At 36.2% G+C, this 72,089-nt stretch overlaps 2 protein-coding genes, 1 long non-coding RNA gene and 1 pseudogene across 7 annotated transcripts; 1 reads left to right on the top strand and 3 right to left on the bottom strand.

The window, feature by feature from the left end:
• Positions 1–2,738: 2,738 nt before the first annotated feature.
• Positions 2,739–9,952, bottom strand: LOC145603098 (ribonuclease TUDOR 2-like). Of its 3 annotated transcripts, XM_081659217.1 has the most exons (18): positions 9,780–9,952; positions 9,657–9,683; positions 8,938–9,101; positions 8,610–8,684; positions 8,361–8,486; positions 8,114–8,212; positions 7,623–7,829; positions 7,317–7,532; positions 7,126–7,233; positions 6,167–6,337; positions 5,852–6,052; positions 5,409–5,768; positions 5,063–5,293; positions 4,750–4,938; positions 4,585–4,665; positions 4,306–4,500; positions 3,802–4,179; positions 2,739–3,260 (listed from the first exon to the last, which is right to left on the bottom strand). In XM_081659217.1, exons 3-18 carry the CDS (start codon positions 9,082–9,084, stop codon positions 3,072–3,074), a joined length of 2,973 nt encoding a protein of 990 aa, XP_081515343.1. In that variant the 5' UTR covers positions 9,085–9,101; positions 9,657–9,683; positions 9,780–9,952; the 3' UTR covers positions 2,739–3,071. The 3 variants fall into 3 exon arrangements, with proteins under 3 accessions (XP_081515343.1, XP_081515342.1, XP_081515344.1); XM_081659216.1 differs by lacking the exon at positions 9,657–9,683 and having other exon boundaries at positions 9,780–9,951; XM_081659218.1 differs by having other exon boundaries at positions 9,657–9,812.
• Positions 9,953–23,051: 13,099 nt separating this feature from the next.
• On the bottom strand, positions 23,052–23,777 carry LOC145603149 (uncharacterized). The gene is made up of 3 exons (XR_014104696.1): positions 23,547–23,777; positions 23,220–23,435; positions 23,052–23,144 (listed from the first exon to the last, which is right to left on the bottom strand). It is a non-coding gene; the product is annotated as an uncharacterized LOC145603149 (long non-coding RNA).
• A 23,073-nt stretch (positions 23,778–46,850) lies between these two features.
• Positions 46,851–57,223, top strand: LOC145601580 (OVARIAN TUMOR DOMAIN-containing deubiquitinating enzyme 12-like). Of its 3 annotated transcripts, none has more exons than XM_081657621.1 (10): positions 46,851–47,051; positions 48,381–48,556; positions 49,625–49,698; positions 49,911–49,965; positions 50,046–50,120; positions 50,618–50,691; positions 50,804–50,852; positions 53,803–53,887; positions 56,810–56,866; positions 56,957–57,223. In XM_081657621.1, exons 2-10 carry the CDS (start codon positions 48,395–48,397, stop codon positions 57,001–57,003), a joined length of 678 nt encoding a protein of 225 aa, XP_081513747.1. In that variant the 5' UTR covers positions 46,851–47,051; positions 48,381–48,394; the 3' UTR covers positions 57,004–57,223. The 3 variants fall into 3 exon arrangements, with proteins under 3 accessions (XP_081513747.1, XP_081513746.1, XP_081513745.1); XM_081657620.1 differs by having other exon boundaries at positions 46,852–47,051; positions 48,378–48,556; XM_081657619.1 differs by having other exon boundaries at positions 46,852–47,051; positions 48,297–48,556.
• Positions 57,224–62,218: 4,995 nt separating this feature from the next.
• LOC145601722 (WD repeat-containing protein LWD1 pseudogene) lies at positions 62,219–63,455 on the bottom strand (annotated as a pseudogene).
• Between the last annotated feature and the right edge of the window lie 8,634 nt (positions 63,456–72,089).

Below are 72,089 nucleotides of genomic sequence, written 5' to 3'. Positions count from 1 at the left end.
GAGATGGAGAAGGAGGAAGAGACCGAGGAGGCGGTCAAGGGTGGTGAGCAGAGAATGGTTGAGGAAGAGGAGGATATGGGGGATGAGGATATAGACCAAGCTGCTGATATGTTCATACAAAGGTTTAAGAAACAAATGCTTCTACAAAAACAACGTTCATTGGAGAGACAACAATATAATAATGGTTGCTATCTCTTGTCTAATGCTTGAAAAATTTATGGTTATTAAGATGGATGATCATGATTTTAGATTTATTTATGGTGTCATTTTGCTGTGTTTTTAATATCATAAATGGCACACTAGTACTAGCTAGTAATTATGTGTAATAATTTTGTTTTAGTATTTTTGTTTTTGGATAATTTTTAAGAATGAGATGGATGGTCTCTTGAAATGAGAAGGCTAGAAAATTACATGTCATTAAATTATTATCAATAAAAAGCACCATATCAATGTATTTATGTATCACCCAAGATAATTCAATGTATTAGTTAAACTTCTTTGCTCATTCCATGGTTTAATTTTTGTACTAGTATATAATAGTTGAAGAGTAATATTGGTATATATGTACATGATGTAATAGGTTTTTTTTTTTTTTTTTCTTTTTGTTGCCAATAGTATACCCAAGCAAAGTACTTCAAGTATTAAGATTTGGGGTTTTCAGCCAAGTTTGTTATTTTAATCTAAGGTCATGTTCACTTCAACTTATTTTATAGAACTGAAATTAGTTCTACTGAAGTGAAATTATATTTACCGAACTTAATTTATTTTTTACTGAACTGAAATTACTTTTGCCGAATGAAATATTTAATTGATTTCTATTATATTTCTTTTTTTTAAAATTATTGATTTTTACTCAAAAAATTTTAAACAACTAAAGAAATCATAGATTATGGAACCAAATTAAACACTACGGAGTAGTAGTCTAGTATTCCCTCCGTTTTTAAATACTTGCTCCATTTCTCTTGGACACGCATGCCGATGCTAATCTTTGATCACTAATATCTTTAATAATCAATAAGTATAAATTCTAACAACTGAAGATGAATAATCTAATCATTGAGATGAATCCAACAAGTACCCACAAGACTATATTTTTTCTTATGTATAAATCACAAACATTAGTCAAAGTAGGACAAATAAATAGTGCAAAAAATAGAAATGGAGCAAGTATTTAAAAACGGAGGGAGTACTGTACTACTATGTACTACATACATGTTTAAAGAAGAAAAGAAAATGGACTCTAATTGTTTAGATTGCTTTTTTTCTGGATATAGATAGATGTAGACCGTAGACATTATCCTATACCGTATTTTCTCAAGCATTGCGTTATTTATTTACTTTTATAAATCATCATCCCAAGAAAGAGAAAAGAAAAAAGTAAAAAAGAAGATAAATGGAATAAAGGAGAGAATAATGACTAATGACTTTGTTTCCTTAGAGGGTTTTCCTTTATGCTCAGCACAGATTTGATTTACCGTTAGTTGATACAACTGCTGCTGATTTTCCTCATTCTAGGGGAACATTCTAAACACGCGCCTATTCTTCTGATTTTTTTTTCTTATCAGTAGCCTCCCACGGATTTGAAAATTAAGCAAAAAATAATACTATCTCCGGTTCAAATTACTCGCAACTTTAGAATATTTTATATCTCACAAATAATACCTCAAAGTTGCAAGTAATTTAGACCGGAGGTTGTAAAAGAGGACAGTGTTAGAGGTAGTGTTTGGTAACGTTTTTAAGTGTTAAAATGTACTCCGTACTAATGTAGTATTATGTTTCAAAGATACTTACTTGCAGAATTTGACAAATAAATTACACTCCGTGGAACTACATATATCTACATTGTAATATAATACTCCAAAAGTTATTTTTAACAAACATTTATACTATCAGCAAGTATTTAGACAATTAATGAATCTTTACCCGTTTCTAGTTGACACTTGACACCTACTCCTTCAGTCAGGCAAGATTGCAATGCAAATAGGTGAGTCAGAGCATTGTCATCAAGTGGGTGATTGTGTGCTGCTAGTTTGCTCTTCATTTAATGAACTCTTTGTGTGCTGCTAGTTGTGTAGATGTGTGTGCGATTGCAGAGTTATTCTCTTTGTGTGTTGCTACTTGTGTAGATGTGTGTGCAATTGCAGGGCATTACCGTGTGGCTGCGTAGGCGATTGAGTTGGGCTCTGCCTAGGCGATTTGTGTTGGGTGTAACTGTATGATTGCCGGGATGATTTGTGTTGGCCGTCTGGCATGGTGTTTGCCGCCTGGGCACTTGAAAAGTTGAAACCACTTATGGACAGGAAGTATTAAGATGTCAATTAACTAATAAGGTTAGAGTTGCCTAATTAACAAAGACATTCAATAAATGACTAGCAGTATGTAACGGATTAGTTGCTGGTAAATCACTTATGGAGATTGATTTTGATCAACTTAGTAATGTTCTTTTCCTAAAGTCAAACAATCTCACAATAGTACAATAAATTTCAATCTCCGTTGCAGAAGTAATTTACCAGCAACTAATCCGTTACGTACTGCTGGTCATTTATTGAATGTCTTCAAGTAATCAAGTGACAAGCAATTCTCCCTACATTGATTACTACCTCCGTCGCATATTATTTGCAACGATTTAGACATTTTTTTTTTCTCTACTTTATGTCAAATCTTTGAAAATAATATAAAACGGAGGCAGTCTTTTTTTTTTTTGGAAAACGGAGGTAGTATTTAGTTTACAAAAGATATAAAATTAAAGACTATTGAGAAAATTGTCAATGCAGCCTCCAAATGAAGGCAAAACGCACTCAGGAGAGCTGTGAAAATTATTATTCAAGCATCGAGAGAGATGGGAAGGGGGAGGAGGAGGATATTATCCACTAATTTGTCCGAAAAATTATAGGATGAGAAAATTAAAATAAAAGTAAAATATAACAAAATTTTGCAACTCAGTAAATTCGAAAAAAAAAAAAATGTTTAATTTAAGACTTCATTTCCCTCTTCTCTATATCTTGTACTCTGGAAGTTGTAATCCCGCCCTATAGCTAATCCATGGGTAACAGACTGCCAGTCATTATTGCTCAACGCTTACCGGCAGCCTTCCTCAAGGGTGGAGCAGAATCCTCGTCATCAGACTGTACGTCCCCATACTGCCACATTCCACTTCGGCTCTTTTTTGCCTCTTCCTGGAATTCTTCGAGGTTATCAATAGCTGACTTCCTCTCCACCGAATCCCACCTTTTAAGTTTTTCTAATCTAGCAAGTCCAACCTGCAATATTTCACAACCCAATAATCAATCTATAAGAGTTGAGATGGGACAGACAAACAGCCAGAAAACATGATTATGTACAAACACAAAATTTGGAAGTGTCATATTGATCACTATTAATAACAGAAAACATTGCATAAGGTCAATCTGGAAAAGTCATAATCAGTTTTGCATCAAATCAGGTAATCCTTGGCTTCAGTAAAATTAAGGTATGGTTCAAGTTATTCAAATCAAGTAATCATATATGGACCAATTTTGGCCCAAGTCTAAATTAACTAATGACAATATGACATACTGAAATAAAGACACTTGAGTTTACTTTTCTAGTTTTGTTTTCAGCAACAACATCGATAACAAAGCCAGTCCCAAAATGATTTGGGGCAGCCTAATATGAATTGTCATAAGGAATCATCCGATAAGAACAAGTGACATAAAGATAATCAATTGAAAGAGTTAGAAAAAAGGTGTATAAAGTGAAAAAGAAAGAGCATCCAGGTAAAAATAAAAAGATTTTAAAAGAGAACCAAGAATCATCTCATACCTTCAACATGGCAGCATTGATGCTTGAACTGGCTTCTACATCGACCAAGGTCACTAGAAGAACTGTGCCACTACCTTGGCCTTTCGATTTTCCACCAGATGTATCTTTTTCCTCAACCATGGCCTTGAATTCTCGGGAACTGTTAAGAGTTAGCTCACTCAAATACTCAGCTGCTTCTTGGCCGTAGTCCTCCTCTAAGCTTGGAACCTTTACGAATGCAAGACTGCAAAGTTGAGCTGATCCAGGTACAGAAAGGACAGAAGGAGGTAAAGGTCGTAGACGACTGTAGGGGAGTACTTCTTGATTACCATAATCGATATAGAATACTTCAAACTCATCTTTTGGGGATTGAACATCACCACGGGGCATATTCACAATCTATTGTAATGGCAAAAAAAAGCCCAGTCATCGATTAATTAAAGCATTAAATTCAAATAAACAATGCCACCACATGTCACATTCAGAAACACAGAAACCCAAATAACAAATATTCACATCTCTTACCATAGCTCGATTCCATGAATTGTCTGCACTAAATTGAGCAAGAACCACATCACCCTTCTTGGGGTTAAAGCTTCCGATTACTGGAGCCTCCTTGATGTCTAGGGAAGCAAGTTGCTGCTGAATAGAAGCAACCATCTGGTCCTCGACTTTTTGAACATAAAACTTGCCTCCGCCAAGGACTTCAGTAACAACCACCTGTTTACATGTAAATGTTAGTTATCATTTATGGTAAGATTACAGCCAATAAAACTCATATTACAAGTTTACAACCCAGCCTACCTTCATAACGTCTTTCTGTCGATTTTCAGGGACTGATGATCCATTCGCAACTTCTTGACCTTCAACATAATTTTCCCATATCTGCAATGAGCCAATAGTTGGTTAAATAGACTCTGACGATACATACGATATAGCGGAAGAGTTTATCATATATGCAATACTAACCTTCAACTTCTGGCGTTTAGCAGACTCTTCAGCTTGAGCAAGAAGATGGGCATCTGATATCCGATCTGTGCCAAAAGATTTCTGAAATTTTGCAAGCCCGGCTTCTAGTAACAATGCAGCCATATTGGTCTTAGATTCCCAAAGGGATCCCAAGAAAGTTCCGGTTCTATCCACAGTTTCCACCTCAATCTGAAAATTAGAAAAATAATGGATAAATATAAAAAGCACACAGAACAAGTCTTCAAATTTTTTGGTTAGATTTAGAAAAGAGTAGGGTTATTTTCCTGCAATCTCTAAAAAGGATGTACATTACCTCAACATCTCTCTGCATTATTCTTCTTCTCATGAATGCAATTGCATCATCTGAATAAGGTTCACCTCGTCCAGGACACCTCACACCTGAAAAAGAAAATGCTATACTGCAAGTTGCCTTAGGAAGCAGGAGCTTGAACCGATGGCCACTGAGTACATATTCAACAACAGCAGAGTGCCTCTTAACTCGCGTCAAAAATGGTAAGAAGTCCTTGGCTTTTTTCCCTGAAGCCTGAAATATCAAGATACTAGAATTGAAAACTCTTTGTAAAATGTATAAAAATATAAAACGGAAGGGAAAAAGGGATAAGCGACAGAATTGCAAAGACATGAAACCCATTACTCACAGTGGTGAGGTCTTGAATGTGGTTTGTGGGAGATTCTTCACCATGGACCCCTTTCCTGTTAGCTTTTGCTTTCGCTTCAGCTACCAAAAGGGCATCATAATAATTTGATCTTTCTTCAAAGTCTCTGTGTGGTACGACAGTAGCAAGCCCACGGCCAACCAACAATTCAGCAACGTTGTGTCCATTTTCCTGACCAACAACCGTAGATGAAGCAGATGTTGCATCACCTCCTTTACCCTTCGATTGAGCAGGCAGGAACACTGATCCAAAGTCCATTACCCTAAACTCAGATGAGGGAGCTGCATTTTCAGCACCACCCCCAACGGGGACCTTCCTTGAGTACTCCATGGAAACATTCACCTAAGTTCATATTAAACCTCATTATTAGACTTGACTATTAAGGATCAAACTACCTCCCCACAATAACTTAAACCCAGGAATACCTGACGGCCAATGAGCTTTTGGCGGAGGAACTCCTTTGATTCACGAGCATGTGATTCAGGTCCTTTGTTGTTCCAACGTGGATTACCCAGTTTCGGAGCTTTTATGCTAGAGATATTTACTCTTCTCTCAGCCAATGGACTACCAACTGGCACAGCATCATCAGCAACGATAATACAGTCTCCACTAACAACTTCAACCACCTGACGTCAAAGAAGGTTAGGCAATTGCATAAAAGTAAAATGCAAAGATAATACAATGATAATTATACATCCAAGGATTATTGCTTATGGCCATGAATTATTACATCCTATTACCTTTCCAGTAAAGTTCTGGTCATGAATTGCTTTTGAATTTGTAGCAGGAGGTACATAGTTCGTCCACATCTTGATTCGCTTCTTCTTAGCCTCGAGTTCTGCTGTTTTCAATTCCTTCTGGTCCTTGGCTTCCAAAGATTTAGCACTCCAATCAAGATATTTAGCTAAGCCCTGCATTTTTTCAAACACGGGCAATTCGAAATGCTCAGTTAGAATTGGAAGTACATATGTGCTGAAATTAGATGCTGAAGCAAATACATTAATCAATAAGCTCAAGTCAAAGGACCAAATAATCATCATCCACAAAAACTAACAGTTAGTGATTTAGTTCTGTTTTACATTAGTAAAATTAACTCACAAAGAAAACAAGAGCATATAAACCATCACTGAAATAACCGCAAATATGGCATATATCTAGACATTTCTGTAAGCAACACAATGTAAAGGATGTATTGAAATTACTTATACTCTGCCTACATTGAAACATATATAAGAACATATCAACCACCCGGAGTTCTGGTACACTTCAGGAAGCCAGTCCATAAACAATACCATAAGCCACAATCAACATAGAATTCTCAGGATGTAGCATCGTGAACAAACAATACAATGAAAAGATTGCAAACAATAAAACCAACAAGGTTACCATGAAAACTCATTTCATAAGCTACCTGCCCAAAAAATGGTGCATAGCAAATGGTGGCCTAGGCTTTTGGTCAGAGTACGAGTGAGTGAAAGATACTCATGAAAATGTATTAGTGTACATCACATCATACCTTCCAAAACCAAAAGCTAGTGCAAAGATCCATCTACTCAGTACTTGTTATATATTCAGCATGTACAGTGTGTTGAAAATGCAAATGCAACAGAAATTATAAACCCAATATTCATCACGCAAAAGATGAACCTTATGCAGCTGCAAATAGCAGCAGTATGCTTTTATTGCCAAATACACTTACATTTTTCACTAACTCCAAGGCCAGGTTCTTTACTTCACCACCATCATCATAATAAACAGAACCAACCAAATTTTTGAGTCTGTCTGGTTGCTCAAGGACAATGCGTACCTGCAAATGGAGATAAAGTATAAATTCAAATCCAGACACAAAATACATCAAACACTATGATAACACAAGGACAACTAGCTTACATCTCTGTGCAAAGTACGCGTCTCTGTGAAGTGCTTTGCTTCCCTCCCAAAGGGGTCTGCGGGTGTCTCCACGCCTGGAGCAGCAGAGGCAGCAACCTTCTGAGCTGCCGTCAAGGGAGCACGAGGTTCAGTTGCAGCTTCTCCATTGGGTCCATCTGTACTCACTTCAGCTTCAACAATCCTCTCTGGAAAGGGTCTCCTTCCCATTGATGGACACTATAACCATAAAGATACAATAGTATAAGAGCCGAAATTCCAAAGCCTCCAAATTCAGCAACACAAATATATTAGTAGCAAAGCTTTTACCTGAATGCCAGCCACAAAAACCTGAACATACTGAAACTCTGGAAGCAGGTAGACTCGCAATGTGCTACCATCACGAACCTGCTCCACAACTGCTTGCAAAGACCTCCCTTTGTTTTCAGATGTAAAAGCCACTACATCAAAATTAGTGGATGCATCCATGGCAGATGGAGGCAAATTTCTGATAGAAGCCTCTGAAGCTCCTGGCACCTGGAGAGCAAGAACAAAAATTAATCACATATCAAACTTGTAGTCCAAAAATAAAAGCTTAAACGGAGATAAAACAAGAAACAACTGCACACAAACAGTAAAGATGCCAAATTGAGAGTTCTTCAAGGTCGTGCTAGTTCAGTCATGTTGGGTCAGTATATGACTGCTCTAAAAAAAAAAGGGAAGAAATACATAATTTGCTACATCACAGCTCTAACTTATGGAATTCAGCACACGACAATTAAATTGACGAAAAGCATCAAATTACAAAGTTTGAGACCTACCTCACTCCACTTGCCTAAACCTTGCTGTTTTGCTTTTTCCTCAAGTGCCAACAGTTCGGTAAAATCAGAGTTTGCTTCATTCTTTGATGGTGTTTTTACCTGAGTAAGCAAAAAAAAAAAGGATTTTTTTTTTCCAGACGATGAGTATCAAAGACTAATTAATACCATCAAATTACAGCACTTAATATTAAATCAAAGAGCACCAATAAATGATGCAGAAAATCATTAACATCATGACTTAGCACACCTTTGCCCAGCCTTGTTGAACCACCAACTTCGCGACGTCACTGCCATCAGCAAGCATTACAGAAGCAAACTCTCTCCCCGGAATCTGTTTCGCTGATGTATTCGACTCGGCTTTGAAAACTACCTCCTGTAATTATGTATAGAAAAATCTCCACATCAGAAGTATAAAGACCATAATCACATAAAATTATTAAAAATATTTTAAAAAATAAGCAGATTCAGGAAGGAAAAAAAATATACAAAAACACACCTTTCCAATGCAGAGTTTCCTCAAATACTCTCTACTCTCCCAAGCAAAGGGCTCGTCCTCTCCGTCTCTACGAGCCTGTAATATAACACAGAAAATAACCACCACATTAAGAATTAAGAACAAACTGGTACATCAGATAACCTGAACACATAAAAAACAAAACTCGAAAATCGACAACAACAACATAATTTTAATGACATACAATAACAAATGTGCCAATTTGGTGACATGAAATACAATGCATACTTCCATTGATTTAAATTAAAACTGCATTTACGAAATAACAACCAACAAAACATCAAAAAGCAATAGCAAGTAAAATACACACCAGCCTAGGAGCTATGATTTGCTTTAGAATCACTGCCTTTTCCGGAGGAATTTCGTCTTTCTTGGCAATACCCATAATCACCAAGGTGTCCCCTGATGGAACAGCCTTCACCATCCCTCTCAACCATCTATCCTGTCCTGCTGCCATCACCGAGTTTCTTGGATCTAAATAAAATAAATCACCAATCAAAATGTTAATCAAAATTTATCGATATCGATATCGAATCGATCAACTAAACACTGAAGCATTTAAAAATATAATTTTGCGTTCAATTAAGCAGATCGAACATTCAAATTCATCATGCATGATAACAAAAATAAGATCCAACAATCAAATTCATCATGCATGATATAAATTAAAATCGAACAATAGAATTCATCCTTGCGTGATTGAAATTAATCACATTTAACTCAAATTGTTTCAGCTGATTAATTTGCATGATATAATAACGATTAAAAATCAGTATTAATCAAACACTCACAACTATACACACAGATCCATCGAAACAACACTCAATTCAATCCAAAGTTAACCTCAAAACAATAACACGAATTCAAAAAACAAAGTTAAAAATTTCAAAAATCAAAGAAAGAAACAGAATGCTAATCCAGTACTAATTGAAACAAATTAAACAACAAAAACATAAAATAAAAAATTCAAATTTGAGTTTTCAGATCCTACTGAAAACAAAATCAAAATCAAAATTCAATAAAACAAACCTGAAAATCGATCGAAGAAACCAAATTCTGGAAAAACAGAATACAAAAATTCCGATCTAAAATAAGATCGGATAAATAAAACTCCGTACAAAAAAAAGAAGAGAGAGAAAGAGTGAGATCTACCAGTTACTGAATGAAGAAGAAGAACGAGGACCTCGACGGCTACGCCTTTGAAAGTATTTATAAATCCAAAATTATAAATAAAAAATAAAAATAAAAATAAAAATTGAAGGAAAAACAAAAACAGAGGAGAAGGGGTTTAGGAAGAGGAGAGAGAAAGAGTGAGACAGAAAAACGTGGGGTTTCTCTTTGCTTTCACTTCTTCTCCACAAAGCTTGGTTTTTAAAACTAGTCTTATTAATCCTAATTTATGTTAATTTTGTATTCCTAATCCTAATTGATTTTTATTTTATTTTATTTTTTATGAGGTAATAATTCTAAGTGATATCTACTTTTCTTGATTTTTTTATTTATTATATGTTTGACTTTTTGTGTCATCTTTGTGTTTTTAATTATTTGGGGAATTTGAGGTGTGTATTAATGGATTGATAATGATGCTAAAAGATAATAGTCATATCTTTCCTAATTTTTTTTTTCTTGGACAAGCATATCTTTCCTAATTAGATATTTATTCAGCAATACATACAAAATCACACATAATTAGTGTAATTAATGTTATATTTTCATTTGTTTTATTCACCTTTACTCTGTAGTTTATTAAGGTTTATGTATAATATTTTCCATAATAATAACTACTCGGTATAATTAATTTTGTTAAACTTGTGTTTGATTTCTGGATAAGACAGTTGTTTTTGGTGATTTCTGGATTTTGAGTAGGTCCCGAAAATGTTAAAGATACAAGTGGATATGTATAAAATTATCTTATTGATAATGAATACGGAGTATTATTATTCAGTTAAATAACACGTGTTTAGATATTTGGATAAGATAGTTGTTTCGATTAATGGTGATTCTGAATTTGAGTAGGTATAAAAACGTTAAAAGTACGAGTGGATATCAGTATTACATAACCTAATTCCTGATTTTGAGTGGGTAACAACTGTAAAAGCAGAAAAAGTCTAAGTGGATAAGATCACATAAATAAGTAAAGTTGATAACAGTTGAAAGAATGACTAAAAGATTTGAGTGAATGACGTTGATAGAAACAAAAAAAAATGCTCGAAATGAAGTTAGCTACTCTACACCTTTTTACTTCACTTAATATTAAACTGTAATAGTTAAATCGATATGCGTAGTACTATTCAAAATTATTTAAATTGATTGAAATTGAATTTGACGTTTACAATGTACTCTACTCATCTAGAGTTATCATAACTTAACTTATTAGACATGATTTTAAAACTTGTTTTTTTAAAGGTGAACACTACTCACCTTTATTATAAATTATTGTTATATACTTGTATATTACCTGTATAATTTTTGAAGTCTAAGTGGTACAATATATATACTATTTCAAAAAATATATATTATATGTATATATATATATATATATATATATATATATATATATATATATATATATATATATACACACTTATCTAAATTTACTTTACTTTATTTGAATTAATTTGTCTTAAATATAGAGGTGTTCATTATTTTAATTGAAATCGAAATCTAATCTAACTCAAATCAATATTAATTTAGACTCGATCAGAATTTTAAATCAAATTGAAAATTTTTTAGAATCGAAATAATTGAAATATGAATAGTTGTATTTAAGTGACTTGGTAATTTGGTTTATTATTACAGTATGTTTTCGAGACTTGTATTATTAATATGGGCTTGAAAAATAGGATTTATAATGTAAGATAAATGGAGGAAGTACATCATCATCTTTGGTGGTTCATAATAAAATTATCTTGGATCAAACCCCTTAAACACAACAACATAAGCTATATAGCTTCATTCCTAATTAGTCGAAACTCAAAAAATTCGAGTGTAAAGTAGTTTTACGGTACACTCATAAAAGAGATACGAGTACTTCAATTTTTCTAAAATAAAAAACTGAATCTCTTTTTAAAATCTTTTCATTGAAAGTTACTACATCAGTGAGATTCTTGCCTAAATTAAGTAACTTTTGATTCTGTGCTATGAAGAAAATATGTTTTACCAAATTTGTTACTTCCTTTTTTTTCAGATTTGCTGGAAGATTGTCATTAGAAGACCATGGATTTGTTATTTAAAAAAAAAAAGAAAGAAATTGGGCACATTTAAAAGCATACTACGTACTGTAGTATTTATTATTTTTAATTAATTAGTTACAGTACTTATTAAAAAGCTTATTTATTACGTCATATTTTAGTAATTGAGCTGAAACTTTTTTGATTGGGAATATGGGACCACCCTACAATTGTCAATTGAATTAATTTTCGCTTATCTATGGTAAATTTGGTACTACTGAGTAGTAGCAATGTAGCATGGCAGTAGTCCTAGAGTAATTAAGTCTTGAAAGTTGTTATGTTTCATCAGCATATCCAAGTGAGTTTTCTTTCTCCTTTGCCATTAATGATTAGGGTATTAAATATTCGTTTCTCTATTCAAACAATTTAAGTATGAAAACGAAATTTTTAATGTTATACCAGTAAAATGAATTGGGAAATTATTATTGATACATCTCTGCTATTGACTTTTGGAAAATATCATACATGGCTCTTAGGGTTATATATAATCATCAAATATACTTTAGAAAATTATTTAAAAATCATGACAAAAACACACTAATTACACTGATTTACGCGTGATTTTGTCATGAATAGCTAATTTTATACTCCCTCCGTCCCAAAAAGAACGACCCATTTGGCCAAAACTTTGTTCCAAAAAGAATGACTCATTTGCGTTAAAACACCCACCAATTTGCTACAATATTTGTGCAAAATTAGCTTCCCCATATAAAAATTTGATTTTCCATGTTATTTTATTACTTTCTCTCTCTATTTTTGTACAAACCTCATGTAAATTTATCTTTCCAATATACTTTTTACTTCTTTTTACTTAACCTTCTTAATACCCGCGTAATCAACTCAAATGGGTCGTTCTTTTTGGGACGGAGGGAGTACAAAAACAAGACCATAGATTTGTTTTCTTTGCACCAAAAAAATTGTTTACATAAACTACAATAGCAATACCTCCGTTTCCATTTTTTATAGTTGACACATATTTCTTTTTCGAAAATTTATTTTTAGTTGACACGTTTTATATTTGGGTAAGTTTTTTTACTTTGCATTTACTAATCTACGCCACTTGTTTTATCATTCTCTCTCATTCTCTATCCTCTCCTTAATATGTGTGTCTAAATTGAACGCATCAACTAAATAGAAATAGAGGAAGTATAACATAGTACCTCTATGTAAGTACACTATTTGAAGAATATAGTTGGCAACTCACTATTCATAAGAGTAATATTGTGCTCCCTCTGTTGTTTTTTATATGCATCAGTTTGACCAGCACATTTGCCGATACACTACTTTGACCATAAATATCTTTAATTGTGTATTAGTAAAAATTATAACAAAATTATATTATGAAAATAGACATTATGACAAATCTAATGATGTATAATATAATAACATTTATTCATTATTTAGAGGTGAAAAAATTAAGTCAACCATGATATGTGAATAGTGCAATTGTCAAAGTGATGCATATAAAAAAACGGAGGGAGTAATTTTTATAAGGTATGGATAAGGATTTTTTTTTTTGACGGGATGGATAGGGATTTTTATTAGTATTAATATTCATATGTTTTCGCACGCATTTCGTGCAAATAAAGCTTAAGGCTAGTTTATAATCATTTTAAGACTCCTTAAGACTAGGGATGTCAATGGGGCGGGGCGGGGCGGATGTTGGCCTTCCCATCCCCATCCCCACCTAAAATTTTCATCCCCATCCCCGCGGCGGGTCCAATGTTCATCCCCATCCCCGCCCCGGCGGGTACAACTCCAAAACCATCCTCGCCCCACCTTCTACTTGGATATCCATCCCCACCTAATCCCCACCAAAGACCCGCCTAATCCCCACCTAAGACCCACCTAATCTCCGTCTCTCAAATACACAATCATACGCAAGTAATACAGATTATAATAAAAAAAAAAAACATTTTAGATATTACACACATTTTTGTTTATAATATAAGTGTAGTACAAAGTATTATAAGTAGTATTTTATTTCACGTTATTATTTTATAAAATAGTATAAAGTATATTATTTTGCTTGTTAAGATAAATAGACGTGGGTATGAGGTGGGATTGGGCGGGTACAAAGTGGGGCGGGTGGGGCCGGGTGGTTACAACTTAAAATCCACCCCGCCCCATCACCGGCCCATGGTGGGTATGGTTTTTATCCCCATCCCCGCCCCACCCCCGCCAACCTGAGACCCACTGGGGCGGGGATGGGGTGGGTCTCCTACTTGACCCGCCCCACTAACATCCCTACTTAAGACTCAACAAGATTTAGCTCTTCATTCCTTAAACTCCTTTAAGATTCTTTAAAATATTTGCTATTTTTTTCCTTTTAACATCTTTTATTTTAATAGGGAAATTCACATTGGTGTTGCAAGTTGCCAATCTTATTTAGATGTCACAGCTAAAAATAATAGCAAAATAGATTATGCATAAAAATAAATTATAATGAAATTACATGAAATTAGTTATTTAAAAATACATGAAAATTAGAAAATACACATATTGCATTAAAATAGTTGTAAATGTAAAATTGACTCTAATGTAAAATTGACTTGAATTCAAATATCACTTCCCCCAAAACGACTCCACAAATTGTTCAACCAAATCATGTTGCAATTGATGATGTCTTCTTCAATTTCAAATTCTATGGTTCCCAAAATATTGTTCACGATTATTAGCATAATTGTTGACCCCAAAGTTTTAATGATGACAAATCAAACTTAAGCAAACTCATAAGACTTAACTTTCTATTAAGTTGTGTGGATGAAAGATTCCTAAGGGAATAAAGTTGTATGTGATGATGATCTAGAGAAGGAATGAGCATATAACATGGTTTGATGGCAGCCTACGGAGTTAAGAAAAGCAATGAAGAAAATTAGAGGGCGAGTTCCTTGAGGGAGGAACTAGATCGAGCTTCTTCAAAGTCGAAGTATCAAGGAAAAGATCTCGAGAAGTCTAAGTGGATATGATATCATTAGGAGTCAAGTGGATTTTTATTTTATATGATAAGTGTAGTCACCTACTGTAGACACCCATTTGTGTCTCCCCGAAACCAAACCCAATGATGAATACCTTTCGCGTCAAACCATAATTGAATGAAGTGAAAGTGTGAAAGGTTAAGTGTTGCGGTTAGTTTTTATTAAAATCTTTCTTTCTGTTTTCGAAAACCCACTCTATTTTATGAAAACGTCCAATCCAGTTTAGTTTGGTCCATGATAAGGGTCCAATAATAGTGTAGTTGTATGGGGCTTGAAAAGACCTTTTCAACGATATATTATAAGCCCAATTCCGATGAATAATGAGGATGTTATGGCCAAAATACTAAACTAGGCCCAAACCAGATTTTACCTACGACCCAATGATCATGAGGAGGGTCCAAAGGTTTAATCCTATTTCTAAACTAGTTAGGATTGATTAGAATCTTCTATAAGTTTCTAAAATCTCTTAATTATCCATTTTTGAAAAGATAAGATTAAGAAATTTGATTAAAATATAAACTTTCCTTTTTTAAATTCCTAATTTTATTCGAATTTAAACATGTTCAAAGACAGTCAGATATTATTTTCGTGCCTCAAAATATTTATCCAAATTTTATATGGTTGGATAGATCCTGAAATTATATTTCCAATGATATATTATAATATTAATTCCGAGCTATAACAAAAAAGATATGAAAGGAATACAAAACTCTATCCAAAACTGACACCCTTCTACTATTTCTACTATATCTTTTTATCTACAAAATATTTCAATCTTATTCTAATTGCATTGGAAAGTAGACTTCAAGATCTTTCCAACGACATATTATATGCCTTATTTGGACTTTTGGATCAAAAAATATGATAAAAACAAAATCCGTAAAAACTGTCTTTGTCGCCAAACGACAGGCTTGTCGCCACGCAACAAGGCTTGTCGCCACGCAACAAGGCTTGTCGCCTGGCGACAAGATGAATTTCTGGCGACAAGGTCGGTTTGTTGGCGACAGCGTGGAGTTTTATTCCTTATCAAATTCTATCGATTTCCGGACTATTTTCTTATAAATAGGATCCTGGACCTTCGTTTTCAATCAACAATCTACAATCAATCAACCATCATAATTCTATCTATTCTCTCTCTAAGCAATATAGCTTATTCCTTCCCTCTTGTTTATCTAAACTAGCCCTTTTAAACACAATACTGCATACACAAGATTTAGAATCACCTAACCAAGTTCGAAGTTGCTTCGCCCTAGACGTGAAAGGTTGATAATTTTTTAGGGTTTGGTTCCAAATCCAATCTAAACTTTTTAACTCTTTCTTTTCAATTATTTAATTTAATTCTTTAATTTAATTTCTTGATTTATTATTTTGAAGTTTACTAACTTGTGTGTTTTGTTATTAGAAAGAGGTACGAGACATCAAAGTATGTAATCTTATTGCTCTATTCTTGTAGAAAGCATGTTTATTATTTATTAATTCCTAGTATTATGTTAGGATGTTATTATTGCTTTCTAGTATCATGTTTAGGGTGCTTCTTGTTTTTTCTAATATCATGTTAGTATCATGTTAGGTTTAAAGCTTTAATCTTTAATGTTTAATGACATGCTAGGATTTTGTTATTAATCTTGTTAGTATCATGCCTAGGATCTTGCTATTATTATTAAGCTTTATTATGCCTTATTATGATTATGATATTGATGTTATTATTATTTATGATTATTATTATGTTGCTTTATATATTACATTATTGTTATTACTTAATCACGCCTTTTATGCTTGTTTAAAGGGAATTTGTACTTGAATTCACGCTTAATAAGATAATTAATAAGTTGGTTTAGGTTAATATGATTTTAAGTCAAGTGATCGCCAATAATAGTTTTATTTGTGTATTAATATTCAACCAACATAGATCAAACAGGTTTAGGGTTAATATAATATTTGCATGTTAGTCAAAAAGCGCACATGAATACGAGTAGAATAAAGTAGAGGCCTATTTATAGGGCGGGTCCTTCTTTTGTAGATTGGGTTCGTACCCTCATCCCCGAACCCTATTTGGTTCAAGACCTTTTGGAGTTGATATATATATATATATACATATATATATATATATATATATATATATATATATATATATATGTATATATGTACATATATGTATATGTATATACATATATGTATACATATATGTATATACATATAGATATACATCTATATATATGTATATATGTACATATATGTATATGTATATACATATATGTATACATATATGTATATACATATGTATACATATATGTATATACATATAGATATACATCTATATACATATATATATATATATACATATATGTATATATGTATATACATATATATATACATATAGATGTATATATATATGTATGTATATATACATATATACATCTATATGTATATATGTATACATATATGTATATAGATATATACATATATGTATACATATATATATATGTATACATTTGTATATACATATATGTATACATATATATATATGTATATACATATATGTATACATTTGTATATACATATATGTATACATATATATATATATATGTATATACATATATACATATATACATATATGTATATACATATATACATATATACATACATATATGTATATATACATGTACATATATATATATATATGTATATATACATATATATATGTATATATACATATATATATGTATATATACATATATATATGTATATATACATATATATATGTATATATACATATATATATGTATATATACATATATATATGTATATATACATATATATATATATATATATATATATATATATATATATATATAGAAATCTACAAAACTTTGACTAAACTTTGACTATATTCATGCAACAGGTACAAATGAAATCTAAATCAACAACTACATAAAATGGAATCAAATAAGGGCTTTCTTCATCAAAGCTACGATCATTGAATAGATCTTGCACTGTGGTACATCTCGCACACATCGCTGGAATATACATCATTTACAGAGAGACGGTCTAACGATTTATTGTAGCCGTAAGGATGATTTTCATCTGAGAAGATTTGACAACCGTTGTGATTCTAGACAACTCTTTATCAACAAACTGATAATAGGGAAAATTAAAGGACGATTGCCTTGTTAATAAACCCTAATGCACAAAAAAAACACTAATAAAAAACAATTAACTAAGGGCTTGCTTGGCATCATTTTTGTTTTCAGTTTTTTATTTTTTTTTAGAACCAAAAAAGGAAACAAGAAAAAGGTGTTTGCACTTTTTTGTTATCAGTTTTCAACATTATCATAATTTAAATAAATTTGACTATTTTTTAAATTCATTGTATGACTCTATCATATGATTTTTGAAAAACATAAAACCACAGCAATGCCAAACAAGCCCTAAACTAATTAACAAAAACTAACAATTCTACCATAGGGTGACGAACGAACATCTACACAACTAATGTAGATTTATTGAAATCTAAATTGTAGAACAATAGAAAAAAAAGGGGGGAAATGGTCGAAACTCAGAAATTAGACTATTTCGGGCATTAACGTCCAAAAAATTTAGAAAACCTTGGAAGAGAGGCAGGGCGCTAGAAAAGGGAATACAATTATAAACTTTGACCATATATGTATGCTAATCTATAATTATATATCAAGTGGGATTATTAGAATTCATAATCATGTGTATTTTATTATTTTGTAATCCTAATAATTTTTTCATTACAAAATTAAAAATATTTAGCATTTAAAAACAACATAGGGCATGTTCTCTGTAGCTTAATTTCAGTTCACTTTAGTTTAGTTCAGCTCAGTTCCTAATTTCCTTCTCTCATAAACAATTCGGTTCAGCTCAGTTCAGTTTAGTTCAGCTCAGTTCAGTAAATCAGAACAGGCTTATACTTCTTCCGTTGTTTTACTTTTACACTATTCACACATTACACTTTGACTTACTTTTGTGATTTATAGATATGATAAACTTGGTCATGTGGGATCTTGTTTGAATCGTCTCGATGTATATTTAATTAATATCCACTTTTTATATCTTTATAAATAGAGATACTAGTTGTTAAAAACATGCGTTGACAAGCATGATAATAGAAAGATGTCAAATGAGGGTATCCCTAAGAGTTTAGTTTGTTTTAGGGCCTGTTCACATTTACTTAATTTCAGTTCAGTTCAGTTCAGTTCAGCTCCAATCAGTTCAGTTCAGTTGAGCTCCAATCAGTTCAGTTTAGTTCAGCTCCCAATTTCCTTCTCTCATAAAATATTCATTTCATCTCAATTCAGTTTAGTTCAGCTCCAATCAGTTCAGTTCAGTTCAGTTGAGCTCCAATCAGTTCAGTTTTTTCAGCTCCCAATTTCCTTCTCTCATAAAATATTCATTTCATCTCAATTCAGTTCAGTTCAGCTCCAATCAGTTCAGTTTAGTTTAGTTCAGCTCAGTTCAGTAAATGTGGACAGGCTCTTAGTTCTTTGTAATTTGTTTTTTGTAGCTTGTTGTCTTTCCTTTATTTTGGACTTTGTTCCTCTTTTGATTATAAAAAAAAAAAAAAAAAAAAGAGAAAGTATAAAACAATAAAAATAAGATCCTAAATTTTTTTTATCTAATATGAAATAAGTTAAAATAATAATAATTAATGTGTATCGAACATAGCCTAAGATGGTTAAGAGGAAGTCCCAGTTTATCTACTTGATATTTATCAAGTGGAAAATTCGTAAATAAATCAACAATTTTAATTATCTACTCATCAGATCATGGTATTTTAGTAAATAAATCAAAAATAGTGGGATCTATATTATTTGACCAAAAAGTTATTGGTTAATTTACATTTTTGTTTGTCTAGTCATCATATTATTTTTATAAATAAATAAAAAATCGTGGGACCCATATATGACCAAAATTTGTTGATTTATTTACATTTTTTCCATTTGATAAACAAATTTTGTTCATCAAGGAGATAAACTGCTATTTTCTCGATGGTTAAAGGAGTACGCCAAAATTTGAATAAAACAAAGTGAGTTGAACAAAAATGAACGGATAAGGTATATATAATGTTGAGATCCAATTAGAAGATTCTTAAAATAAGTTAGATGAGAAAGCTTAATGAAGAAATAATATGGAATGTGATGTTTAGTTTACCTTATTTAAATAATTTATAATTTATTTCAGATCAAATCAGAAAAAAAGGTTGGATCTTATCATTCTGTTTGCGGTATTTATCGCTAAACATCTTTAATCTTGAAGTGGAAAAAATTAAGTAAATAACATACTTGGAAAATACTTTTTTTGTCTCTATTTTTATGGCCCATTTGAATTTTCAAGGCCTCCAAGACATTTCATAAAATGTAAATATTTGCAACTCCGCTCACGTGAAAATTATAAAAATATGATATCTAAAATTAGACGTTGAAACAAATCTAACAAGATCTCATATGACTATATTATTTCTTATATATTTGTGTTATTTCACTACAACAATTTGACCCTTGTGCCACAAGTAAAATCGTGGCACAAGTATAAAATTCCCGTGGCTATGCAATTTTGCCACGGGAATCTTGAAATTTTCTCCCGTGGCACAAGAGGCCGTGGCTAGAAAATTGCCACGGGAAAATGAATGTCGTGGCAAATTTTGAAATTTATGCCACGAGTATTCACGTGGAAAAAATATTCTCTTGCCACGAAAACTAACGTGGCTAACACATTATTTGCCACCAATTCTACTGTGGTGACAAACTTTGTTGCCACAAGTAAGCTTCGTTGCCTCGAATCTGTACTGTGGCTACCAAACTTTGTTGCCATAAATATTACAGTAGCTAACAAAGCTAAAAATATATATAATAAAAAAAAATTGCATTAATTAAAGTGAAATTAGTGCAGAATCACATACAAATACACAAAAGTTACAACTTTTATTTTATTTGTGTTTATAATACACTAAAAACTAGATTAATAAAATCTATAATTATGTTCATGTCTTCTACTTTAACTTAACATGATCTGCTGAGCTGAAGTTGATAAGGCCAGAATGTATCAATTTGTTGCTGTTGTTCGAAGCATAAAACCAGTCAAGTTTAATAGGGGATCTCATATGTGAGCATTTGTGAGATATGATGTGCTGCCGAATGACATTGAGCCCTTCCGACTCTTCACCGAAGTCCTATAACATCAAACAAAGAAAGCTTTAGCCCATCTAAATAACAATTGTAGCTCTTAAAGCCACCAACAAAGAATATGCAACAGATCTATAACAAAGACAACGACATTTACAACGACAACAAAAGATGCAGCATCGGCATCGGCTGCATCAACACCAATAGCTGAAGTGGCTAGCCTGGCTGCATTAACATATTATTTGTGACAATGTTATGCATTCACAATCATTGATTCTGTAACTCATCAATATATATATATATATATATATATATATATATATATAAATCATTGATTCTGTAATGTAGGAAAACTAATATAAGTCTGACTTAAGCAGCAGCAACAGGGGAAAGACTGCAGGGTAGCAAGCAGCGGAGGGGGAAAGGCAACAACAGGTAGTAAGGGGGGAAAAGACACTAGGACAACAGGCTAGGAGAGGGGGAAAGGCAATAGCTGCCAACACGGGAAAAAGAAAAAATGAAAAAAAAATACTACGTATATAGGCTATTGCTTTTTCCTGTCAAGTGTAACAATTTGAATTGAAGTCTAAGCTTGCAACTGATATCCCTTTGTTTAAATATGCAGCAATTTCTAATCACCCAGCCCAAGGCAATAAAGGAGCTGAGCATACACATAAATATAAAAATTGGTTAAACCAGAATTTACAAAGTGCCATCAATAACCGGCGAAGATAACATTACTTACTTCATTCCTTTGAACCTTGACATCCTGAATCATCAGAATCTGATGAACTTCCTGCTCCAAGAAAATCCAGAAGTTGACTAAACTTCTTCTCCCAAACTGCATTATTATCAGCAATTTTTCTGTCCACGTCATTCTTAACAGCTTCCGCCTCTTTTTTGGCTTGTTCAGCTTCTAATTTAGCCAGTTATGCTTCTGTTCTAGCATTTTCAGCTTCTTTTCTTGCATCTTCAATTGCTTGATTCGCTTTCTTTTTAACTTCATTCACCTCTTGAGTAAGATCAATTCCAGAGGGCGTTACTTTAAAATGTTGCGTAATACTTCTACCAAAACCATATGCTTTCAAATACCCATGTGTATCTTTGCCAAGCACCTCCTGAATAATGTTTTCTCATTAAGACCTTGCTCTCTTTGTTCCTTTAATTTGTTTATCTCATCCTATGAATAAACAATATTAAGTTAGAAGATAAGATGCTAAATGTTAAATGGAAAATAACAAACATAAAACTTATAAACTTACTACTGCATGAGTGTTATTTGCCAAATTGATTGCATTCACAGCCTTCTCAGAATTTAATTTTTAGTGGTTTGGAAGCTAATGACATTTAGTTATGTCCAATAGAATTTAATTTTCCATGTGTTCAGAATTCAGCTAATAAGAAAATAACAAATAAAAAAAAACAGAAAATTATAATTAGGTGTGTGTGCAGGAAAAGGGCGCGGGTGGTGTGCAGGAATGCTAGGGAAGGGGGGCGTGGGTGGTGACGTGGTATGCAGGAATGCCAGGGAAGGGGGCGTGGGTGGTGACGTGGTGTGCAAGAATGCTAGGGCGAGGGGGGCTAGTGTACAAGCAGGTAGGCAAGTAAGTGGTAGGAGGGAGTGGAGGTTGTTATGTATGAAAGGACTAGGTTGGGGTGTAGGATATCCAGGGAAGGGGGGCTGGTGTGCAAGTAGGGAGGGGATGTAGGTATGTGCAGGCAGGTGGCATCTGGCAGGAGGGGGTCGGGGCAGGTGTGCAGGCAGGGAGGGGGCTGGTATGCAGGAAGGGAGGGGGCTAGTGTACAGGTAGGGCTTGTGTGCAGGTCATAGAAAATGCAGCAACAGCAGGGGAGCACTCTCCACCCACAACAGCCTGCAACACTAACCACTTACAGCTGCAACATATGCTTGTCTCATTAGTTTATTTAGTGTAGCCTTTTGAGCTTTTTGGAAAATGATAGAATGTAGTAAAGGTAGTAACTAAGGCTTGATGTGACATCATAGAGTATTGTAGTCCTATATATGGCAAGAATCAAAAGTTAAAATTAGAAAGAGTAGTTATTACATACAATTTCTTGTCTAGTGCGACCGAAGCTTTTAGTGCCATTATAGTGAGGCATCTTCTGTTGTGCCCTACTTTCACTTGCTTTTTTGCTCTTCTCCTACAATAAAAAGGATTTAATCAATAATATACGTTAATTATATAAGAATAAAGATATACTATCTGTGTATTTTACCATAACTGCCTCTTCACTCCAATAGTCAACCAAGAACTTCCATTCCGCTTTAGTCAGATGACTAGGCTTATTTTTGAGACGTTCTTCTTTTGTTTTCAAGTTTTTATCATTAAAGTACTTTGATTTCAATTTGCTCCTAGCACCTCTGAATAAACGTTGTGCATGTTTCATAACACACTCCCGCTTATTTTCAAGGTCATCAAATGACCACTTCTCCTGCAAAAGACAAAGATAAATTAATTATTGCCCATACATCAAGTTGACAATGTTTCATTGTTAATAAGAGAAAAAAACCCCATAAACATGTTTATTATGATAACATGTTACCGTGATGCAAGCCCACAAATGGTCTAATGTTTCAGATTTATAATCGTCCCAACATTTAACTTGTACCGAACATATAGCTTTATTTCGAACTTGTTGACCCAAGAAGAAAGAAAATAATGAAGCATTATCACCAATAGCCACACCATCATCGTCAAACTCCACATTCAGTTTTTCCCCAGGAGGTAACAGGGTAAGCTTTCTACAATATACCGTTCCTCTTTTTTTTTAGCAGCACCTGTATCAAGCATAAGCTCACTAGGTAGTGAATTGACATGAATATATATGTTTTAAGGGATAATAAAGTCAAACCTGATGAAATGTTAAGGTCCTCATTCTCTGGCACAGTCATGAGTTCCTTGTCGTTCAATGGTTCAGTATCCAAAGATGCATCTTCAAGTTCAAGTGGTTGAACAATCTATCGTCCTTCCTCATCATAGCCCCCCTCAGCGGTGTAATTATTCTCCCTTGTTTCTCCAATTTCTTTATCGTTTTCTGTTTACATGTATAGAATAAAAACAAGTCTTTACTGAAGTGATAAGAAACGATTGGTTTTGATTGTTGTTGAAACTCTCTGAGTGATGATATTGAATCTATAGCATCCACAAACTTTCCCATGAGTCTGGTTAATTGAAATTTTACTAATTCATAACAAAACCTATAACCGATTTATTAACTGATTTATTGTTTGCTTTATTAACTGATTTATTGTTTGCTTTAATAAAAATACAGCTATGTGTAATGGAATGGGTCAACGGGGATGAGGTATCCGAAACTATAGTGCAAGCTCCAGGGGATAATGTGGGTGTTGATTTGGATTTTTTGGAGGATTTAGAGGCTGTTTTAGAGGTCATAGAGGCTGCCAATGCTGCCACGGATACCACAGGGGGCTGCTGCGTCTTCTGGGAACAGTGCAGTCCGCAGCCAGCTTGCGGTGGACAACACTGACCGCAGCCAGCCTGCGGGTGCTCCTGCCAGCAACTCTGCTCATTTGGTATCATTGTTGAATAATAAGGGTTGCAATTTTGTTCAATATGCGTGAAATTGATAATCTGATTTTGTTCAATGTAACCAAAAAGCACCTATCTAGTTCACTCATATTACATGAAATATACTCAAAAATAAAAAAATTAAAATTGAAAACTTAGATGGTTTAATGGTTGGTGTTATGATCTAGCTAAAGGTTTGGCAGCCTGCTTTTTGACATGTGTAATGAATTAACATAAATAATAATATTATTATTAATACTTAACAATAATAATAATAATAAATAATTCAAAATATAAGAATTAGCATTTAATAATAGTATTAATAAATAATAATAATAGTAGTAGTAGTAATAATAATAATAATAATAATAATAATAATAATAATAACAATAATAACAATAATATTAATAATAATAGTAATAATAATAAGCGGGACAAGTATGGGGCGTTTGTAGGGCTATTGACTATGATTTTCTTCCTTTCTCCTTTTCTTCGTTGGAGGAATTAGAGAATGATGCTATTGCGTTGCTGAAACGGGTTCAGGCGCTCACTAAGAATCTGGATATTGGTGCTCGTGCAGCTGCTCACATTTTAAGCAAGATCACGTTCGCTATAGCTAGAGGGGTGGGGGCCCATATTATATCTCGACTCCCCATCAGTTTCTTGTAAATTGATTGACTTTGTAGGTTTTTTGAAATTTTTATATTAATAAAAATGATAAAAATAATAATAATAATAACAACAACAACAACAACAACATTAATAATAGTATTTATAATATTGCCGAAATCTACTCTGCTCTGCTGACCCCTACTCTGCTCTACTCTGTCCAGAAGCTCAAAAGAATAGGGCCTTACTTATTACTCCTTCTGTTTTTAAATACTTGCTCCATTTCTCCATGCGCGGAGTTTTAGGAGAAATTAGAGAAAATAATAAATGGAAATTTCATGAAATGCCCCTGAGTAATTTTTTTATTCACCAAATACCCATCAAAACTTTCAAATTCACCAAATAATCCTGAGTTTAAAAAAATTTCACCAAATGCCTTAAATGACTATCGGCGGTTAACACCGTTAGTCATTAATGACTAATATGCCACGTGGCAGCCTCTAATTGGTTGTTGAAATATAAATAAATTAATAATTAAAAAAACTTTAAAATATAAAAAAAACTTTTAAAAAAATTAAAAAAAATACCCCCACCACCCCCAAGACCCACCCCGCCCCACCGCCGTCGCCGGTGGTCCCCCTCCCCCTAGCCAGAACCGGCGCCGGTCGCCGGCGAGGCCTGCCCCCCAACCTTCGACACCCCCTCCCCTACCCCCAACCCCCTCTCCCTCCGTTTCCCCTCCCCTTAAACCCCTCCCCATCCCTCGAAAACCCCCCCCTCCTTCGCGGCCGGCGTCCAAACCCCCTCTCCGGCGCCGGCGAATCTTTTTCGCCCCACCCCCCGCCATCCCCACCCCATTTCCACCCTAAACCACCACCCAAAAAACTGAAAAACCCCCAAATCAAAACCCTAGATTTCGATTTGGGGTTTTTTCGATTAAGGGGTTTTTCGGGTTTTTTGAGTGGTGGTTTAGGGTGGGGATGGAGGGGGGTGGGGCAAAAAAGATTCGCCGGCGCTGGGGAGGGGGTTTGGACGCCGGCCGCGAAGGAGGGGGGATTTTTCGAGGGATGGGGAGGGGTTTAGGGGAGGGGAAATGGAGGGAGAGGGGGCTGGGGGTAGGGGAGGGGGTGTCGAGGGTGGGGGGCTGGCCTCGCCGGCGATCGGTGCCGGTTTTTGGCTAGGGGGAGGGGGACCACCGGCGCCGACGGCCGCTGACAAGGGTTGGCTTTGGTAGGGGAAGGGGTGGTTGGAGGTAGGTTTAATTTTTTTTTTATATATATTTTTTTTTTGAAACCATTTTTTTAATATTAATTAAGTAATTAATTAAATTAATTGGTTAATTATTTAAAAGAGAACCAATTGCAGCATGCCACGTGGCATAATTAACCTTAATGACTAACGGTGTTAACCGCCGTAAGTCATTAAGGGCATTTGGTGACATTTTTCTTAAACTCAAGTGTATTTGGTGAATTTGAAAGTTTTGATGGGTATTTGGTGAATAAAAAAATTACTTTGGGGCATTTAATGAAATTTCCGAATAATAAAATATGGAGGTAGTGGGGTGGGTAGAAGGATAAAAAATTGTATAAATCAAAAGTAGTGGAGAGAATTGGAGGAGAGAGAATATATGTTGGGTCCACTAGGTGAGAGAATTTAGTTTAATATTGTAAAAACTTTCCAAATAAGGAAATTGAGCAAGTATTTAAAAATGGCCGGAAAAGGAAAGTGGAGCAAGTATTTAAAAACGGAGGGAGTATTAACCATGGATTTTTCCGAAATATTTATTATACAAAAATATTTATATGATTTTACGAAGATAATTTAATAAGTATACTTTATAAAGATTTTAATAAAAAGAGTCAAGTTAAAATTTTGTCATAACCAAAAATCGGATTTTTAACCTTTAAAACTATGACCAAAATCCCGAGCCAAACACTTACTTTTTGGTCAAATTTACCCAACTACCATCCATCTACTTCTAACTACATAGTCAAAGTCAAAGTCCATGGTCAAAGCCCAAGTCAAAGTCCATTTCTTATTCCTAAAGCATGACCAAAGTCATAAACAACCTCTACAAACTTGAATACTTGACCCCCAATTTGTTGACATCATCAATAGAGTTCTCAAACTCTATAAATTATACCCAAAGTTCAGCCATTTTAAGCCAAACGTCTCTTGCTCTTAAAACTCCATCCTTCTTTTCTTTTTTCTTTCTTCTTATGCCTCTCATTTTTCGCACTAGTTCAGCCCGTATATATTCTCAAGTCATTTTTCAACCACTTTTGATCATTTTTAGCCTTCTGCTATTTGAGACAAAGTTGTTCATCTTGACAAGTACTTGAGGTTAGGCTCAAGAATCACCCAATTCGGAGTTATATACTACTTCCTCCGTTCTTTTTTACTTGACCCGCTTTGACTTTTACACTATTCACCATTCTTCCTTTGACCATCTTTTGTGAATTACATGTAAGTAAAAACACAGTCATGTGGATCCTTGTTAGATTCATCTCAATAAGTACTATCATATGTATAATTTCTATAATTTTTATTTGTGAGGAATTAAAGTTATTGGTCATTAAAGTTTTGTATAGGCAAGTGTGATAAAAGAAACAGGCCTAATCAAGTAAAAAAGAACGGAGGAAATATGAGATATGACCTTTACAAGATTTGCCTCCTTCTTTCTAACGTGAACCTTCCCGTGAGCTTTGCTACTTTAGATTGTTTTGCGGTTAGTCTTCTAAAACTTAAATCTATTTTCAAATTTATGATTTTTATAAGGTTTCATATTTGATGTATATTTAAAATACTCCATATGATGTTTATTCCAGAGATAGCTCGTGATGGTAAATCTAGGTAGAATAATTGTAATTAAAGATCAAGGTACGTACTCGTGGCTAGATCTTTAAATATGTGATTTTATACAAATGTGTTTTGTATTTTGAACGATGAACTATGTTTGAATGTTGAACAAGGATTTATGAATGTTTATGAAATAAATATTGTGAAATGTTTTATTGTTTGATCTTTTGAAATAATTTCAATGTTCTAATAAGTTGTTTATACACATGCTTGAGTTAAATTAATTTTAAAGAACAAATGTTATTGAAATCCCATACATGGGAATTGAAAGGTTGATTTATCAAGGATATATATTGGATTTTTATGACTCCCACAATGTGGAGATAAAATTGAAGACTATGGGCTATGAATGACCTAATCTTTCCCCTTGATAGCACTATATAAAGGAGTTACTAAGCTAGCTTGGGGGGTGTGTACACTTAGGTGGAAAAATGATTTACGAAAACATTGATCTTCCATTTCTATTGGAATCTGTTTTGAAATTCGTTGGTTTTTAAATGTTGATAATTTTTGGAAAGTTTCTATACGTTTTTAAACGTGAAATTTCTATTTATGGAAGGTTTGAATAGTTATTATCTACAAATGCTAATAAATCTTACGAAAGCATGTTTAATTAAATAACTTGGTTTTACGTATCTAGCATTGGTATGTACTTAGCGTTTTTGCTAATACGTATTTCTCTTTTAGTTTGGCTTGGCCCTACATACTTATCATTATGATAAGTAGATAGGTGATGATGACTCAAAGTGATCTAAATGTGGCATTAGGGATGAAGGGAGATAATCATGTAGTCTAGGTTTCATGGTTGATGTTTTGTATGAAGAGTTCTCATATGGTTCAATTTTGAAAGCTATTATTACTATTATAATTATTAATATACAAAAGTTAAGTATTTATTTCTTCCGGTGCAAATCTTTGTTTTTTTTACGTAATCACGTGGCGGTAATATCCCTAAGTTACTCTCCAAATCATGTTTTATTATAATTATTATTGAAGATGAGTAATTTTGGGGTGTTACAGGGTACCAGTGCGAAAATTAGGAGAATTTGCAGGGCCACCAACCTGATGCCATATCTCTCTTGCTGCCTTGCAATCCCTAAGGATGTGCAAAGTATTTTCTTCGATGTTGGGGCAAAGTTTGCAGCAAGGGTCCTCTGTTAAGGACCTTTTGTATCTGTCTACATTACTCATCACTCTATCATGTAAAACAAGCTAAAGAAACACCTTAATCCTTTGTTGAACTCGTAATCTCGAAACCAAACTCCAAGACCCACCTCATGCTGATCATTGTCATGCGGCCTAATTATTTATAAAGCTAACTTTATAATGAACTTCCCTTTTGAACCCCCATTCCTGTAAATTAAGTCACCTCTATGAGGGTTTTTTACCATTGCATGTGCCTCAATTTCACACAAGGTATTTTGAGGTAGGAAGTCTGCAAAAGAGACCACCTCCAACCTTTCCCTTAGGCCCACATTTCAGCCGTGGTTGCACCCTCTATGTCCATGAGAATGTTTGTTATAACTAACTCTCTAAGAGTCTTTGCACATGCCCATCGATGGTCCCAAAAAAGTGTTGAAGAACTATCACTGACTGTCGTTCTAGCCCCTTTTGCAATGACACAGACATTTTCTGTAATGCCTTTCCACACATTAGACATATTAGACTTAGTCTCAAATATATCCACATGACACCGACCCTTACTAGGGGTGAGCAAGACCGGGTACCCAATTGATTTTGATGGACCGGCCCGGCTATACCGGGTCCCAAATTTTTGGAACTAGTCTTGGAATCGGTTATACCGGGTCCTAAATTTTTGGACCCAATCTTTGAACCGGTTCCAAATTCGGGTACCCGATTGCTTTTCTTTCCCCTTCATTTTTAGGGGTTCATTAATTCAATACTAGCATTTTGTCTCAATTTAAATCCAAGAAGAAATAGCTCAATTTTCTTAAACATGGAAAAATAACTCGAAATCTCGGGATATATAAATCACCAATAATTTTTTTTTTTTTAAAAAAAACAACAGAACATTTACATGAAATACATTAACAAAGTAAGCTCAAAATTTCAGAAAAAGCAATTTAAAATAAAATTATATTATCAACAAAAAAAATAAGAAAAAAGAGCTTGATAGGAGAATCAGAGTGGTGACAAGTGAACTCCGACCGTGAGAAAGCTCCCTTCAATGAGATCCATGATGGTGATTGTGACGTGGCAATTGGTGAAGGGGTGAGAGAATATGTGATGGAGGATGTGAGATCTTTGGGTTAATGTAATGAAGTACTCTTAGGCTGCATTGAGAAAGAATAGTATGATGAGAATATGTTGGGTTGGGCTTGTGTTTAGCTTGGGCTGAAAATATTGGACACAAGTACTACTATTTAACAAGGTCAGCTCTATAACATTTTATCTCAGCTCTACAACCGGATACCCAATGGATACCGGGTCCAAAAATCATGGACCCGGAATTGGAATCGGATCTAACCGGGTCCTAAATTTTGTACCCGGAATTGGAACCGGCGAAAGCAGTTCTGGGTTTGGACCCACCAAGTCCAAACCGACTCCGGGTCCAAAACCGGGTACCCACAGTTTTTTCTCACCCCTAACCCTTACAATATTTGCTTCTCAAGATTCTCAACCAAAGGGTGTTTGGTTTGGTTAACACTCACCATCCAAGCTTTGTTAAAAAAAGCCGAGTTTACTTGTCTCGAGGACCTGATACCCAAACCTTCTGTGTCCATCAGTTTTTGGAGATTTTCCCAAGAGATAAGATGAATTTTGCGCTTCTCCTCATCACCTCCCCAAATAAAACGTCGAGTTCCTTTGTCAATGTCATCACAAATTGTTCTCGGTATCCTAGCAGTTTACATTGCATAAGATGCCATTGTAGTAATAGTCGACTTTGCAAGAGTTATTCTTCCTGCTAATGACAAGTATTTATTAGACTTCCATCCTGGTATTTGCCACTGTAGTAATAGTAAACAATTTTTTTGACAATAGAATAAACAGGCATGTAGTTGATGTTTGTTTGAAAAAAAGTGATCAAATCAAGTAGATCGTAATTTTGTTAAAATAAAATTATTATTTACGAAATTAGTAGTCATATAATTACAACTAAAATTAATTATTAATTGTAGGCGTCTTTCGAAGTGCGCCTACGTTAAGCATGTGGTGAATACGCTTGGCACTCATAAGAAGTGGAAATTGACATATATACGATTAGGGACAAGGAAAGTAGGGAGCCGCCAACAAGTTTTTAAGGAACTTGTAAACAGTTCATGGATCATAAAATGCAACCACGAATAAGGGACAACGATAGGCAACAACGATTGACCCGTGATGGTTACACCCCATTCATAATCCATGAGATTACTAGCTCCATATGGTTCGTAACCATGAAAGGAGGATCGGGGATGATGGTACGAAGTGAGTCATGGAGTCACATTCGCCCGTATTGGCCTCTACTCGATTCTTATTGTTAAAAGCATTCCTGTGATCTCAAAGACATACAAACAAAATATTCAATTCGCTCCAAACTATTATTATGCTAAATTGGTTGAATGTTAATGCAACATAAAATTCTAAAATATTGTGATAATTTGATTAAACAACAAGATTTAAAGGAACCTAAACCGGTTGTCCAAATTATCTTATTAGGCATGATTTTCAATAACATATTCCCTTTAACATGAAATATGGTGATCAACAATAAACAATAGAATAACATCAGTATTAGAAGCAATCAAACAATAAATAAATCGTTAGTTAAATCAAATCATAATAACCCTAATCATGATACTAGTAATAAGAATAAAAATAAGAGTAATTAAGTGATTAATTACTCACTTTCCGCGTTTTCTTGAATTGCTACATCATGAATAAATTGTTAGTTACTTCAATAAATAATAAATCAAATGAAAATTAAATTAAATAAAAAGTAGAGTTGATTTGGTGCAAACCCTCAGTTGATTCTACCTTTCACGCCTTGGTTTAAGTATAGAACTTTGGGTGTTGTATGGACCCCTTGGATCTTAAGGGAAGTATTATGAAAGAATATGGTGGCTAGGGTTTAGGCTAGAGCAAGAGAGAGAAGAGAGAATTATTTGATGTATAAGAGAGGACGAGAGAATTATTTGGTGCCTCGAACTGCAGAATTGAGTCTCGTATTTATAGAGGAAATGCACAGGGGGATGCATGGAACCCTAGAAGTGATAAGCGCTGCGGAAAAAACCCTAATTGGGCACCGTGTCATGGTAATGTCCACCTTGGCACGATACACAACGCCGTGTTGCGGTGTGCAATATACCCAAAATCACGTCTAGATTCATAAGCGCGTGAAAGAAAACACGGAGAAGACACGTGGAAGCACCGTATCACGTTATGTGTACCGCAAAACGGTACATATTACCATGTCATGGTACAAGGCACTGTGACACGTCAGCTTTTGGCGCGACGCGGTATATATGCCGTGACGCAGTAATCCCAGTTTTTTTTATGCGTTTTAAAATCTATGATAACTTTTGATTCGTAACTTGAAATAAGGCATATAATATACCGTTGAAAAGGTTATCAAGTCTACTTTCCAACCCAATTAGAATCAGGTCAAAATATTTTGTATATTTTAAGATATGACCGTTTTAGTGAAAGGGTGTCGGCTTTGGGTCGAGTTTAGTGTTTCGCTCATATCTTCTTCGTTTTAAACCATAATTGGGCTTATGATATACCGTTGGAAAGATTATTGAAAGACATATCCAACCCACAAAATCAGTTCAGCTCGGTTTTGTGATGTGGATACGAAAAGTGAAAAGTAAGTTATGGTGTTGGGAAATGGGCTAAGAATTGAGTTGGTTTATGAAATGTATTGAATGGAAACATGGATAAAGCACTCCAAAGATTAGAAAATCAACCCAACCAATAATGACGGTGAAAGTTCGTTCATCACCGGGTTTGGTTTTGGGGAGACATTTTTAGGGGTATACATTAATACACTATAAGGTAATTAAATATGTACATATATAGTCATTAGTTAAGATAACGATATACATATATTAAAGGTATATACAAAGTGAAATGAGATATTGTATTTTAAGTGATTTAGGATAGGAAGAGAATTGTCTTTATATAGAGAGTGTAAACTATTAATTTATTAATTAAATTATAATGAGTGTCCTTAAAAATTATTATAGTTTGATGTGAAATTCCCAACCAATAAAGTAATAAAAGTGGATGGTAAAGAGATATTTTCAATTAAAAAAAGTAATTACAATACATGGGAAAGAGAAATTGAGGGATTTAAGAGTGTAAAACATTAAATTAGTCAAAAGTTGGCATAGTTTTTATGGTAAATGTTAGGGTAAAATATGAAGGGGGCTTAATAAGGACAAAAAAAAATGAGGGTACAAAAGTTTTTTTAATGTATCTTAATAATTATGAAAATATGAAATGTAACTAACATTTAGGGATACCCAAAATTACAAAAGTGACAAACAAAAGGGGACGGAGGGAGTAAAACATTATAAATCAAAGATTTCAAGGGAGCACCATATGCAAAACTAACAAATATTTCAAGATAGCACCAAATGCAAAACTAACAATAAAACATTTAAATGTGTTTAATTAGTTAACAATATTACCCTAAGGGCCTGTTCATATTTACTGAACTAAGCTGAACTGAACTGATTGGAGCTGAACTGAAATAAAATAAAATGAATATTTTATGAGAGAGGAAAATTAGGAGTTGAACTGAACTGATTGGAGTTGAACTGAACTGATTGGAGCTTAACCGAACTGAACTAAACTGAAATTAAGTAAATATGAACAGGCCCTAAAGCATACAACAGTTTCATATTTAGAAATACTAGAATACTAGAAATACTACAAAAATGGTTCCAATCGCCCTACATTTAATCATCATGGTGCAATATTATATATCGAACAAAGAACAAAGTAGTAGCAACTAGCCCTACAAGAGCCGAAACTTCAAGTTGAGAACCTGAGTTAGGCTTGGTCATTGGTGTTGGAGAGTCGACTTTAGGTGCAGGTGACTCGGCTGAGGGTGCATGAGACTTGGTGGATGACCATGTGAACCAGGTGGAAGCGCCACTGGAGGTGCATGCGGAGATATATATGACATCGAAGATCAAATGTTGTCCTTTACTACAATGATCTTCATATCACTGATGAAGTAGATGTATCCTGGACGTTCGAGCTTTACCACAGTGTTGCCATAAGTGTACATAGCAGTGGCGTTGGTTTTGTTACAGTGGTAGTAGCCATATTTGTCAACTATTAGATCTGAATCATTATATAATATCAAATAATTCTTATAATAAAATATAATTTCAGTACAATATGTCTAAATATCTTACATTATTAAAATTTTACATTATTAAAAGGGATTATATGATTAAAAATTCGAAAAGTTTGTCTTAAACTTTTATCACACCATCTGGGCATCGCCCGACCGGTCCACGCAGCCTGAGCACAAAACAACGACACTTGACATTCCAGTTTTTTATCAAGTGTCACGCCACGTAGGCGACAAATAGATTTTATTGTGACACATATGATGCTAAGTAATCGAATTTTGGATAGATTTTTTAAGATGAAAATGTTGTATAGAGTTTTGTTTAGGGTAATTTTACCCCGCCATGTGGACCACCCAGAGGGCGACAGGTGTCAGCCCAAGGATGGTCCAAAGTGGACCCATCCCTGCTTGACACGTGTCATCCCAGATATTTGGGGAAATGACGGCCTTCAGGCCCAAATCCCGAGAAAGCCGCAATGCGGCGCAGCCCACCACTGATTAGGGTTCTGTGACCTAATCAAGGGCACAATTCCCAAGGACCCTATAAATAGGGAGATTCCCCTCTTTTGGAGGGCACGTTTTTCCATTTATTACAAACTGTCCCTTTGATAGAGACAACTGAGCTAGAAATCCTAGTAGATCCCCACCTAAATTTCCGCACCTTTTTCTCTCCTTTCAAGTTACTAACTTGATCGTCGGAGGCGGAGCACCTACCAACAGGTGTCTCCGTTTGTCTTGCAGGTACAGGCCGCTCCGGACCAGTCTTCGAGCTGTAACTCTCCCGAGGGACAAAAACACCCAAAACATTTGGCGCCGTCTGTGGGGAGAGTACCTCAAGATGGTTCAAAGTTCTGTACCAATTCTCAACTCTACTTCTCTACGTCCGGTTACTCAGGCGGGTAACCAAGAGGACTTGCAGCCGGTTATTCAACCGGAAGGTTCTGAAATCCCTCAGCCTCCGCCTCAGCCTCAGCCAGAGGTATTCACTGAGGAGGAGGAAGAAGAAGACAATGATGTGGAGACCTACATCACCAAGGATGGCTCCCTCATCTCTAAATCCATTCATTCCAAGGATCAACTGGAGCGAAATCTAGACCAGGCGGGCCCAAGCAGGTGCCCCTCTGGAAGGCCAGAAGGGGAAACCCAGAAGGCTAAAGGTCAAGCCCCAATCACCCGAGATGAGCTCATGAAATTCATGACCTCTTTCAAAGGTGAAATCAAGGCCATGATCAACCAAAACAAGGCAGGCTCTAGCAAGAGTCAGCCGGCTAAAAAGACTCCCAATGATGGGAAGAAGAAGAAGCCGGTCAAGGACAGGCAGCCAACTCCTCATCCAAAGGAGAAGGCAGCCGCAAAACTTGACTGGTCTAAGATTCTGATGCCCCGGCGACCCCAGCCGGAGGCCCAAAAGGCGTCTACCTTCGATGCAAGACATGTCATTAATCGGAGGAGACAGCAACAGTCTAAGTCAGCTTCTACCTCAAGCTTTCCAGACAGCTTCAAGGAAGCTTCTGCAAGGAATTCTATGTCCTTGCACGAGAGTCGGACAGGCTGTGAATCCGTCAACACCGAACCTCAGCTCGTGATAGGGTCTATGCCATACGCACCCCAGGCGCAGTATGGGCAATATGGCCTCCACTTCATGCAGCCACCTCCATTCGGAGGTCAGGCGGCATATACCAGTGTCCAGCCACTGGACTGGCAGTTGCGGCTAATGAGGCTAGACGAACAGCCGTCTGCCTTTGCAGCCAATATAACCGAGGCGGCTCAGCCGGCCAAGGTTAAGAATGTGTTGGTGGGCACCTATGATGGTACCACAAATCTAGAAGACCACCTGATGGCATACACCAACCTCATGTGCTTGCAGGGTTGGGACGATGCCACCTGGTGCCGATGTTTCCCGGCTACACTGAAGGGCATTGCCCAGCAGTGGTTTGGCAACTTGCCAGCCGGCTCGATTGATTGCTTCAAGAAGCTAGCCTTCTTGTTTGCCACCAACTTCTCAATGAACATCCCTGCTAAGAAAACGAGCCTTGATTTGAGCACCGTTAAGCAGGGTGAGAGAGAAGGGCTACGCTCATATGTCAGGTGGTTCAACCTGGTCAGAATACAGATCCAGGGACTGTCTGACGAGGTAGCTTTTACAGACTTTTTCAAGGGTCTGAAGGACGGGTCGACTTTTAAGTTCAACCTCGTCCGAAAAGGGGCATTTACGCTATAGGCGGCCTTGAGGGAGGCGGAGAGCTACATACAAGCTACCGACCTCTGCACGCCTGGTAGCCAGTCAGACTCCAAGAAGTCTGACAAACAAAAAGAAAGCCGGTCAGCTCAGCCGGGTAATAAAAAAGAAGAGAGCAAAAAGAGAAAAGAAGTCTGGGCGGTTAGTGATTCTGACCAGCCGTCCCAGAAGAAAAAGAGAGAGTTTAAACCGTACGTCCCCAAGTACGAGTTTAACAAAGACTGCAACTCCATCCTCATGGAGGTAAAGGATCGGCTGTCTATTGAGAAGCCGAATCCAATGAAGAGTTCCGTCCAGTCACGGAACAAAAATAAATTTTGCCAGTTCCATGAGGAGGTTGGCCATGACACCAACGACTGCTTCAGTCTACAGCGGACGTTGGACCGTCTGGCTGACAAAGGGCTTATAAAGTCCTACATTTCTAAGTCCCCAGCTGGGGCAAAGAAGAAGAACAAGGGTCAGTCCTCCAAGGCTACCCCCCAGCCTACTAGTAGTTCGGATACCGACAAGGATCCGGTCTACACCATAGCAGGCGGATTTTCTTGTGGTGGCCCTACCATCCGGGGCACCAAGAGCCATCTTCGAAAGATGGACAAGGATGATGATGATGAACAGGCGTCTGCCAGCTCCACCTTCCCAGACGTCCTCATAACTGAGAAGGACAGGGGCAGCGTCCGCCGTCCGCATGACGACCCGATCGTCATTGAATGTAAGGTTGCCAACCAACTGGTTGGACGGATCCTTATTGACACCGGCAGCTCGTCGGACATTATCAGCCTTCGGTGCCTGCAGAAGCTGAAATACAATGTTAGCAGCATGCATCCGGTAACCCACCCCTTGGTTGGTTTTGGGGGTGGGATGGTCTACCCAGCCGGCAGGATTGACTTGCCCATCCGGCTGGGAGAAAAAGGCCAGGGACGACATATTGTCGTCAGGTTCTTGGTCGTGGAGGAGTTGACCGCCTACAATATCATCCTTGGTAGGCCAACCCTCAACGAAGCCAAGGCGGTGATCATCCCGTCTCTCATGCTCATCAAGTATGAGCGGGATGATGGCTCTATTGGTTCCCTGAACGGGGATCAGAAGACGGCTCGGGAGTGCTACCTCTCAGCCGTGAAAGATACTGTGGCCCCAGACGGCCAAGAGAAGGAACCAATAGACCTTGACGATGTCAAGGATGCCAACCCTGCCCCACCAGCCGTTGGTAAGAAGAGAAAAGCGCCTCTGCTGGTGGAGGTGAAGAAAGAGAAAAAATAGCAATCACTGACCGGGGAACGGTCAGACGAGTTCCGTCCCCAACCGGCTGGTGAAAATATTGATCTTGTTCTGGACGACAGCCGTCCAGAGCTTACTGTGAAGGTTGGGAAGGTTGCTTATGCTACTCTGGGTGCAAGCTTGCACCTTCTGCTGAAAGAATTCAAAGACATCTTTGCCTTTGAAGTGGAAGAGATGCCAGGTGTCAGCCCGGATCTCGCTGTCCACAAACTCGCCGTGGATCCCAAAAAGAAGCCCATCCGGCAAAAGAAAAGAAACCATGGCGAGGAAAGAAGTCAGGCGGCAGCTGCCGAAGTCAAAAAACTGCTAGACGCCAGGTTCATTCGGCCCTGTAATTTCCCCGAGTGGGTGGCCAATGTGGTCCTTGTCAAAAAACCGAATGGGACCTGGCGCATGTGTGTTGACTACACAGACCTCAACAAGGCGTGTCCAAAGGACAGTTACCCGCTTCCAAAGATCGACAGTCTGGTCGACTCTACAGCCGGTCACGCCTTGATGAGCTTTATGGATGCCTATTCCGGCTTCCATCAGATACCCCTCTGGAAGAAAGATCAAGAAAAGACGGCCTTTGTCACTGATTTGGGGTTATTCTGTTATATTGTGATGCCGTTTGGCTTGAAGAATGCGCCTGCCACCTTCCGACGGATGATTAATACAGTCTTCATTAATCAAATTGGGAGGAATGTGGAGGCGTACATCGACGACATGATAGTCAAATCCAAGCAACAGACGGATCACCTTGCTGATCTCCGAGAAACATTCACCACCCTCAGGCGGCATAAGGTCATGTTAAACCCCAAGAAATGCGTCTTTGGTGTTGAGTCTGGAAGTTTCTCGGATTCTTGATTGATCAAAGGGGGATAGAGGCTAACCCCGAAAAGATACAGGCGGTAATTGACATGAAGTCACCCCGTTCTGTCAAGGAAGTTCAGAGACTAACTGGTTGCCTGGCGGCCTTGGGAAGGTTCCTCAGCCGGTCAGGTGACAAATGCCTTTACTTCTTCCAAGCAATCAGGAAGAAGACCAGGTTTGAATGGGGAGACGATGCTGAGACGACATTCCAGAAGCTAAAAGAGCACCTGCACTCTCTGCCTAGGCTGGTCAGTCCTCTACCTAGGGAGACGTTGTACATGTATCTTGTCGTCTCAGATCATGCTCTCAGTGTCGTTCTCCTTGCTAAGCGAGACGACGTTCAGCTCCCGGTTTACTTCATTAGCCATGTCCTTAAAAATGCTGAACTCCGGTACCCCGTGGTTGAAAAATTTGGTCTCGCTTTGTACATGGCATTCAAAAAATTGAAGCCTTACTTTCTGGCTCATCCGGTGGTGATTTACACCGACCAGCCACTCAAGCGGCCAATGTCTACCTTGGAGTCATCCGGCAGAATGTTAAAATGGGCTATTGAAATGCAAAGTCTTGAAATCACTTACGAACCAAGAAAGGCAGTGAAAAGTCAGGCGTTTGCTGACTTCATTGTGGAAATGACCCGTTCGGCGGCTCCGGATAATCTTGATCAGGTTTGGAAAGTGTATGTAGACGGGAGTTCTACAAAGAACGGCTGTGGTGCAGGCGTAATTTATGAGTCTCCTAAGGGGGACAGATATGAGTATGCACTACGATTCAAATTTCAGGCCTCAAACAATGAGGCGGAATATGAAGCTCTGCTAGCCGGAATCCGTATGTGTAAGGCGGCAGGGGCAACAAAAATTGACGCCTACTCTGATTCACAGTTGGTCGTTAGCCAATATGAGGGAATATTTGAGGCAACTCACCCGGCTATGATCAAATATCTTCAGGCGGTCAAAGAGGAGGCTGGGTCACTTGAGGAGTTTCATTTGAATCAAGTACCCAGGTCTGATAATAACCAGGCGGATGCACTATCAAAGCTTGCATCCTCCGCCTGCCATGATACGCCTCGATCAGTCTTTTGGGAAGTACTTGAAAAAAGAAGCATCTATGAAGATCCCATTGGAGTCCTAGACCGAAGCTCTACTTGGATGGATGGCATCCGGGCATATCTCTCAGACGGTACACTTCCTGATTCGCCACAGGAGGCAGCCGTTCTGAAAAAGCGAGCTGCAAGCTTCGAGTTGAGAAATGGAGAGCTCTTCAAGGCGGGGTTTCTTAAGCCTCTTCTGAAGGAAGTTCTTGAAGACTTGCACTTGGGATTCTGCGCCTCCCATATAGGCGGCAGATCTCTAGCCGTCAGAGCCAGACGACATTACTTTTGGCCCACTCTAGAGGCAGACGCCAAGGAATTGGTGAGAAAATGTGACAAGTGCCAGAAATTTGGCAAACTCATTCACCGTCCGGCTACTGATCTGACGGCCATCCACAGCCCAATCCCGTTTGCAAAATGGGGCATGGACATTTTAGGACCTTACACGCCTGCACCGGAAAGCGTTACATCTTGGTGGCTGTGGATTACTTTACCAAGTGGGTAGAGGCTGAGGCGGTAAAGAACATCAAGACGTCAGACGTCATTTCCTTCATCTGGAAGAATGTTATCACCCGGTATGGGGTTCCTATGTCCATGGTGTTTGATAATGGTCCTCAGTTTGAGACTCCTCAGCTTAAAACTTGGTTGGGAGATCAAGGGATCTCAAGTTATTTTGCATCAGTCGGCCGTCCCCAAGCAAACGGCCAAGTTGAAGCCTTCAACAAACTGATCTCAGACGGTATTAAGAAGAAAATTGAAAGAGCCGGTGGCTTATGGGCTGAGGAATTAATCCATGTCCTATGGGCCATCCGGACAACAGCAAAGGGGGCAACCGGTGAAACCCCATTTCTCATGGTTTACTGTGCTGAAGCCGTCTTGCCCATTGAACACTATGAGCCGACTCTCAGAGTCATGCTATATGATGAAGAGGCAAACTGGGAGGCAATGCGCCTGGCATTGGACTCACTTCCAGAACGCAGGGGCAATGCCGCCTTGCGTCATGAGATTTACCGTCTGAGAATGACAAGAGTCTACAACAAGAGAGTACACAGGCGCCCTTTGAAAGTGGACGACCTAGTGTTACGGAAAATGGAGGCAACCGGTAGGGCCAATGAGCTTGGAAAGCTAACTCCTAATTGGGAAGGTCCCTACCGGATTTATGAAGAAGTAAGAGACGGCACCTACCGCCTGGAAACTCCAGACGGCAGGCGCCTGCCTAGAACTTGGAATGTAGATAATTTGAAAAAATACTATTTCTGAGATTTTGTAATTTTTGTAAACAAGAAGTACATTAATGAGAAATTGCCTTTTGTTTTCATTTTTGTTTGTCTTATGCTCCGTCTGAATCTCATACGGGTCACTTGTTTGTTTCTCTGAGTTTGAAACTTGGAAATTGAATTAACGTCTGATTGACGAGAGGCCCATGGCCAGATAATTAAGCTAAGCACAAAAACGCTTAGTGCTATACAGCCGGTCTCAAACAAGACCAGAGGCCAATGGCCGGACGGCTGCTTTCCCCATAAATTCGCCTGTCCCAACATGGACAAAGGCGTCCGGCGACACCCCTCCGGGTGCAATCGTCGCAGAGAGAAGCCAACTTGCTTACTCTACGTACCAATGCAGGCAGCCACAATTGGACGGCTGAATCAGCCATCCATAGCCGTCTGACCTGAACAGTCTAAGGAATGACCAGGTTTCGGATCCTGGATGTCCAAGGACATCAGTCGGCGACCGACTGCAGTTCTTACTTAGCGTTTTTTCGTCTTCAAATTGTACACATCCTCGTTTGGGGCAAAAGAGTTGTGCAATGGCTATATGAACTCTACCTAGACGGACAACACCGTCTAGCTAGAAGCTGAAATGCCTGTTAATGTACGGTTGTGTACTTGGTTTGGGGAAATCACTGTTGTGATTGATTGACGTACAAACGTATCATGCCCTTTGCAGCATCAGACATTCTCAAGTCAATCAACCAACTCCATTTGAAACCAACCACACAGCCGTCCAGGGGCAAGGACAGCCGCATACTTTTGATAAGTTAGGCAAAATTCGCCGCATGCTTTCGATAAGTTAGGCAAAAATTGAAAATGCAAAAAATTGAAAATGCAAAAAATTGAAAATGCAAAAAATTGAAAAGTGCAAACACAAGCGCAAAATGATCAAAACCGACTCAGTCGGTACATTCATTAATATTCCACCCAACCAAACGGCTGTGGTGGGGCAAATGTTATCCGGACTCCATCCGGGAAAAGAGAAATTGTTGTTGAACACGGCTCCTCAGCCGGTAAAGATACAAACATACTCGACACACAGGCCGGAAAAGCAAATCAATGGCATACTGCCGTAGAAAAAAAAAAAGAGGAGAAATTGGCACACAGCCGCTGAATTCATTGCCCTGCAGACGGTCCCTCCTGGCCCTTCTCCCCTTCTTCAGGAGCTTCAGTCTCTGGAGCTTTAGGCTCAGGCTCGGGATGCTCAGTTTCAGCCTAGGCGAGGAAGGACTCAGGCTCTAGCTCACCCTTCTCTCTCAAGTATATAACTTCATCAGCATACTTGTGAGCCAGAGCCCAGACGCCATAATCCTTTTCAGGATACAAGGCGTTCCAGGCGATCCTCATCATAGCCTCATTGTCAGCGGCCATCTCAGCAACCAGACGGTTTTGATCCGCCTGGAGAGTCGCTCGGAAGTTATCCTGAGCCTTGGCCGCCTCCTTCTCCAACTTAGCAATTTTGCTCTTCAGATCAGCATTCTCTGAAGAGACTCCTTGAAGCTTTTGGAGGTCTTCCTGGGCCTTCTTGAGGTCCTCCCTGAGTTTGGGGAGGTCCACCTCCGCCTGCTTTTGGGCCGTCTCGGCATCCTCAGCCCTTTTGTTGGCCGCCTGCAGATCCGTCTCCAGCTCTGAAATCTTGGCTGCCTGTGTCATTTGGGTTGCTTTAGTTTCAAGATCGTCAATTATGCACGAGTATAAAGAAACATTATCTGCGTCTGTGGCGGCCTGCTTGGCCCGTCTTACCTCGTCCCGTTTGCGGTTGTAAGGACGCTTGAGCCCGTCTACCCGCAGCAGAGCCTGCAAAAGCAAACAAGGTTAGTAGTGCAGGCGGAGAAAAACATGGAGAAAGCTATTGAAAATTGATCAAGTATACTACCTCAGCCAGGAGGGTCAGGATACGTTCAAGGTTGAACGTCTCAATCCCCGGGATAGTATCCTTATCCCGTTTGCTGACAGCATCCAGCATGGCCTTGGCATGCTTCTGGACGTTTGGCCAACGGGGAGATTGATCTGCACCATAATCAGCGTCAGATTGAGATACTAAAGCAGCGCCTATCTGGTTTCGACCGTTTGAGGATGACGTCTGCTGGGAGTGTGTTTTCACTCGCAACGGCCATCCCAGCTCAGGGGGGGATTCAAAAGGGTTCTTACCTGCAGAGCCGGCCAGGCGAGAGCCGCTGGCAGGCGTGGTGAACCCCCCGGTTGCAGATAGGGGGTTGGCCAAATCAAGACCAACAGAGCCGGTCACCCTCTCATTCCTCCCCCCTATCCGCATTTGTCTCCCGACTGGGGCGTTGGGAGTTGCAGTGGAGGTAGCCTTTTTTGAGGACTTGCTGGGGTTAGAGGCGGTGGTCTCCTCCCTAGCCCGTTTGAGTTTTTTCTCAAACGTCTTGTCCACCTCTCCTCCCTGAAAAAATAAAACAAGTTAATGTTAGCAGTCGAAGGAAGAAAACTTTGAAAGTAAACTCGCAAAAAGAGGTCAGGCATTTACCTTGGCCTTGAGCTCCCGCGCCTGGGCCTCCGCCAAGTCACGGCGGATCTGCGCAGAGGACCGTCTGGGGGTCTTCTCGTCTGGCAACATGTTCAAAGCTTCTTCTGCAAAAACAAAAAGGGAATCAATTAGTACATCATCAAAAACATTTCCGACATAAAAGTACTACAGACGGAAAAGTATTTAGGCGCATACGTCTGGTGAACATGTGCCCTAGCCCGCAGGCGGCTAGAAAGCATTCATCCCTGAGCCAGGCGCTCTTAGGGATCCAGTTCTTGGGGACGTTTATTGTCTCCCCGGTTGACAGTGTGGCGTCTGTGAGGCCGAAGAAGTCAGCCTCAATTATTTTGTCGAAGTCCTCATTCGGGATCCGGGGAAGACAGCATTTCCGACCCGGAAGGTCGGGCTTCTTATTGTATTGGCGGAGCTCGAAGTTCTCCCGCCTGGTGGGAGCCGTCAACAGATAGAATCTGTGCTTCCAGCCGTCGAATTTTGAGACCTTGTCCAAGGTCATCATGTATTGAGGGAACGTGGTTAGAGTATACCACGCTCTGTACCCGCCTGGGTTGCGGCTAAGATAATGCATCTTAGCAAAAGCTTCCCAGCCGGGGTGAATTCTTTGGAATTCACAGGCGGCAACATACCCCAGAATATTTGCCCAAGAGTTGGGGGTAAGTTGCCAGACTTCGAGGCCATAGACTCTCAAAATTGCCTTCACCGCCTCGTGAAGGGGGAAGCGAAGACCTGCCTTGAACGTCGCTTCATAACAGCCGAAGTAGCCGTTAGCGTTTCGTTCTTCGTCTGCCCAGGAAATGGTGCCGTCTGGGGGAGGCACCCTTATTTTCCACCCGTCTCCCATTGGGTGCATCTTCAAAAAGTTTTCAAGACCTCTTTCCATAAGGTCTCTATCTTTGAGGGAGACGTGGATCTTGAAGGGGTCGTCCTTCTCCTTCCATTTCTTCCTCTCTTCTTCCTCACTATCCTCAAGCGGAGGAAGATCGTCACTGCTCTCTGAGGAAGAGGCGTCGAGTCCTCTTCCCGTCTCCTCCCCAGATTGGGAAACGGAAGCTGAGGCGGCCTCCTCCCCGCCTTGGTCACACTCGTCCAAAAACGAGTCAGGAGGAGTTGGGGGGCCACGCGGAGGGGATCTCTCCGGAGTCGTCTGGTGTTCAGAGCCAGACGTCTCTCCCTCAGGCGTTTGGCCGCCTGAGCCTTCGCTTCTGTAATCAGGGTCTTGTGCCGTCTGCATTATCCGAGCCATTGTGTCCTGCACAGACGCGCAAATGGTCGGAATCCAAGCATGAGGGTGGTCCCAACACCCTGAGACGGCACTACCAGTCCTAGACTCAGCCGTCCCTGGTGAACGGCTGGATTCTACCCTAGGTTGTGCCGTGTGTGTTGGTGATGAATCCATTTATTGCAAGGAATATATACAAGCGGTAAAATGAAAAAAGAGCTGAGAGAGTCAGAGACGGTACCTTTAGATTTGAGATCTGAAGGTAGACGGGTCCGCTTGTGTTGAAGAGGCTGAGTTTTCTTAAACTTGCGCTTGACTCAGACGGGTGACTTCTGCTCTCTCTTTCAAGATTCTCTCTAAGTTTACTCTAAAATTTTTTGTGAAACGGACAAAAATATGAGGGTAAAACGGCTATATAAAGAGGGTAAATGAAGGGGTATTCCTTTAATTTACCCAGAAGGTGAACAGTAAAATTTTTGGCGGTAAAATTACCACCATTCAAAGAGTGACACGTGTCACAGATGCCACGTGGCGTGCCACATCACATCTGTGAGGGGCAAATGTTTAGGGTAATTTTACCCCGCCATGTGGACCACCTAGAGGGCGACACGTGTCAGCCCAAGGATGGTCCAAAGTGGACCCATCCCTGCTTGACACGTGTCATCCCAGATATTTGGGGAAATGACGGCCTTCAGGCCCAAATCCCGAGAAAGCCGCAATGCGGCGCAGCCCACCACTGATTAGGGTTCTGTGACCTAATCAAGGGCACAATTCCCAAGGACCCTATAAATAGGGAGATTCCCCTCTTTTGGAGGGCACGTTTTTCCATTTATTACAAACTGTCCCTTTGATAGAGACAACTGAGCTAGAAATCCTAGCAGATTCCCACCTAAATTTCCGAACCTTTTTCTCTCCTTTCAAGTTACTAACTTGATCGTCGGAGGCGGAGCACCTACCAACAGGTGTCTCCGTTTGTCTTGCAGGTACAGGCCGCTCCGAACCAGTCTTCGAGCTGTAACTCTCCCGATGGACAAAAACACCCAAAACAAGTTTTGTTATCGATGTACTTTTAATATTTTACTAGGGCAGCTAACGCGCGCGATACGCGCGTCATAGCTAGCCATATCTTGAAGGTTTTTTTGGTTTGGCTTTTAAATCACAAAATTAGTTAAATTAACAATAAGAGAAATTTTTCCTAAAAAAAAAACAATAAGAGAAAATATGTAATCAACTATATTTAGGTGGTATAAATGTTCAAGACAACTAACATTTATGAAACCATAAAAGTACATAAAAATTTTAGAGGGTATAGTTGTCTAAACACTATTCATTAAAATATCATCTACATATTAATAAGGGTATGTATGTAAATACACATTTTGAAGGGTATAATTGGCATTACACTATTCATAAGAGTATGTTTCTACTTTTTATAAGGTAGGGATATATACAAAATTAATTATAACTTTTAATAAATATCCTATAAGTTGGTTCTATTTTCATCATAAAATTTGTTTTAAAAAGTTCTTTAAAATAAGATCCATTTATAATATATTTAAATTGTTTAAAATTTAATAGAGGATTAGTAAACATAAGTTTTAATTAGTAAAAATAATTGTTATTTGGTAAAATTACTTCCAATTCAATAAAATAATTTAAGCTCAATAAAAATAATTTCAAGTTAATAATAACATAGATATCTATTTATAAACAAAACTATACATATTATACTGTTATATACTATCATACGTCTAAAATCATGTATTATCAAAAGGGATTATGACTCTATTTAACATTCAAGTCAAAAGTTTATCCGAAAACTTTATCATTAATCTAGACATCGTCCGGACACAAAACTAGTTTCAATTAAAAAAAACTTGTGCAATTTGTGCCGTGCAAGTCCTCCCTAGCCCCCACACGGCCGCACCTCCATACGCTATTTATTCATTCCTCCCTAAAATCCCAACGTTAGTGAATGTAACGCGGTCTTACGCGCAAAACCAAATCACATTTTCAATAACAAAATAAAAAATTAATTAAAGTGAAAAAATTAGGAATAAATTGAACAAAGCCTCCCATTTTCAGCTCCAACCCCCACCAACCAATAACTATTTTTAAAAACTCACACGCTTAAATATCATTTCATTTCTATTAAAATATCCTTTTTTTTTCTTAGCCGACAAAATTTTTTATCCAAGATCAACAACAAAGAGTCATTTCAATTTGATCTGGGTTTTTTGCTAAATTTTTTATTTTCTGTATTATCAAAGAAAGAATTTTTCTTCTAAGGTAATTCTTCTTCTTTTTTTTTTTGTTATTACTTTTTTAATTATTGGTTTTGTAAATTATTCCTTGTTGATTTGATGTAAATTATGACCTCTGTTCCAAATTTGAATTTTTGGTTGTTTAAATTTTGATTGTTGAAATTTTAGGGAAATTAATTGAAGAAAATGAAAATTTGAGCTGGGTAATTGACTAATTGTTGATTGTGGAATTGTGGTATAAAATGGCGTCTAAATTAAGCAAAATGATTAGTTTTTGCTGTTTATAGCAAAAACTGAAGCTGAAATTGTTGGAAATTTTTTGAACTTTGTTTTATTTTTGAATTTTATCTTTTGGGGATTCTGAAATGTTAATCATTGCATTGACTTTTTTATGTGATAATTCATGATCAATTACTTTACAGGAGTTGAAACAAAGTTTTTTTTTTTTTAAAAGGAAAATTAATTCATCTGGTCTTCTTATTTCATGCCTAATCTTTGGATTCTTTGTTTTTTTTAGACACTATTACATAATTGGGCTATCAATTTAGCTAGATAGATGAATCAATTTATAAAGATGTGAAAAAAATTCAAATATAAAAAAAGGGGTTTCCTAAATTCTTTTGGTACTCCTGATGGTGTTGTGAGAAGTGATCTTTTTTATTTTATGAGTATAATGGACATAATCAGACATGATCTCCTACTTAATCAATGTAATTTTCGATATCGTTTGATTACTTTCGCTGTTTCGCAGTAGTTGGCTGTTTGGTGGGAAGATGGCTTGTTTTTGCATAAAGATCCGCCTGTTTAGTAGGTTTTTGATGGTTGATTTCGTACCGCGTTAAACCGTTCCCTATAGCTTCCTTGGAGTTTCTTCTTACCCCAAAATGTAGCAAATTCTTTTCTATATTTGCTAAGAAATGCAAATGTGTAGATTTTGTCTGTTTTTGTTGTTTGTTACACGAATGGCAGGAGAGTAACTTTCCGAAATGTGTCTTAGCTTTAATAAGCTTGTTTGAGTGTTTCTAATCAACATGTGGAGCAAGTGTTCATCTGCTGTTACTCTTGTTAGTTTGTTTTTGTTACTTTCCGAGGCTGTCCGTTCAGAAATTCATCATAAGAACTTTGTTGTTAATTATATCAGGAAATTGGATGACTTGCATTTTCCGAATCTCTGTAACATGATTCTTTACTGATTTCAAGCCCTTGTACTTATTATATGTTTGCTTGATGGATACTGATATATTTATTTTATTATTTCCATCTTTTACAGGCCTCCATAATCTGTATTGTACTCCTCTGTCAAACTTACCTTTGTTTGCTGTGTTTTTCCCTTCGTTTGTGCTGATAATAGAAGAAATCAGACATCAAATGGTGACAAATGATATCCACAGTGAATGTTCTAGCTCAACTTCATGGAGTAGTCAGCCTGATACAGAAGATGATAGGATGATAGCACTTATGCTAACTGAAGAATACTCTCAACTAGATGGTGCTGTTGCTCGACGTCTCACTAACCTTGCTCCTATTCCCGTAAGATTACAATTCTTTTCCCTTCACGATACTTGTAAGCCGTATAGAGAAAAGCTAGAAATTACATTTTGGTGTGCTTCTTAATCATAAAGTTATTTTTATTTTTACAACCAAATTACAAAAAATATAAGTATTAGCTTGTAGTATCCTGATATACCATTGATCCCCCATTAAGATTTTCCATATCTTAAATTCTCTTCCCTTCCCTGACCAACGTTTTTTTACCAAATAATACTAATACTAAGTTTTTCATTTTAGCTACAGCTATATGTATGATGAATTTTAACTAGAAGTCATTGTCCAAAGTGTATAAAAAAAATAGATACAAACTTTTATGCTCATGCTCAATGATCACCTTGTTGCATTGTGTTCATAACTTGATATATCATTATTGCTATCTCCGGATGTGCTGTTGACTGATATATCATAGTACTCTTCCTTCTTTGAGACAATCTCAATTTGTTAGCATTTGTCATAGTATGCGGATCTGAATGATAAGGGAGCACTTTAAAGTTTTGGCTGAAAAATGGTGTTACATTCATCTTTTTCGCCTTTTATCAGTTTATCTTTTCAAGGAAAATTCTGTATGGTTTTTATTTTTATTTATTTTTATTTTTATAGTAATTATACAAAATATTAATTACGTGAATTCTACAAGTAAAAATAAGGCCTCCAGGTTTATTCCTCTACTATTTTTGCCTTTGTCATTGGGAAGAAATTGTTGTTTTGCTTACCCGTGAGCTTGGTGGGGGATCCATAGCTCAGATGTAATAACAATTGGCTAAATCTTTTCTTATAATTTTTACTCCAATTGATAATTAAAATGTGTGAAAGGAAGGGATGGTTGATGGGATGCAGGGAAGTAGAGATACTTCTTCTAACTGCTGATATCCCCTGTTTAAATTATAGCATTTAGTTTATTACAGAATAATTTCTATAGTTCACTGGCTATCTTTGGCTGCCCTGTTGACCAAAGTTTATGATATCATGACAATATTTTATAACTATTGCTTTTTTAGTCTTACTACGGTAGCTCAATTTTTTGATTACCTTATTATTTTTTGGTAGGTTATCCCAAGAATAAATTCCTTTATCCCTACCGTGAATGATGCTAATTTGGACCACCAACGGCTTCTCCAGAGGTTTGTCCCATGCTTAAGCAGGGTTGTTGGATTTAAACATTCACTTTCTGAGAGGTGTGAGGATTGCAATTTTTTCTGTTTTCTCTTTTCACATCTCTCAATATATGGTAAAGAGTGAGAAATAACAATTTGGCCTCTGATTTGTTGGCCATGTATTGTTGTTCATGCTATCTATTGGCTTCTTGTACCTTAACTGCTTCAGTGCTTTTCAGACTACAAGTTTATGGACTCTTTGAAGTCAAAGTCTCCGGTGATGGAAATTGTCAGGTGAGTGGAACTGTACATAATATGCCAATGTTGGTTTGTAACATGATATAGCAGTCTTACTAATCTTTGTCTCACTGCAGTTTCGTGCACTCTCAGAGCAGATGTTCAAGTCTCCAGACTATCATAAGCTCGTGCGCAAAGAAGTGGTCAAACAGGTAAATTCCACATATCACCGTTAAAAGTTTTGTTCTCAAACGAAGTGGGGTGAGAATAAACTAGACAAGAGAAGGAGATAAAGTTTGAAATGCAGTTCATTAATTTCCACCTATAAAGTGCTGGTTGATATTTGTTTTGAGTTTGGTGACAAGAGTGCTAAAGTAGAAGATAAGAGACCCATATTCCTCAACTGTCTTTTTTCTATAAAAATACACTCTTGCTCCATACTTGCTCTATAAGTCTCCCCTTTCAGTTTTGTACGTAAGCTGGCTTGAGAAGGGAGATCCACACTTGCTCTATAAGTCTCTGCTTTCAGTTTTGTACGTAAATTTTGGGATGAAAGTCTGAACTGCCTTGAGAAGTCAAACACACACATTCTCTGGCTTGGGGTACATTTTTGGATGTGCCATTGATAATTATGCACTCTTCAGCTATAGTCCGATTTTCTATCATTAGCTCCAAAATTTTAATGTATGCTATCATTTTTTTCTTACAGCTAAAGGAGCACAGGTCTCTTTATGAAAATTATGTTCCAATGAAATACAAGCATTATTACAAGAAAATGGCAAAGTATGCCCTTTTTGTTTACAATGATTGCCTTATGTTTTCAGTGATCTTTTTTATTCAATTTTTTTTTGCAAAGCTCTAGTACTTATTTGCCATCTCTTCTTTGCATATGCAGAAATGGGGAATGGGGAGACCATATAACTCTTCAGGCAGCTGCTGATAAGGTAAGCATTTTGGCTATGCATCTTATATTTTCTTGTTTATGGGGTTGCAAAATTACTTTAATGTTATTTTCTTGTTTACGGGCATGTATATGCTGGACAAATTAAGATGTCATCTTCTATGAAACAAAAATATATGAAAGGTGGGAAAAAACATGTATAATGGCCGTAATATGGATCTAGGCGACTACTCTAACTAAAACCTATAGGACATACTCTTGAATGAATGACACAGTTTAATGAGTTGCCTTTGTCGGATCAGCTCTTTGTGACATACTCATGCACTCAGTGGCTGAGCGTATAAGAGTCTTGAATCCTGTATTTCAGGCAGAACTTGAACCCTGTGTATAGGTAAAGTGAGGGGCCTTTTTATATTTATAATGTAATCACAAATAGTCATGATACAGACTACCAGAGTCGTGCAATCACTATTGAATTTTTCTTGGAAAAAATGTAATTCAATCAGCTCTAATATAATACTATTGTCTCTCAGATAAGAAATAATATGACCAGAGCAATGTGCTTTATAATAGAGAACATACAGGAAAAATATTCTCAGCTAAGTGACCAGACTACCAGAAATGTTATACACTCATCTTTGTGCATTCTCTGGATCTTAAACATGATTATTTAAGCATTACCCAAAGTGAAGAAGATGAACTTTAAACTCCTAGCAATTTGTTTTAAGGTTGGCTTTCTTTCACAATGTATTAGATATAAAGTTTAAAAAATAATAGTAAGATCAAGTTATAGGGTAGGGATCCGGTGAGAATAGCTCCATATGTGAGAATCCATACTTAAATGAGAACTGATCCAAAATTTAGAACATATAAGTAAAAATTTAGTACATCGTGAGTAATAATTTAGAACATCTGCTTTTAGATTTAGATTTAGAACGTGTTAGTTAAAATTTTAAAAAACTTGATTTGAAAATTAGATCATACGAATAAAATTTAGAAGATGTGACTAATAGTGTGGAACATGCAAGTAAAAATTTAGAACATATGATTTAAAATTTAAAACAAATGACTAAAAATCTTAGAACACATAATTTAAAATTTAGAACATATAAGTTAAAATCTAGAACAAGTAATTTAAGATTAAGAACATGTGAATAGTAATTTAGGACATTTGATTTAACTCATTTAATATTTAGAGCATGTGAGCAAAGATATAGAACACCAGATTTCATACTTAGAACATGTGACTAAAAAATTAGAACATAGTAAGTATTCTCACATATGAAAGAGTTCTCACATAAATGATGGGTTCTCACAAGAGTCTTCCCCTAATATATATATATATATATATATATATATATATATAATCTCCCAACACACTTTTAAGTGTATTAAATCATATGAGACCCACTTTTCTTAAATATTGTGAAAAGTGTGTTGCAAGTATTCAAAAACGGAGGAAGTATATACATTTTGGTTCTTCTAGAAATAATTCACTCATGTAAAGGCGTATGAATAATTAATCTTGAATATTTTATTAACGGATGCTCTACAATTAAGCTTTACTCTGAACCAGATAGTGATTCCAGATGCTACTTAGAAATGTTATAATTTACCATCCCTTTACTGCTTCAAACAATTCAATTTTTAACTTATTGGCCCATATTTCTTTCTGAAGGCTCTTCACCATCTATTCTAGGAAGTATTTGAATTTGCTCCATCTGTAATAATATTCCTATCAGCAGTGTTTCATTTACTGTTGAAGTTCCTTACAGTTTTCACCTCCCTAGAAACTAATTTCCTCAGATTTCAGAGACTTTAAAACCCTGTCATTGCTATAGTTAATGTACGTAACAAACTGCTGTATCCTAGGAATGATATGGGCATTAGGGTGGAAAAGACCATAAGAGGTTTTCCATATGTTATCATTATTCCCTAATTGTCTCAATTACTTTGTGCTTCATGGGTTATATTTCGTCAACAAAATTATACATATGAAAAAATTACTTACGCCTACATTTTTTCCCATTATACCCTAAATGCCCCACCTAATGGGTCACACTTACCCCCACAGGCCCCACTAGGCCACTAACTCCACCCACCTTTTTTTTAATCTTTATTTACCTTCTAATGCCTTGTCTTATGGACCCCACTTACCCCATTAACATCAATTATTATCAATTTATAATATGATGTGACGTTTTTGTTCCTATAGTTAAAGATTTTTTTTAATTTTTTTTTAGAAAATAATATTGCCGTTCAATGTGCACATAGAGGAAGACCATTTTATCTAATTTTCTTCGATTGAAAAGCATACGACTTTAATGCACACTTGTTACAAGTCGTAGGGCAATTTTGTCACGGATACTTAGACCATCTCCAATGGTGAGACTCAACACTCAAGTGAGTATTTCTAGGAGAGAGAGTATTTTTTGCAATGTATACCAATAAGTTGGTATTTAAACTTAGCAACTCCAAAAGAAAGTTGCTAAGTTTAGACACTCAACTTTGAGACTCATTTGACAAAAAGTGTGGGCCCTTGTCAATATTCTAATATATTTTGTAATTTATTTAATTTTACCTTTTTTTAAAATTATTTTTTAATCTTATAATAATTGATGGGTCATAAATTGAAAGTGACATTTGAGAAATTAGACTTCACATGAGTTGGTAAATTGATAATTGGGTATGGTATCACTGTTGGAGGTAAAAAACAACTCATTTTGTATTTCAATTCTCAAACTTGATTCTCACCACTGAAGATGGTCTTATATAACAGAATATTTTATCCAATGAACCAAGAACTTTATTTTGAATATATGTGGAAGGATGAAGTGAAATGAAAGAACAGTGGAGCTACCCAAAACTTCAAATGCAGAGCCTTTTATTATATTAGTATTTTGATAGCAGCCTACTATACTGTGTATTTTTGGTTGACAGTCCATCATATAATTTGTTTTTCATGTGCATTCTGGTGGTTTCATTATGTGTAGTTTGCTGTGAAGATATGCCTCTTGACTTCCTTCAGAGACACATGCTTTATTGAAATTGTTCCCCAGTACCAGGCACCTAAACGAGGTATCCATGATATCTTTATACATTCTGTTGATATTCATATATTATTTGCTATAATGACAACTACAAGAAAGAGATTGAAGGAAGCCATTCACATACTTATGTTCATATTTTAAAATTTATGGTTTGCACTTCGTATGATTCAGCATCGAAGGTTTCACTAAAGATGCTTAAAAAGTTTAAAAGTAAAGTTTGCTTTCAACATAAAGGAATTGTTGAAAAATTAAAGGAATTTTTTTTGGTAATTTTGAGGCATTATCTTCTCCATGATGTAACCTTGTACATTTTTATTTGGGAAAGCTAAATTTTAAAAAAATTTCTTAAGAATAGTTTGAAGTAGAAAATTTTTGTAATAAAGTTTCATTATTTTAAGTACTGATTGATGTGAGCTGAATGTAAAACGACTAAATGAACTAATATTTAAATGTTCAGATATTCTCATTGGTAACCTTAAGTTTTTTCTTATATATGTTAAACTTGAAGAAAAGAGATTATCACGAATGACCCTTTGGTTTTAGATATATACTCTGTAAAATTGTTTGAAAAATGTTTTTAGTATAATTATAAATAACGAAAATCAATTCAAAAAGCTTTTTCCCTCCTCTCCCTCTCTCTACACCATGCCAGAACGCTCCACTCCAGAGCACCATTCCACACAACTATCCTCCTAACTTTGCAGCCCCTCCCCACTGCCAAACCACCAACCCTATGCCTTATGACTCACCCACACCCAACCTATTGAGGTTGAAATTCTCATCATCATCCAATCATGATATGGGACAATTATCTATTTTTTACTCCTTTGCATACCCCTTACTATTATTTTAAAACAACTTTGAGTCATTAAAAGTGCATCTTGAATCTTGATATATGTAAAAATAATGTTATTGTATAATATGTTCTTGGAATAGGTATAATAATATTTTCATAATATTAGTTTTTATAATAATAGACATCGAAGGTACTAATGACATGAAGAGTGTTAATGTTACTTAAAAATCAGAGGGTATATAAATTTTCCCTCGTACTGATTATTAATGATTAGATGAATTAACCTTTTTTTTTTTTTTTTTTTTTTTTTTTTTTTTTTTTTTTGGAGACTCAGTATGGACCAAGTTCCTCCTTTGATGATATGTAGAATATAAATATGCCTGTAAAGGAACTAAAGTGGCGTTTGGTTGGTGAAGTAAAAGGAATGAGATTAAGAAAGGGAAACACGGAGAATGGAAAGTTAATCCTTTATTTTTGTTATTTTGTATAGTTGATTGTTTTACATCAAGAAAGGGAATCACTTTTACAACCACCACTACCCCTCCTACAACCACCACCACTTCAAACTCCTTCACCCTACCTCCACTACTATAGCCACCGCCCTCTTCACCACTTGCTGCCGTTTCCCTCTCCTCCAATTGTCGTCTTTCTCCTCCAAACGTTGCCTGTCGCCGCTGCCATCCCTCTTCTGTCTCTCTCTCTTTTATTTTTTTTGTTTTTATATGAAAGCTTTTCTTAGATCTAGTTGTTTGTTTTTAGGGGGTTAAGGGTTGGTTTTTGAGTGTTTGGGGGTTGTTTATGACCATGGTGTTTATGGAGATGGTTAGGTTTTCTTGGTGGTTTTTGTGATGGATATCTTTGTTTTCGAGGGTGATGTGTGGTGTTCGTGGTGGGTGTGGGGTTTATTCTGAGTGGGGTTGGGTGGATTGAGGAGGGTGCTTTTTCGAGTGGATTTGAGTGGTTTTGGGTGGGAGTGTGTGGTTTTGAATGTGGGTGGGGATTGGATGTGGAGATTTTTCAGGGTTGGTGGGGATTGTTTTGGGTGGGCGGTGATGATGGCTAGGTTGATGGGTGATGGTTTCGGCAGCTAAGAGGTGGTGCTAGTGGCGTCTAGTCCATGGTTCTGGTGGTTGAGTGGTGTTTCAAAGTTGGTCAAGGGTAGTGATAAAGGTGGTCAAGGTAGTTGTATAAAGAGGAGTTTGGGGTGAGTGATTATTGTGGAGGGGTGAGGAATGAAAATATATAGGAAAGTGGGGAATGAGAGAGGTATAAGGAATGATTAATTTACTCCAACAATCATCATCATCGGGATTCAAGGTAGTTGATTGCCATACCCTTTCTTGAATACCCCCAACTAAATGCCCTTTAATAAGTAATTGTGGTGAAAAAAAAATATTTTAAGTTTTTTTTAGTGTATGTATTATTGATTATAAAAATCAATTTGAATTATGGTGGCAGAACACTACCACCAACATGATGGCGGAAAACTGCACTACCCACATTGAAATCGAAGTGATTCATAACTCCATCAAACTGATTCTATTACAGTATTATTACATACGTCACTTTCCTTGAATCGGCCTCATTCAATTGCTGAAAAGATGTCGACCCAGAATCATTTGGCCTTATTAATTAGAATCATGAGTTCTAATTTGGGTTGGTGGGGGTGGACGTGGTGGCTGTTGTTTGGGAGCAATTGCTGGGAAGCGAAAGGGGTAGGGCAATGATTTTGATTTATTTAAACAAAGAATATTTTTTTCTCAAAAATAAAAAAAAAAATTTGAAAATTGTTATATTTTCTCTAGTCATTTGTATATGCTGCAGTCAAAACTTATACCAAGTTTAAATATGATATGTACGAGTTCTTAGGTCATGACTCATGAGATTAACTTTAAATAGGGGCACTTTTTAAGTAGTTTACCTTAATCTTCCTCTGTAACTAAGCTGCCAGGTGCTTGGTCTCCAACTAGTTGTAAAAAGAATATCATACTTTGTTTTGTTTGTTTGTTTGTTTTTTTTTTTTTTTTTTTTTTTTTTTTTTTTTTTTTTTTTGGTACCATATTTACTTTTTGAAGAATTATTATTACATATCTTCGATGCGTTATATTTTTCTAACATCTTAATTTCCTTACTGGTGTATTTTCTATGATACAGATGCTTGGTTGAGTTTTTGGTCAGAGGTTCATTATAATTCATTATATGAACTAAGAGGTTTGTTCTTTGTAAAACTGGTGTATAGTTACATTAACTTTATTATTGTCACGAGTATGCATTTAATCAAGTCTAGAACCTTTCTTGCAGCCGCTCCTGTACCACCCAAGCCAAGGAAGAAGCATTGGTTGTTTTAGATTCTTGGGTATGATTGAAGTCTATTTATCAGATTAACTCTTTTGTACATTGCTTATACTTCATGTACACTAATATCAGAAAATATATTTGACTTATTCAGCATTAGGATTATCTATTCTTTTATGTTTTTTTTTTTCCCTCTTAAACAACCTTATTTTTGATCGATTGGGATATGCAAGACTGTGAAAGATGTTTATATAACTTATCGAGTTTTTGTTACTTTATTCTGTTAATAAGTTAATGAAATATTTGAATATTTTTTTTTTTTTTTTTCCTTGGCATTTTAGTTTTGAATATGCATGTAGTTCACTTTAAACATGTGAATGTGTGCAGAGAAGCACAACCTGTACGGTTGACCGGAACTGATTTCGTAATTAAAATTTTCATGTTCAAAATTGATTGAAATTTTTTTGAATTATATCGTTCAACTTCGTTGTTTTCCTTCTTCCTTTTTGTATATCGTAATTCCTCCCTTATATGAAAAAATAAAATAAAAATGTTGATGTGTTATTAAGGGTTGGGTCTCCCTCTTCAAAGCTCTACCTCGTTTCCTCTAGTTAATTTTTTAACATTTCAATAAATTTACATCACTTTAATTTGCTTTCTTATAAACTATGGTTGGTAAATAAATATTCATAATTCTTTGCTTTGTTCTAAGAAAAAAAGAGTTATCTCCATTGTTTTTAATTGTATTCCATTGTTAAATATGAGAATAGAGAGAGGAAAAAAAAAAAAAGTGAAAGGGCAATAATAAAATAACAAGCCAAGTGATTATTCTGAAATTGTAGTACCTTATACATCCCCTCCAATAGGAACTAAAGGCTAAATGTTGCACAAATCTTAGTTTACAAGGAATACTCGTATACCATAATATATAAAGTCGTACGATTAGCCACAGTACGAGACATCATCCAATTTTCCACCAAGTGTCGTGCTATAGGTAATCACTAATTATTAGTCTGACACATATGATTTATTTAAATAGATTTTTAGAATAAAATTATTATTTCAAAGTTTTATTTTTGATAAAATTCCAATATTTAATATCTATAATCAAATTTAAAATTTCATTATATATCTTATAAATTAGTTAACTTTTTCACCAAACAGCTCGTCATGTGTGCGAATGGTCATACCATGTAACAGCTTGTAAGAGCAACTCCAATGGTTGTAGCTAGGAACTTGCTTGCAATTTATAAAATTCCCTAGCTATTAGCTTAACCATTGGAGCTAAAAAATTAAATTAGCTTGGTCGAGCAAATTAGCTTAGCTAAGCTAATTTGCTTAAGAAATAAACTTGCCATAAAGATAGGTTGATGCATTAATAAAATTAAATGTAAAAAGCTAATTAACAAATTGAGGCACTATTAAATCACAAACTACTAGCTAACCATTGGAGCACAAATTAGCTACAAAAGAGATTAGCTTATAATCTTATGTGGCATAACAAGCTAATTTGTTAATTAGCTTACCATTGGAGTTGAAAAAAGTAACCCATATAATAATATTGATTGTGTTTCCCTATAACACTAACGAAATGACCCCTGTAACACTTACCAAGTAACCCCTATAACATTAACGAAGTAACCTCCATATAAGAATTGTGTTTATCAAATGTCGCACACGACAAATAACCATTAATGTGACACATTGACATGTATAGTGCTAAGTGAACGAAATTCGGATAGATTTTTAAGATAATAAATTATTTTAGAATTCTATTTTTCGATGATTTTCAATATTTCATATGTGTAAAATAAGTTATAACTTTCAATTAATTTCTTATCAATTTTAATTTTTACAATGAAAAAGTATTTTTAAAAATTGGTTTCTCAGTTTATGAACATTACAACAATTTTCCAAAAAGCTCTCATTTTTACTTTTTAGCAGAAGGTGTTGCAATTTTTTTTTGGAAGCAAAGGAATTAGTTTAAAATAACACCCATTTATAATACGTAGTATGTTTTAATCGATTGAAATAAAGTGCTTTACAATCTAATACAAGTATGATTTTATACTGTATATTTGTTGATCACAAATTATTAATGGTGGTATATTTTTATCATATAACTAATATTTGTACCAATATAATTATTAAGTAATAATTAACTCATGCATAGAAGATTGAGATTATACTACCTCCGCTTCGGATTACTTACAACAGTTTCCTTTAATGGGTGCTTCACATTACTCGCAACAAGTTTTTTTCTTTCCTTTTTTAGTAAGTTTTTGGCTATAAAATGACAATTTTACCATTACTTTTTTTTAAAACATCTTAATTAACTTACAAATCAATTCTTATTACATTAATCTCTAACGTTAATTAATTTAACCTTACCACCACATCCATTCTAATTCATTCACCTCCTCCATCTACATTCACATCTTCCTCCATAAGTTTTCTCTCTCTTCCTTCATAATCCACCACCTTCAATAGCAACCACCACCATCACCACCGCCACTACCACCGACCACCACTGCCACCATCTTTAATGGAAACCACCACCAACATTGCCGCCACATTTTCTCTCTCTTTCTTTGCTTTTTTTCCTCATTATCTAAATTTGAAGGTTCTTTTGTCAAATTTAACCATCAAAACTATAGATCTAGAGTTTTGAAGAGTTTTGATGGTTAAATTTCACCAATTCAAGCTTCAAATGATGATGGAGAAGGGTTTATGGATTTGTCAAAGGTTTGTTCGTGGTTGCTAGGTCGTCGGTGAGTCGGCGTCGGGTGTATGGGTTTGTGGGTTTCGGTTTCGGTTTGTGGGTTTGATTTCAGATTTGGGTTCAATTGCTAGTTTTGCGTTTTCTGGGCATCGTGGGTTGGATTGGGGTTTGCTGCGGGGTACAGTGGTTTTGGGGTTTTGATTGGAGGGTTCGTGGATGGTGTTGGAAGCGTCGGTGTTGGGTGGTAGTGCTGGGTGGTTGTGTTGGGTGGTGGTGCTGGGTTCGATTCTGGGTGGTCGACAGGTCGGTGCTATGGAAGGTTCGTGGGTGGTGTTGGGTGCGTCGGTGGTGCTGGTTCAGTGGTGGTGGGTGGTTTTGGTGATGCTGGGTGGTGGTGGTGGGTGGTTTCGGTGATGTTAGGTGGTGATGGTGGTTGGTTTCGGTCGTGCTTGGTGGTGTGGGTGATGGTGGGTATTTATTTTAATTAAAGTTGAATTTATTTTTCCATTTTTTTTTGGTTGGATTAAAAGTTAAACATATACCCTTATTTTTCCATAATCATACTTTCAATCTTTTGCCTCGGCCTCCGCATACATGTCCTTTGTTGCGAGTAACATGAAGCGGAGGTAGTATATAATACCCTCTCCGTTTCATAATATTAATCCCATATGGAATCAATCACATAAAATAAGAAAAGAAGAATACTAGTACGAGTATAAAAAAAAGCCATGACTAATCCCAACTTTGCTCCGTCCACCAATATTAATCCCAACTTTCGTTTATTCTTTATTACTCCCAACTTTATAGCCCGTTAATTTTTATCACTCCCTAATGACTTGAAACTAGTTGAAGAGGTAAACTTTGCATACTTGTGATTATGTGTACACGAGTCGCAACATGATAGGTTAAAAATAAAAATAAAAATTTTACAAATTTTTTTTTAAAAAATAAATCCCTAGCCCTCCCACAACCCCTTCCACCACCACCACCTCCCCTTCCGTCAGCCCTACCACCTCCTCCATTAGCCTCACTCTCGAAACCAGCAGGTGGTGGTCGAAATTTGCCGGAGAAGGCAGCGAGGTGGATTAGTCTCATAATAAAAAAAAAAAGTTTAATGTCGATTAAACAAAATTTCTACAAATAATTATGATAATAAAATTATTTAGGCTTTTTAAGGAAAAATACACTTTAATAATCTCAACTACAGACGATTTACTTTTATAATTCCAACTAAGGTTTATTATCTAGTAATCCTAATTATTCGGTGTGTTTGCCACCAATAGTCCCAATGACCGATTTCATACTTTTTTTAAATAATCTTTTAACATTTATTAAAATCAATCATAACTTTTAATATATATCTAATAAGTCATTAACGTATTTTTTATATGAGAAACTCATAATAAATGTTAAAAGATTAATTTTTAAAAAAGTATGAAATCTGGCATTTATCAAGCAACTCTGACATCATATACTCATAACAGAAGTCATAACACATTAATGGGAGCATAGTCAGCCAAATGCAGACGACGCTACGTTAGTAGTAAAAAATACACACAGGCATAACTAATACTCCGTAGATCTCACAAGGACACACAAGTTTAAATCTCAGCTAGGCAGCTAGCCCAAATGCAGCCGAGGCACATTGGCTGCATGATGACCAAATCAACACAGGTCGCAGACATAGATTTTATAATCCGTGGTTAAAGAATTGACAGCCATGTAACTCCAAAAGGCATGGCTAGGCCTGGTTATTGGGCATGGTATGGTTATTAGGCATGGTATGGATTTTATTAGGCCTGGTTATTGGGCATGGTATGATACTAGTATGTGGCCGGATGTGGTGGTACAGGGCATTAGTAGGCCGGGCAATAACATAGAATTGAGCATCTTCAAGCTATAGTCCACTTCAGACTTCAGCAACAGAATTGAGCATATTCAAGTTATAGACTTATAGGCGGTTCAGCAACATGCAAATATTACAATTTACAACAGCATGTAGCACATCAGTGAAAACTGAAACATATTCCCAGGGCATACATTAAATTGTAACCTTCACCAGAAACCGGTAATCCCTGACATTTATATGCTTCAGCCACTCAAGCTTAATGATTTTAGCATGAAAGAGCACAACATATAATCTATCCATCATAACTACAAATGAGTATTGAAGCAGCAAATTTTATAATTTGCAACTGCTTTCAGATTTAAGCATCAGTCCAACTTCAACATTACAACACACCTCGACGTGTTTACATTCAACTCATTTCTAACGACAGCAATTCGTTTTACATCACACGTATACTAATCACAAACATAATCAGCAACAATTTCAATGTCCTATCTTATTATGTAATTTCATTCAGCAACATCATCACACCACATTTTTTTAACTTTTATTTTTCCAATACAGTCAAACAAACAGATCACAATTCAAAGACTCCCAAATAAACTAAACATAACATCATAACATAGTCACTAATCATCCAAACCTAATCACTACCTTACTATGCCAACATTATTAAGCACAAAACACAATAGCAACAACCAAATAACAATTTTTCCTTCCATAAATAAACAATTAATTATGCTACACTTATTTCCAATCAATTTTCTACTCTACCATTACCAATCAAACCCTGAGAATCTGAAGCTTATTAGCGAAAGCAATGGCAACCCAGTCAGGCTGAGACGAAGACCACTGAAGCTGCTCAATCTCCGCCCCAGCCGTATACGCCAAAATGGGGTCCAACCCACCTTCCACAGGCTGCCCCATTGAAGACAAGTCCCAAATCAAAGCCTGCATATCATCACCAGCAGTACAAATATGACAAGAACTATGAGGTGCCCAAGCAATAGCATTAGCACTTGCTTGATGCCTCTGCAACTCCACCACCGGAAGCGTCGGAAAGCGAATATCCAACACAACAACCTTAGGACTATCCATTATAATAGTTGCCATATACCTTGGGTCTTGCTTATTCCACCCTAATCTAACCAATGGAGTATCAGGCTCAGAACTCTCGTAAATTATCGTCGAATGTTCTTTATCCCTCAAATCAAAAACCCTAACAGACCCATCAGCCGAAACCGACGCAAAAACCCCAGCACCACCCCAAGCAATATCATAAACCTCCTTATCATGCGCAATCAATTGAGTATCAACAGTTTCCCTCTCAATATCCCAAATCGTACACGTCGTATCAATCGAAGAAGTCCCAATACGACGCGGCTCAGCCTCATTCCAATCAAACGAGGTTAAGGGTCCACAATACTCGGAATTCCTGTTCCCATTAAGAAGAGATTTGAGCTCAACTGAGTTGGAATCTGAATTGATGTGCCAGATTCGAAGGTAATCGGATGAAGTAGCGAGATAATCGGGTTTGGAGCAATCTTTGTCGGGAATGAAGATTGCTTTGGTGGGTGGGTAAGGGTGGTCAAATGAGAGAGAAGGGTCGGCTTTGATTTCGCCGGTTGAATCGTCGAGTTGAACGATTTCGACGCGGTTTTGGGAGTGTTCGAGGAGGGAGGCGATTGCGAGACGGTATTTTTTGTCGCGACGAACGCTCCAATTCATGGAGTAGATGTGCCAGGGTGCTTCGTAGGTGTAGATTTCGGAGCGTTGCTTCTGTTGGTCGTCGGAGGAGAAGGGTTCTGGGTTCATTGGTGATGGTTCACTGCTTGCTCCCATTGTTTGTTAACGGAGGTTTTCAAGGTTTCAGCTTTTTTTCAAGTGGTGATTGTTTGAGATGGGGGATGAAATGGGGGCCGGAGGAGGGTTGTTGTTGCTCTCACTCTCAGTGTGATAGTAGAAGTGAGGATATTTTTGGTAAAAAGAGTTTTGATAGGTATGTGGATTTGACTTACGGGGTGTCAATTCAGGTGGACGGTTCAATTTCAAATTGGATTTATCGAATCTAGGTTATAACGGGTGCAAATAGCTAGCTGGTTGGCTAGAATAGATTTGAAAAGATTACGGAAGATCAAACTCCAACATTACAGTCTATCCATTTTTTTATTAAAGAAAGATCCTACATCTCTCTTGTTCTGGAGCAATTGAGCAAAAGATGATCTAAGGTTTCATTTTGATTATTGCAATGAATGCAATCTGGACAGATTATTAATGGGATAATGTTCCTTTTATGATGAGTGTCTCGAACGCCTAAACTATTATGGAATATTTGCCATAAGAAAACCTCAATTTTCGGGGGTATATCAATTTTCCAAATCTATTGATGGGGCCAATTATTATCTTCAAAAAATACATTATGAGCTAATCAAGTAGCTCACTTAACTGAAAAATTATCATGCGTATTGAGGCCCCACACGGAAGTGTCTCACATATCATTAAGTGGTTATGGAATGCTTATGATTTGCGTCGTTATGTTTTCAGAAAATAAGTTTCGTAATTTTTTGTTTATTCCACTGTTTATTGGGTAAGATAAGGCCAGGTCTGATACTTTATTGTCAAGATTTATTACTTGGGTTCCATCTAAGGGGAGGATTTCTAAAATACTTTGATTAGCTACCCAATTGTCGAGCCAAAAGAAAATGTCTTTGCCATCACCTATTTTCCAACAGATACCCTTTCCAGATCCTCTCGTTGCGCTTCGATCTTTCTCCATATGCGAGATTCGTATGAATTGTGTTTATACTTAAAAAAAGGAAGTCTTACGCAAAAAATTATCTTTCATGACTTTTACCCAAAAGATAGTAGGATCTGTCATGATTTTCCAACCTAATTTAGCTAAAAAATCTTTATTTAGTGGCAAGGTTCGGCAAAGCTAAGGCTCAGCCCTACCGCATTCTTTGGTCTACAAATTTCATCCCAAGCTATCAAAGGCGTATTGTTTTTATCTTTTGAAAACGCCAAAAAAAATTTCAGTATAAACAATTAATCTTGGAAGCAACATCACTTGGCAAGAGAGAAGAGGAGCACAAGTAAGAGGGTAGAACCTCTAAGTGTGGCGTCTAACTTTAGACAAAAAAACTGATTCCCAATGTTGGATTCTTTTTTCAATTTTATGGAGAATAAGATTGTAATCTTCATTCTTGGGAATATGAGAGCTAAAATTAACTCCAAGATAGCGACCCAGACCTGATTTGGGTGTCATGTTATAATGGCTAGCTAAACTAATATGTGTTGAATTTAGAATTTTTTTCGAAAAAATTATTGACGATTTATGAAAAATTTTTAATCTAGAAATCTTGCAGAAATCATCTAGTAAGGTTTTTAATTTGTTGCAGCAACTAGAAGTCGCTCTACAGAAAATAAGACTATTATCTACAAATAACAGACATGGAATGCTGAAGGAACAAGGGCAAATTTTGAAACCTATTCCAGAATTGTTCTCAAGACTCTCAATAGAAAGTTTCCTAACTAATATTTCCGTGCAAATGATAAAGAGGTAGGGGATAGACGGTCTTCTTGGCGAAGGCCTCTTGACGGTCTAAACCATTAAGTGGATGTTTTGTTAATTTTAAAGAGTAAGAGACTTTTGTTACACATTCCTTAATCCAAGAAATCTATTTTATAGAAAAACCAAAAGCTTTTAGACTTCCTTCAAAGAAAGTCTCATTCTACTCTATCATATCATAAGCCTTTTCCATATCTAGCTTGAGGACACACCACTCTGTTTTATTATTAGGCTTATGGAAAGTGTTTAAAACTTGTTGAATAATTGCATGTTATCATGGATCGAACGATTTGGGGTAAAAGCAATTTGCAAATGACTCACCATTTCTTTTAGAATTGGACACAATGTGTTCACCAAGATTTTTAAAATTGCCTTATAAACCGTGTTTACCAGGCTTATTGGTAAAAAAATGACTTGACATTTTTGGTAATTTAGTCTTTGGGATATTGTGATAAGAGTATGATCCAAAGAAGGCGGAAGCTGCCCATGGTGAAAGAACCCCTGAATCGCTAAATAATTATCATTTTTTAAAAAAAATTGACCAGGTAGGCATCGTTCACTTCACCTTATTTTAACGGAACTGAAATTATTCAAACTGAACTGAAATTTTTTTTTGGTGAACTTCAATTATTTTGAATTTTTTTTTGCTGAACTTCAATTAACGCAATAAATTAGTCATAAGTATGATTGGGCTAAGTGTAGTTTGAGTGGGATTAGGAATTGGGCTTGGATTTGGACTTGGACTATTATTTAGAGATATGATCTATAAATAATAGTCATGCCTAGGGTTGATTAATTAAGTCACAATTAACATACAGTGAATTGTGAATCTAAGCAACCAACATCCAAAAGCCCTCACCCCTCTCTCTCACACGCACGCCTCTCTCTCTCCCCTCTCACCCACGGCCGGCCACCCCTAGTGGCCCACGTGGTGTTGCGCGGTGGTTCTTGGCTAGTTGATCGTTCGTTCATCTCCGTAGAAGGTCGATAGAAGGGTTCTTTCGCGACTAACTAGCATTAGTGGAGGTCTTAATCTGTGCCCGTGGACCAAGTAGAGGAATCACGTTTGAGGTTCTTTATCTCCCCTATTGTTCTTGCTCGATCACCGTGGAATCACGCATCAAAGGTATAATTCTTACTTCTTTATGTGTTATGCATGAGATCCTTGGTTTGGTGCTATGTGAATATGATTCATGCTATTTCCGCATTTAGTACCTATAATCTCCTACAGTGGTATCAGTTAGCCTCTTGTATTTATATATATTGAGTAATAATTCTTTAATAATCCACAATTTTAATTCAATTAGGAGGGAGAATAATTTAATTATGGGTCAATTGTTATTTTAAATGTGATTTAACAATATAGAATCATTAAAGGTGTTTAATTTGCTCCATATTAGCCTTGATTTGATCCGAAATTTGCCCTATAATACTCGAAAATTCGAACCCCATAAACCCTATTTTTCGAAAATTTCGAAATTTTAAGCCCTAATTTGTGAAATTTTGTGTTTAATTTTGATTTATTTCGATGATAATATGTTTAAGGAATTTAATCTATTTGATTACATGTTAAAATTATGAATTTTCATGATCAAATTATTTAATTTAAGTGTTAAATTAAATTGGGGATTAATTTCATTAAGAACCCTAATTTCAAAATTGAATATGATTTAGTTTTGGAATTAATTGGACCACATAAAGTTTAATTTAATTTTACAAAAAAAATCTGTTTTGTTTTATTTAATTAAAAATAAAATAAAAAGGGTAAAATTACAGCAGCAGCCACCGCGGCTGGGTGGCGCTGCCATGACGGTGCTGCTGCTGGTGGTCCAGGAGGGAGGGGCGGGGCTGGGTCGGATCGCAGGGGGCAGCGCAGCAGTGCACCACCCCGTCGCGTGTGCTGCTGCTGCTGTCCTTGCGTCGCTGCAGGGGCAGCGTACACCGCAAGGTGTACGGCCACCGTGGCTGGCTTCGGCTGGCCACACCACGGTGGCTGACGCGTTTTTTTTTTCAAAATTTTTTTTTTTTTTTTAATTTTGTTTTGATAAAATCAAATTTCAAATTTTAAAAAGGATAAGTTTTAATTTTGAAAGGATAATTAACAAAGTTAAAGTTGTTATTTTTGTTAAGTTTGGATAATTATGGAGCAAAAGATTCTATTTGGATAATGATTGATTAAATAATGTGATTATCCCATAATTATTTATGGATGATAATTGATTTAAAATATGTGATTGGTTAGTAATTTGGATAAAATTTCCTAAATAAGTTAAGATATTTATGGAAAATAAATATGATTTATCTTCCATAATTCAAATAAGATTTGATTCTATCTCATACCTAAATTATAATATATGATATTTTATGGTTGGTCATGAATAATATATGATATTATCTAATTACAGTAATTAATTAGATTTGTCACTTAAGTTCGAGAACAAAGCTTTTAGAATCAAATTAAGTTCGAGAACTTGGAGAATATGGGTTTAATTATGTTGGGTGGCTATACTTTAGGATTATATTTGTCACTTACTCTGCAAATTGAAGATTAGCGAACTTTTGTTGAATTTCTTATACAGTTCATGTGACAGATTTTAACCTTGTTTCTCTTTGTTTGTAGAAATTTTGATATTTGTTTCAGTTCTTTATAATTATTAAAAGCTAATTGTTTCTATAAATTTGATAGGGGTAGCAATAGTGTTAGTTGATGTATGGCCTACTAGAAGTTGTACTTTAATTGAATTACCCATTAGATTATGATATGAGATTAGTGACTTAGTGAGAAATATCATCTTTGTGTAATATATCACTGACTATTTGTTAAATTAAAAGTATGATGTCCATGTTTATGTATTTCAATATCTAATTAATTACTTAAGTTCTAGTCCGATCCATAGTTAATTAAAGGTTTGCTATAGATTTATGGTCGTGTGTAACAAGAAAGTTTGCTGTCTACTGTTGTTTTTATGCTGCTAGGTTGATGTTGTATATATTGGTAATGTTGTTTTTATGCTGCTAGGTTGATGTTGTATATATTGGTAATGTTGTTTTTATGCTGCTAGGTTGATGTTGTATGTGGTATTGTTGCTGTCTACTGTGGTTCTATTGCCGCCATTTGTGACAGTGTTGCTGTTGTATGCTTCTAAGGTTAGTTTGTTGCTGCCTATGTCCAAACTGTTGTGACCCTATTTTTTCAATTTCATTTAAGATAACAGAACTATAAGAAAACATTTGAGCCACCCTATTTTTGGCGAGTTCACTTTGATATCTTTCTTTGTTTGATTCCTTTCTTATAAAGTATGCTTTATTGTACAAATTCAATTCATTTCTTAACATGTTTTTAAATTGAGATGCACCCCATAATATTCTCCCCTGTTTTAGTTTGATAATTACAATATTAAAAGGTACCACTTTACCATTACAACAAGACACATTGCTTTTAATGTAAAATGAAAGTATTTGGGAGCTTTCTAAGTGGACCAACTTCATTACATTGTTTCTTCTCTAATAACTGATTGTATGTAGGTATACCATATATTAAATTTGCGGAGATTGTTAGGTAAATTACTTCATTCCAAACACAAGGTACAGGGCATCTTTCCCTACTACACTCAATCTATTCCCCCTCTCTTTCTTATGTCTTTTACAATAGATGTGATCATGTGAAGTTAAATTATTGTGAGACTTAATTTGCTTTGAATCTCCCTAAGCTATTGAGGGGATGGATTTTAAAAGTATTTTGAGTTTTTCTTACTACAATGTTCTATTCTTCTATATTTTTTTCTTCTTGAGAAATTCAATTAATATTCATCTGTTTGCCCGTTTCCTATATTTGAAATATTTGCTCTGGAGAAAGACACCCTATTGTAGGAGGGAATTACAAAAATTCTATCAAATCAGATGGTCCTGGTCAAGTTAATGAGTTTAAGACTTTAAGGTATGTATCCTCCTGTTTCCTTAACTTTATAGATAACTCCATTAAACTCCAAAATAATAATCTATAGAACATTCATGCTATTCATACTTGTTTTGTGGGATTTGAAACAGGTCTTGTGTTTAAGGTGCCCCTCGTTTTCATTCAACCAGATTTATAAATGCTGATCTGTTGTTGGTGATGCTGCTGCTAAATGGCTGCTGACCTGTTGTTGTTGCTGCCTAGCTATGTTGTTAAATATTGTGATTTTTTTGTTAACTTTGAACGATTAATATACTTTCTTTTGGGATCAAATTGTAATATTACAATTATTTTTAAATGAAAATATTCAAGTATATATGTATGTATGTCTTTCTTCATTAGTATAGGGAAAAAAAAAAGCAAAATAAAATTTATTTTTATTTAGTCCTTTTAATTTTTTTTTTTTTGACAAATAGTTCTTTTTTTGCAACGATATTTATCATAGCTAAATATTTAATTTTTTAACAACGACAAATGTCGTTGCGAAACATTTTTTTACAACGACAAATGTCATTGTTATAAATATATTCCATATAGCTAATAACACTATGTATGGCAACGACAAAGTTATGACAACGACAATTGTCGTTGTAGAAAAAATTTCTTTAGCAACGACGAAAGTCGTTGCACCCATTTTTTGTGACGCCCATACCTGCAACGACAATTGTCGTTGCTAAAGTTATTTTTTGCAACGACAATCTATTTTTCGCAACGACTTTTACCGTTGTGAAAAACTAGTTTTCTTGTAGTGATATATGATCATTAGATAATGTATAAGTGAACAAATTTTGTAATAAAATGTACATATATACAAAACTAAATGATCATGTTAGTAAACTGAATGAACAAATTTGAAAATACATATTATAATTAATAATAATTAAAATGCCTTTTCCAAAATTGTTCAAATTCAGCACGGGTTTCACAATACTTAAGCAAATAACCAAACAAATTTGTAAATCTATCCAAAGCTCTCAAAGCCCCAATATGCTTCTTTGAATTTTGCTCAATGTGCCAAACACAAAGACAATAATGATGCACACTTGGGGGAAATACATTCCAAATACCGGCTGCAATTGCTTGAGCTTGATCTGTCATAATTGTGATAGGACTTTTGTTTCCCATAGATTTCAAGAATGTATCAAAAAGCCACACAAAAGATTCGGTTCGCTCATTGAAAATAAAATCCATACCAAACATGAGGTTATTAGCATGATGATTCATACCAACAAACGGAGCACAAATCATTCCATGTTTATTTGTCCTATACGTGGTATCAAAAACCAGCAAATCTCCAAAATACTCATAATCTCTCTTCATCCGATCATCACGCCAAAAAAAGTTAACTAAACACCCATCCTCATCTTGTTCAAAATCATAGTAAAATTTAGCTTCATTAAGTTGTCTTTTAGCAAAGTATTTGATCAATTAATGACAGTCACAACCATCAAGTAAAGCTCGTTTTTCAGCAGATAAGCATTATAGGCATCCGGTCCCGTAAATCCTAAATTAGGAGACCCACCAACATCCTTCTTCATTGCCCTCAAGGCTGCAGAAATTTTAACTCCACTACACCTTAATGTAGACATGAATTGCAAATTTTCTTTAGAAACACTCCTTTGAAACCTTAACAAATGTCTCTTTTCTAGAGGAATCATATGATGATTATGTTTCATGTAATGCTTTGTACATGTCCATAAACCTAAACGATCAATCTTAAACTGAATAAAAGTCAAACAACCAGTTCTTATATCAAGTCTCTCATAAGCCCTTTTATTATTTGTCTTCTCATCCTTCCAACCTTCATTGCAACAAACAAATTCATTATAAGCATATTCATTATATCAAAGCCATGCTTAAAAGCATATTCATTATAAGTATCATAAGCTTCTTGTTCAGAATTAAAATCTTTATAAAGTAACTTTGATTTAGTTGCTTCTTCAAACAGAATACCCATTGCATAAGATTTTAAAAATGAACATAATGAATAACAGATATGTACAAATACAAAACAGTACATATATAAATGATCATTTAGCATTATCAATGTGATCAAAATATTTAAATAAATTAAAGCACTGAATATTAGTGTAATTGATAATGATCATTTAAAATTATACAAATGTTCAAAATAATAAAACTACATAAACAAACAATAACTAATAAACATAAAATACAGTATAATGAAATGATAATACACAGTAGCGAAAACAACTATCAAAATCAAAATTCACAAATAAAACTAAATTAAAGACAAAATCAAATAATTATACAACAAATAAACCTAAAATAGCAATCAAAATCAGAGTACTCAAAATCAAGCTAAATCAGAGACTAATTTGATTTAAAACAAAAACAATTTAATCAAACAAATCACAACCATAAACAACTAAAACAAAAACAAAATCAGTCCAAACAACTCACATTGATCATAATCAAACAAATCACATTCATTAAACAACTAAAACAGAAGTAAAATTAATCAAAACAACTCACATTGATCATAATCAAACAAATTACATTCATAAAACAACTAAAACAGAATAAAAAATGGTCAAAACAACTTACATTGATCAACAAATGAATTAAGCAATCCAGTAAAAGACAGAAAAGCAACTTCACAGTCACGATCAAACTCGGAAATCGAAGAATGCTGAAATTCACAATCACAATCAACATCTACAATCACGAATTCATCCATAATTGAGAGAGAAAGCAACGATCTAGAGAGAGAAAATGCACAAAAAAGAGTCAAAAATACAAAGATTAGGTTTAAATTGAAATATATAGGTGGCTTGAACAATAAGTAAGGAAAATAATAGAAGAAGGGAAGAAAAAAAAAAAAGAGGAAATAACATAAATGATCAAAACGACGTAGCTAAAGGGGGGGGGGGGGAGTAGACAGCAATAGCTAAAGGAGGGTGTAGGTAAAAATTTTCAGGGTTAAGTATGTCATAAAGGCCCAAATATTAAAATGGCTCTATCAAATTAACACAAATTCTCCAAAAAGGCGATGTACGTTAATTTATTGTAAAACGGGTTAAA

This window comes from Chenopodium album, chromosome 21 (assembly GCF_948465745.1).
Source record: "Chenopodium album chromosome 21, dcCheAlbu1.1, whole genome shotgun sequence".
Taxonomy (NCBI): Eukaryota; Viridiplantae; Streptophyta; class Magnoliopsida; order Caryophyllales; family Amaranthaceae; genus Chenopodium; species Chenopodium album.
This window is presented reverse-complemented; position numbering and strand designations above follow the sequence as displayed.

Coding starts and splice junctions, on each gene's coding strand:
- LOC145603098 (XM_081659217.1), bottom strand. CDS start 9,084: ATGGCAGCAGGACAGGATAGATGGTTGAGAGGGATGGTGAAGGCTGTT. Junction 4,666..4,749: donor CTAAACGCCAGAAGTTGAAG/GTTAGTATTGCA, acceptor GGCTCATTGCAG/ATATGGGAAAATTATGTTGA. Junction 4,180..4,305: donor ATTCATGGAATCGAGCTATG/GTAAGAGATGTG, acceptor CCATTACAATAG/ATTGTGAATATGCCCCGTGG.
- LOC145601580 (XM_081657621.1), top strand. CDS start 48,395: ATGGTGACAAATGATATCCACAGTGAATGTTCTAGCTCAACTTCATGG. Junction 49,966..50,045: donor CCGGTGATGGAAATTGTCAG/GTGAGTGGAACT, acceptor GTCTCACTGCAG/TTTCGTGCACTCTCAGAGCA. Junction 56,867..56,956: donor TTCATTATATGAACTAAGAG/GTTTGTTCTTTG, acceptor CCTTTCTTGCAG/CCGCTCCTGTACCACCCAAG.